This window comes from Rhincodon typus, chromosome 32 (assembly GCF_021869965.1).
Source record: "Rhincodon typus isolate 14 chromosome 32, sRhiTyp1.1, whole genome shotgun sequence".
Classification (NCBI taxonomy): domain Eukaryota; kingdom Metazoa; phylum Chordata; class Chondrichthyes; order Orectolobiformes; family Rhincodontidae; genus Rhincodon; species Rhincodon typus.
Window position 1 is genome coordinate 36,718,132 of NC_063363.1, and position 72,089 is coordinate 36,790,220.

The 72,089-nt window shown below is 42.0% G+C and overlaps 2 protein-coding genes across 5 annotated transcripts in view; one reads left to right on the forward strand and one right to left on the reverse strand.

Annotated features, from left to right (window-relative positions):
• The first annotated feature begins 1,314 nt into the window (after positions 1-1,314).
• LOC109917593 (pannexin-3) lies at positions 1,315-48,531 on the forward strand. The gene is made up of 5 exons (XM_048615383.1): positions 1,315-1,495; positions 7,770-7,909; positions 39,576-39,793; positions 47,239-47,927; positions 48,503-48,531. Exons 1-5 carry the CDS (start codon positions 1,315-1,317, stop codon positions 48,529-48,531), a joined length of 1,257 nt encoding a protein of 418 aa, XP_048471340.1.
• Positions 48,532-61,585: 13,054 nt separating this feature from the next.
• Positions 61,586-72,089, reverse strand: part of acad8 (acyl-CoA dehydrogenase family, member 8) — a 98,451-nt gene continuing 87,947 nt past the window's right edge. For all 4 annotated transcript variants that reach the window (XM_048615584.1, XM_048615583.1, XM_020517430.2 and 1 more), the window contains one exon: positions 61,586-63,105. In XM_048615584.1, the coding sequence (XP_048471541.1) occupies positions 63,053-63,105 (53 nt within the window). In that variant the 3' untranslated portion in view covers positions 61,586-63,052. The remainder of the gene's footprint in view (positions 63,106-72,089) is intronic.

Sequence of the window (72,089 nt, forward strand, 5' to 3'; positions counted from 1 at the left end):
TCATTTCTTTAACCCGGCTCAACACTTCTCTCCTTTCACAGACCAAAAAGCTGTCATGGCATTATCCCTATTATCTCCATGTGCTACAGCTTGACTGATGGGTCAGGAGTATGCATAGCTTCTAAGGTTAATCTTTCACTAGTCTCCATGACTTTGTCTAACTTTTCACTTTCCATCCATCTGACAATGCAATTTAGGACACACCTGCCTCAATTTAGGACACATCTAGCTCAAATATGTTGTTTGTCCAATCACATTTAGGTATTGTTATGCACTCTCACTTCTCTGGACAGATTCCCTCTCTCCTGTTCTCAAGGATCTTCTAGTCAAGTTCCATTTTTCTTCCACTCTCTCTCCAGCCACTTACACTTTTGCAATAAGGTGTGAGATTCAGTTCAATCCCTGTTTAAGCTCACTTTAGTGAGAGGCCTATTTAATACAACGTGTGGTACATTTTAAATTGCTGTGAATAATTCTACTTTCTCTACAGATGCAGCCTGAACTGCCGAGCATTGACAGCACATTTTATCCCTCTTACAGATGTCCAACACTGATAATGTGTCAGTTTTCTCAGCATGCTTACTTCTTGCAGCACCATTTGTGAAATCTTGCAATATGCTTAGTGTAAGGCTTCATCCTGAATTCTGTGATTTCCCAGTGCTCTCAGTCTGGCTTCAATTCTGCTCAAATAATAGTTACTTTGATGTGGTGAATCCTGCAGCCATTGGGCAGAACCAATCTGGTTTGATTTGTGAATACTGGATTTACTATAAGCTGTATATGCAACAGGGAGCTGGGTTTCTCCAGAAATAGCTACATGCTCCAAATTGCCTTAGAGGTCTTCTAGTGAAGCCTCTAATCTGACAGTATTACTCTGTGTTTAGGGTTGGGTTGGTCTGGTTAAGATTACGTAGCTTTGAGTAGCAAGGAATGTAGCATCTGTTTTTCATTCTCATTTACTGTAGTCGGTTCCATTATATGACAAGGTCTTTGGTCCTTGGCACAGTGAAGTTTGTAATTAGTTCTGGTCCAGCCCCTGTTCCTATATAATCTCCCAGTATAGTCAGATTCCATCAGTTCGAAAGCTTTTCTGCAGTTCTCCTCTTACGTGTGCTCCACACCATCTATTTAATGCTTCCTTGTTCTCTATTTTATTTTAAACAAAGTTCCCTGAATTAGTATTGCCCTTTTTGTTTTCAGTTCCTGTGGCACTTTCATTCCTTCAGTTAAATTCTGTGGCAGTCTTTCTTTCCCTTTTGTGCCTCTAGTGCTTGTGCCTCTGAATATCTGTTGTCATTCCCACTCTCAGTCAGAATGTCTATTGCCAGTATAGCAACAGAGTTTATTTTATCTGACTCTCTCATCCGGGAACCAAAGGATTCAAGAGCCAAGGGCTTGCGCTTAGAGCTGGCCACTGACCGAATGATTAAATTTATCTCCGTGGGACTCCCTCTTCTCCTGGTCTCAGCTGCTCTGGCAAAAGAAATCTCTCTCAGTGAGTTTTATTCTGCTTAGTTTTGCTTGCTTTAAAATTGATCACTGAATGGCATTTGACGGTTAAATATTAGCAGATGAGGTTTAATATTTAGCTAATGGATCATTAATTATTACAGTTAATTCATGTTTTCTGAGTAATGGTTAATTAAGAACTGATTTGGTTATTTAGTACATTGTTAATGCTCCTTCAACCGTTAGTTAATACATAGTTGATGGTCAGTTTATGCTAAGTTAACGTATTACGCATACTGAATGATATCTAATAATCAGAACATGCTTTTAATTAGTCAATAGCTGTTTAATGAAACATAAGAAAGTAGGAATGACAGAACAAGAGTAGGTAATTTATAGGAGGTCATGTTATGCAGTGGGTAGCATCCCCAGTACTCAACCAGAAGTTTGAGTGCCATCCCAGGATTTGATGGTAAGGAAGGTATGTTAATAAAGTGGCTAAACATATTTATTAGTAACCTGTAAGTCCTTCCAAACTGCCAACAGCAGACAGTAAGGGTGGAAAGTTTCCTGGTCAGCACAACTATGTGGTAGCTGCAGCACAATTGCCCCCAGCAAATAAAACAACTTCATGTGCATAGGACATGTTCTTAGCATGGGCCACAGTATGGAGAAAGCGACCTCCTCACTCCAAAGGTCTGCCAGGAAGAGAGAGTAAGGAACTTTAATCTATTTAGGCTAATTCTTGTGATGTATTTGTTCTACCTGTTGAAGCAATTATAAAGGCATTTATCAGTAATCGTGTATTATGCCTTTACTTTGACCTTTCTCCTAATACAAACAGGGGCTTATCAGCCCTTCAAGCCTTTCTGCTATCCAATTAGATCATGCTTGATTTGTAATTTATTCCATTTTCTTTGTTCTATATTATTGAATATACTGACCCAATGAAAGTCCACGTCAGTCCTGGAAGTTTCAATTGATCCAAACTCTGCAAAGGAAGAGGATTCCAGATTTTGACAGCGCTCCATTTAACAATATCTTGTTTTCATTTATCTGAATTTTAATAATTTGTCCTTTAGTTCTGGATTCTGGCACAACAAGAAGTAATGTTCTTATCAAATTCCTCTGCCATTGTAAATACCTCAGGTATTATACCTCACCCTGCAACCTTCTACACTCAAGGGATTACAAATCACGTCGGAATAAAACCTTTGTGTACAAACATTATAAGGCAATACTCTGCAGCTAATATCTGCCTTCTCAGATACAGCACCTATACTAAACACAGTCTGATCATTCCTCATTTCTGAATTCTAAACTCCATCAGTTAAAGTCCAACATTCCACTAGTCTTTCTGATTAACTCCTTAGAAGAAACATATAAAATAGGCGCAAGACTGCTCTGCCATCTAATATTTATAGCCCGGCTGATCTACTACATCAATTCAATAACATGTTCCCACCATATCCGCACATCTCTTGATTCTTATTGTGCCCAAAAATCTACTAATTTTGATCTTCAGTACACTAATGACTAAGCAATCTCAATTTTTTAGGGTTGAGAATTTCAAAGATTTATAACCGTCTCAGTGAAGCAATCTCTTCATTCTTTTCCTTAGAATGACCTCCATATTGTATATATATATATTTCTTAGACAAGGAAAACATCTTGCAAAAGATGTTGACGTGAGATCATAGAATCCCTGCAGTGTGGAAACAGGCCATTCGGCCCAACAAGTCCATGCTGCCCTCTGAAGAGCATCCCACCCAGACCCATTCCCCCACGTCTAACCAACCTAACTCAAACATCCCTGGGCACTATGGGCAATTTAGCATGGCCAATCCACCCACCCTACACATCTTTGGACTCTGGGAGGAAACCAGAGCACCCAGAGGAAACCCACACAGACACGGGGAGAACGTGCAAGCTCCACACAGACAGTCACCTGAGGCTGGAATCAAACTCGGGTCCCTAGTGCTGTGAGGCAGCAATGATAACCACTGAGCCACTGTGCCAGCCTGTGATACCTTTGAAAATTCTGCACTTGTGCCCGCTGAATGGAAGGTTGTGGATTCACACCCACCGTTTAAAAAAGGAAGAAGAGAGAAAACAGTGAACGACAAACCTGTTAACCTGACACCTGCAGTAAGGAAAATACTGGAATCTACTATAGAGGATGTGATTACTGAATATTTCAAAGATTATTGTGTGACTGGACAGAATCAACATGGATTTATGAAGGGGAAATCATGTTGACACAAGGGTAGACTTTTTTGAGGATACTATAGCAGAATCAAGCAAGTGTAACCAGTGGATGCGGTCTATTGGGATTTTCACTAGACTTTTGATAAGAAGGTTAGTAAACAGAATTCAAAAGTATGGGACTGGAGGAAATGTGCTAGCATGGATAAAGAATTAGTTGATAGGCAGAAAGAAAAAAAATGGATCTTTCTCAGATTGGCAGGCTGTTACCTGTAGGGTACTGCAAGGATCTATGCTTAAGTTGCAGCTGGTGACAATTGAAATCAGTGATTTGGATATGGAGGCCAGTTGTGATTTTTCCAATTTGGCAGATAATACAAACTTGGTGTGAATGTGAATTGTAAGGAGGAGGCAAAAAGGCTATTCCTCAACTGAGTTCTGAGGAAGGGTAACTCAACCGGAAACATTAGCTGTGATTTCTATCCACAGATGCTGCCAGACCTGCTGAGCTTTTCCAGCAATTTCTATTTTTGTCTGTGATTTACAGCATTGACAGTACTTTCAGTTTTTATTCATGGGATTTAGATAGTTTGAGAAGTTTGAGATAGTTTAAGAGCATGGCAGATGGAAAAGAATGTGGATAAGAGCAAGGGTTTCCATTTTGGTAGGAGCGACTAGAGACGGACAACAAATGCTGGCTAACCAATGATGCCCACACCTAAGGACAGAATTAAAAACAAAAACAAAGGCTCAGAGTATTATATATGCCCATTGCTAATTGCTCAGGAGAAGGTAACGGTGAGATGAGTTCCCGAACTGTTGCAGTCTTTGGGTCTGTTAGGGAGGGAGTTCCAGGAGTTGATCTACTGACAGTAAAAGAATAGTGATATAGTTCCAAGTCAGGATGGTATGTGACGTAAAGGGGAATTTACAGGTAGTGGGGTTCCCATGTAGCTGCTAACTTCTAGCTCATAGAAATCATGGATTTCAAAGATAGTGTTGAAGCAACATTGTTGAGTTGCTGAGTGCATCTTCTGGCAGTACGCATTACTGTCACTGTACATCAGAGGTGAAGGAAGTGAATGTTCAATGCGTCATTCTTAATGATATTTTCTGTATCAATGAAAGTTAGCAACATCTCTCTCAATGTCTGCTGTTAAATCTCTTTTATCCTACCATTCTAAGCTAGTTCCACTGTTCACTTAATTCATCTCTGCCTACATATCCTCGTAACTACTTCTATCGAGGTTTAAAACATTAGTTTTTGACTCACCTTTCCCATTTCTAAATTGAATATGAAATTCTACGATGTTATGAATGCTGTCACCTTTATAATGAGATTATTGATTAAGGCTATCACACTGCACATCACTAGTTTAAAATTGCCTCCTCCCTGGTTGGTTTGCATGCATATTGCTCTAAAGAACTGTTTGAACACATTGCATAAACTCATTTTCCAGGCTATCTTTGTCAATCAGATCTGCTCAATTTATCTTTAATCTAAAAAGATTAAAGTCATCCATTATTATTGCAGTCTCCTTTTTCATACCTTATTTATTTCTTCCTGTATACTATGACAAAGTGTAATTACTTTAAGGAAGCCTCCTTCTTACCTCCTCCCTCAAATGTCCTTTTTACTTTCTCACTGCTTATCTAAACAAAAACTGATTCTATACCTTGTTCATTCAATGTAAGGTTATCATTCACTACTGTACTATCATTGATTAACAGAGCTTTCATGCCAATTATTCCTAGTTTCCTATTATTCTGAAAAATCAGATACCCTTCAATGCTCAGGTACTGGCCTTGATCACATATTCAGAGTCAGAGACTTTAACTCTGCCTTTTAAAAAAACTATTTTTGCAATCTTATTTGCTGTGCATTCTTAGGTTTTAATGCCCCATTCTTCCTGTCATAATCTGCTTCATTTGACCTAAGTCATACATTTGATTTTACCTCCTGGTTAAGAAACCAACACGGAGTCCATTTCTGGGTACCTGCCACTGCCACTGCCACTGCCACTGCCACTGCCACTGCCTGCTTGGGATCAGTAATCACAGTCATTAAACCTCACAGAAACAGGCTGCTAATTGGTTGGATGACAGAACCCCATTTATACATGCCAATTGGCCATTAATAAATTACTATTTGACTGAAGGAATAGACGACCAATAAGAAGCCTCCAATATGGAAGAAGTTGCAACCTGCTATTCAAAGTAAGACAGAGAGAAGGTGCTTCCATCTAGAGGTACTCACTCAGCGATGATAAAAAAATTCAAATTAAGAAATAGCCACAGCTGTTGGGCTGCCAGTAAGCAAGGCAAATGCCTCCGTTGGGCATCTTATTGCAATAGGTTTTGCCAAGGGAGTGTTGGCAGGATTGTGGAGGGCGGCAGGGCATGGAGAGTTTACTTGGAACCTACCTATTTACTACTCATTCTGCTGCTAGGAGACCATCTCCAAGCATCTGCCATGCTGGAAACTTTCAAATGATCTCTAATAACTGGCCTTTACCTTGTCTTAATTGGCTACATGTGAGCAGGTAATGCCTTGATCTGCCTGTGGAAAAATGGATCAGCAATGAGAAGGTGCCTGTAACCTATCACTCTGAATAGCAGTTCCTATTCACTTCCATTCCACCCCAAATCAGGCTGAAAATCTCATCCCTTGACTCACAGAAGGCTTGTTGGAATTTTCAATTATACCACAGCGTGAAAATATTTCTGCAAATTGCCCCTCTGGTGCTGACCCTTGTTACAACTAATTTTACCATCTCAAAATATTAATTACCATTTTAACATCCTTAACTTTTTCTACTTTAATGGAAAAAAATGTTTTCGAGATTTTCTGCATCACCATCTCCTCTCATTCCCACTACTATCCTAATAAATCATTAATGATTCCGTTCCATGGGTCTGATGCTCTTCTTAGTTACCATGAGATATAGTATACACTTCAATTGTGGCTTATCCAACAATTTTTACAATGGTGCACTTATTAAATACCAGCAAGTGCGCACATGCAGGAACACAAAAAATGACACACCTGATGATTTCATTGGCCCCATCTCAACATGTGATGATAGTCATTTCATTGGGGACCTTAATTTCTAACTGAGGAAGTGGATCAAGGTGTGGAGGAAGGTGGGGGAGACGAGGTGCAGGAGAAGTCCTGACCCCTGAGTAAGGCTTTCCAGCTTTGAAAATGGTCCTCATGGGTAGTGTGCCAAGGTGGTGGCAGTAGCACAGGCAGAGAAAGGAGCGGCAGCTGAAGAGACTTGTTCCTCAGACACCACTGGTGAATGATAACTCAACTACTTTGACTCAAGCGTTAACTTTGTTTTCTCTTCGTTGATATGGCCAGACCTGCTAAGTTTCTCCAGCAATTTCTGTTTTTGTTAGTTTCAATTTCATCAGTCCCAGCCTCCAGCTCCAGCTCCCTAGCCTGGCAACATCAGTGGTGCATGTGCATATGGACATTTTCTGCAGTCTTTCATGATGATATGATGTCACAGACCGCACCTGTACTTGTGCAGAGTCATCATGACATGTGGTCATTGCTGCTGGACCAGTATCTATTGCTCAGCCCTAATTGCCCCTTGAGCTGAGCTATGGTCACTCAGAGGGCATTTGAGTCAATCATATTGCTCTGGACCTTGTATCACATGTAGGCCACACCAAGCAAGGACGACAGATTTCCTACCCTAAAGGACATGAGTGAACTAGAATTGAACACTGACTTCAAATTTCAACATCTGTAATGGGAATTGAGTTCATACCCCCAGAGAATTAGCCTGGGTTTCTGGATTACTGGTGCAGTGACTACCACCATGCCACCATTTCCTCTTACAGAGAATTACTTCATATAAAACCCAATTTAATTTGCATTTTCTAACCACATCCCTACTTGCCACTGGAATATGATACCTGAATGGGAAGAGTGACTGCATACTGTCCTAGCTGAATAGTAGTATACTCTATGTGGCCTTGCCTTGTTCTCTAAGCAGATGTATGAAAAGTTGGTCTGAAATAACTGCAATAATCAGGAACCTTATAGCCAGATTAAGAAATAAGAAATGCAAATAAAAATCATATTTTCACTGTCTATTTTTCAGAATCACAAATCACCTGTTTTCCTCCCAATAACTTCTCGTTGAAACAGGCCACGTATGTGGATTTGTACTGCTGGGAGACTTTGCTCCACCGTCATCTTCAAACCAGTGGCAGCGTGCAAACATCACTCTGGATTCACAAGGTACTGAAAACTGGAGTCCAGTCATAACCCTTTACCAACACTGCATGTAAGAATGAATTAGAACAGTTCAATTTTGTAGATTGAGGGGGTCATTTTGGCAAAAGGATGAAAAGAAGTGCCAAGTGAGGGCAATCCTAATTAAACATGTCTGTTTGAAAGTCTGGATTTAATATGCAATTTTCACTTTACTTAGAGAATGTCATGATTAATTTTTGCTTGAAGATACTAAAATAGATACATACTGGTTTGGCGCACAAGTACTGATTAGACGCAGCTCCTATAGTAGTAACTGGGGAGATCAACCCAAGGACTTCTACTAAAGGTGCATAGTACTTTGGTTGACACTCAACAGTTTGAGAGAGAGGTGCACACATTCATGCACAGAGTACTGGGACCCTGATACAAATGGACCAGAACAGGAAGAATGTCCTTTATCTCCTAACCCACTCTCATACAGCAGTTAATACTCCAATTTTTCCTGAAGACCATACCCTAGCAAGATATACATGGCCAAGAACATCCCTTTTTAAAGCAATTCCTCTAAGGTAGAATAATGCAACACTCATTCCCTTTGGGTGTAAGACCACAGTGAATTTCTGAAATAACGGTTCAAAAAGTGTTGGATATTTTATGGTGTGAATTTAGTATGTTATGGCCTGTGCACAGAGATCTAAACTAGTTCTCACCACGTGAACAATTGGTTTCACTTTGACCCTATCCACCTCCTGGCCACACATTACTCCGCGCTTTCATGCCTTATCTCTTTCCAGTCTTCCTACCATTTGTTATTCGCGCAGTCCAATCTTTCTTTTCCTTCCTAAAGAAGGGTCACTGGGTCTGAAATGTTAACTCTGCTTCCTCTCCAAAGATGCTGTCAGACCTGCTGAGTTTTTCCAGCAATTTCTGTTTTTGTTTCTTCTCTTCCTTTATATTGATACAACTCTCCTCTCTCTCCATTAAGCCACATGTTTATTTTATTTCTGTTTGAGTTTCCATAGGCTCTAATTGTAACTGTCTTTGCAGCAACTCTAATTTTGTATTCTGCTGCCCGAGTTACCAACCTTGTAACCAAGGCCAAATGATTTTAACAATCCTCCGCAACAATCATTTACTTCCCCGTGCATATTCACTGCCTCATCCTTTTCATTTCGCTTTTTATATTGTCTATCATTGCGGATCACCCTGTAAAATGGCTTATCCACACCAATCTAATTATAATATAACTACATGATATACTTAAAGAAAATCTGATACTGACATAGATACTGCCTATTCTGCTTCACTAACATTGGTCACATGTTCCAGTTGTTGTTCTCCTTGGTTAGTCCAATCTTCGATGTTTTTATTGCTCAGGTATTTTCTCATTTGAGCCCTCATTTCCATCAACTTTCATGCTGTTTCTATAATGTTTTCATTGTCTATTATCATCCAAATGCATCCTGTTTTGGAGTTGCATTACGGCACGGAAGGAGATTGTTTGGCCAATCAAGTCCATGCTAGCTATCCTTGCGACAGTCGGGTTGGTTCCATAATTTTGTAGCTCTACAAGTTGGTCTTTTTCAAGTAGCCATCAATTTACTTTTGCAACCATTGATTATCTTTGCTTCTCACCACCTACAAATACAGTGACTTCCAGGTCAATCTCATTCCCTGTACAAATAAAGTTCTTCCTCACATTGCCTCTGCCTCTCTTGCCCCAAACTTTAAAACCCCTAGTCTTTGTACCATAAGCCATGGGAACAGCATTGTCCACCTTGTCATAATTTTTGGAACAAAGGGGAACAACCTGAATTTCCCTAATCTACCTGTGACTAAAATCTCATCCCTGGAAGTATTCTGGCAAATCTCCACTGCAACCTCAAGGACTTTCACATTTTTCAAAACTGTGATGTCTAAACTTAGCTTTATTAATGTTTTGCAAAACATCCCTGCAATTGTACTCATGTCCTGTCATTTTCAAAGATCTGTGCACATGCATCCCACATTCCTGTGTCTGTGTGAATGCTTTTGAATTATAGCATAAGTTTTTATTGCTTCTCTCGAATTCTTCTGCCAAAATGCATCACTTCATTCTTCTCTGAAAAAAAAAACTGTCTCCCTATGCTGTTCACACATCCATGTCTCCTTGCAGCTGATTTGAATCATCCCCATAGATTTTCTTTTATTATTCATTGACAGGACAACGGCATCACTGGTTAGTCCAGCATTTATTGCCATTCCAAAGGGAAGTTAAGAGTCAACCACATTGCTATGGGTCTGGAGTCACATGTAGTTCAGACCAGCTAAAGACAGCAGTTTCCTTCCCTAAAGAGCATTAGTGAACCAGATGGGTTTTTCACAACAATCATCAATGGATTCATGGTGATCTTTAGGCTCTTAATTCCAGATTTTTTTTAAATTGAATTCAAATTCCACCATTTGCCATGGCAGAATTCAAACTCGGGTCTCCGGAATGTTACCTGAGTACCTCGATTAACAGTCAAGTGATATTACCACTAGGCCATTGACTCCCCTTTTTGCCATTTCTCCAAGTTTATTTTCATTGACACACTTTGAATTTTTTTTAGCGTCCCAACATCTAAGTCATTTATATCAAAAATGCTCTGGTCCTCAAATTAAGCCTTGGGGGCACTACTGTCTACCATTTTCCAGGTTGAAAAACAACTCAATTAGCACAACTCATTGTTTTCTGTCCTAGAGCCATTTTAGAAATCCAATTTGACTAACCCACAAGTCTGAATTTTGTTAATCAAGCTTTTTATGCGGCAACTTGTCAAACGCTTTCTTAAATTCAATTGCACACCTTCTACAACCTTCTCTGTTACTTCATCAAAAGATTAAATTAGATTAGTCAAGCATATGATCCGGGCTCCCCTTAATTAATTCAGCTTTCTCCAAGTGTCTGCCATGGGATACGGCATTATTAATCCAGAGACCCAGTTCCTGGGACCCAGGTTTGAATCCCAGCATGGCAGATGGATAAATTTGAGTTAAAATCTAGAATTATGACTATAATGATGACCATGAAACCATTATCTGGAAAACCCATCTGGTTCACTAACGTCCTTTTGGTAAAGAAACAGCTGTCTTTACCTGTATGGTCGACTGTGACTGCACACCCACAGCCATGTGGTTGAATCTTAACTGCCCTCTTGGCAATTAGGGATGGGTAATACTGCCATAGTCAGTGATGCCTATAGCCTGTGAATTAAAAAAAAGAACACTGATAATTGTTTCTTCTTTCCCTTGATAATTGTTTAAGCTACATTACCCATCTTTGATGTTAATCTAATTAACCTATAGTTAGTAGGAAGGCCCTTACTCCTTTTCTCAAATAGGAGTTTCACATTTGCCCTGACTGATCCCCTGTACTTAAGGAAGAGTGGAAAATTATGTTAAGTCTTTTATCTATCACATTCCCCATTTCCTGGAATGGTAGCCATTTATGTCTATTTGCTTCAGTCGGTCTTTCAAGCGCATTCAACCCCTCAATTTTCATCCCTTCCATTTCCTCTACCATCTTTGTTTGTAATGTTATTTTGTTCTCTTCCAAAGTAAACACAGATACAAAAAACTCATTAATTATTCTGACCTTGCCTTGAGCATCTAAATAAATCACCTGCCTTGTCCCTAATCTCATCAACTAAGTGATGGAATTGTCGAAAGTGCTATCAAGTGACAATTACTCAATAATCGTAGGTAGCATTTGACTGAAGGTGGCATCAATGAGCCTAAGCAAAATGGTAGTCAATGGGAATCAAGGGAAAATCTTTTTGCTGCTTGAAGTCATACGTAGCACAAAAGAAATGGTATGGTTGTTGGAGGTCAACCATATCCCTTGACATCATAGAACATAGAACATAGAACATCACAGCGCAGTACAGGCCCTTCGGCCCTCGATGTTGCGCCGACCTGTGAAACCAATCTGAAGCCCATCTAACCTAAACTATTCCATTATCATCCATATGTTTATCCAATGACCATTTAAATGCCCTTAAAGTGGGCGAGTCTACTATTTTTGCAGGCAGGGCATTCCACGCCCTTACTACTCTCTGAGTAAAGAACCTACCTCTGACATCTGTCTTATATTTATCACCCCTCAATTTAAAGCTATGTCCCCTCGTGCTAGCCATCACCATCCAAGGAAAAAGGCTCCCACTGTCCACCCTATCTAATCCTCTGATCATCTTGTATGTCTCTATCAAGTCACCTCTTAACCTTCTTCTCTCTAAAGAAAACAGCCTCAAAACCCTCAGCCTTTCCTCATAAGACCTTCCCTCCATACCAGGCAACACCCTGGTAAATCTTCTCTGCACCCTTTCCAATGCTTCCACATCCTTCCTATAATGCGGTGACCAGAACTGTACGCAATACTCCAAGTGCGGCCGCACCAGAGTTTTGTACAGCTGCAACATGACCTCACTGCAGGAGTTCCTCAAGATGAAGCCATAGTTCACATAGATAGGCTGCAAAAATATAAACTTAAGTATTTTCTAAGAACTGTGGAGGCGCAGAGAGAGACTTAGTCCACATAGAAACATAGAAAATGTTCAGCCATTCAGCCCTCCAAACTCTTCCATTCAATACGACCATAGCTGATCATCAAACTTAGTACCCCGTTCCTGTTTTTTTTTTTTTTATTCACTTTTGAGATGTGGGCGTCGCTGGCTGGCCAGCGTTTCTTGCCCATCCCTAGTTGCCCCTTGAGAAGGTGGTGGTGAGCTGCCTTCTTGAACTGCTGCAGTCCTCCTGCTGTGGGTTGACTCACAAATGCTATTAGGGAGGGAATTCCAAGATTTTGACCCAGCGATAGTGGATGAATGGCGATATATTTCCAAGTCAGGATGGTGGGTGACTTGGAGGGGAACTTGGAGGTGGTGGTATTTCCATATGTCTGATGCCGTTATCCTTCTAGGTGGAAGTGGTCGTGGGTTTGGAAGGTGCTGTCTGAGGATCTTTGGTGAATTTCTGCAGTGCATCAAGTACACATTGCTGCTACTGAGCATCGGTGGTGGAGGGAATGAATGCTTGTGGATGTAGTGCTAATTAAGCGGGTTGCTTTGTCCTGGATGGTGTCAAGCTTCTTGAGTGTTATTGGGGCTGCACTCATCCAGGCAAGTGTAGAGTATTCCATCACACTCCTGACTTGTGCCTTGTAGATGGTGGACAGGCTTTGAGGAGCCAGGAGGTGAGTTACTTACCGCAATATTCCTAGCTTTTGGCCTGCTCTTGTAGCCACTGTGTTAATGTAGTGAGTCCAGTTGAATTTCTGGTCAACAATAACACCCAGGACGTTGATAGTGGCGGATTCAGTGATGGTAACACCATTGAATGTCAAGGACAGTGGTTAGATTGTTTCATATTGATGATGGTCATAACCTGGCATTTGTGTGGCGCAAATGTCACTTGGCACTTGTCAGCCCAAGCCTGGATATTGCCCAGATCTTGTTGCATTTGAACATGGACTGCTTCAGTATCTGAGGAGTCATGAATGGTGCTAAACATAATGCAATCATTGGCAAACATCCCCACTTCTGATGTTTTGATGGAGGGAAGGTCATTGATGAAGCAACTGAAGATGATTGGGCCTAGGACACCACCCTGAGGAACTCCTGCAGAGATATCCTGGAGCTGAGATGATTGATCTCGAACAAACACAACCATATTCCTATGTGTCAGGTATGACTCTAACCACTGGAGAGTTTGCCTCCTGAAACCCATTGATTCCAGTTTTGCTAGGGCTCCTTGATGCCGCACTCAGTCGAATGCAGCCTTGATATCAAGCGCTGTCAATCTCATCTCACCCCTGGAATTCAGCTCTTTTGTCCATGTTTGAGCCAAGGCTGTAATGAGGTTAGGAGCTGAGTGGCTCTGACGGAACCCAAACTGGGCGTCACTGAGCAGGTTATAGCTGAGCAGGTGCTGCTTGATTGCACTGTTAATGACACTTTCCATCACTTTACTGATGATCGAGAGTGGACTGTTGGGACGGTAATTGGCCAGGTTGGATTTGTTTTGCTTTTTGTGTATAGGACATACTTGGGCAATTTTCCACATTGTCAGGTAGATACCAGTGTTGTAAGTGTACTCGATCTGCTTGGCTAGGGGAGCGGCAAGTTCTGGAGCACAAGTCTTCAGTACTGTTGCCGGAATGTTGTCAGGGCCCGTAGCCTTTGCAGTATCCAGTGTCTCCAACCATTTCTTAATATCATGTGGAGTGAATGAAATTGGCTTAAGACTGGTATCTGTAATGCTGGGGACCACTGGAGGAGGCCGAGATGGATGATCCACTTGGCACTTTTGGCTGAAGCTTGCTGCGAATGCTTCAGCCTTATTTTTTGCACTGCTGTGCTGGGCTCTTCCATCATTGAGGATGGGGATATTTGTGGAGCCTCCTCCTCCAGTGAGTTGTTTAATTGTCCACCACCTTCACAACTGGATTTGGCAGGACTACAGAGCTTAGATCTGATCTGTTGGTTGTGGGATCCCTTATTCCCATACCCTTGATGTCTTTAGGCCTAAGAACTATATCTAATTCCATCTTGAAAACATTCAATGTTTCCGCCTCAACTGTTTTCTGAGGCACAAAATTACACAGGCTCACCACTCTCTGGATGAAGAAATTGCTCCTCATCTCAATCCTAAACAGCCTTCCCCGTATCCTTAGACTATGTTTCTGGAAATGACTTAACAAATAACTAAAAGCTTGTGGGTATGAACAAAAATTAATTAAAAGCTTTTCAGATGTTAACATTTACCTTTGAGACGTCTTCGTCAAATAAAGACTGAATAGAAAAGGATGGAAGTTATGCTACAATTACATATAACTCTGTGAAATCCTATTTAGAAACACTTCAGTGTTCAGTGCACATATCTCAGGAAAGGTATATTGGTTTTAGAGGGTGTTCAGCAGAAATTTGTATGAGTGATTTTGAGGCTAGAAGGTTAAATTATACTTGTCTAAGCTTTTATTCTCAAGAACTGTATTCTCAAATATGGAATACTAATGAGTGATGTTTGAATGAGGGGAGGTAAGGTCATAACAGTAACATCATTAGACTGTTCCAGAACTCCACATTATTTATTTTTGTTGTCACTGACTGGCCAGCATTTATTGCCCATCCTTTGTTGCCCTTGATGTTGTGGTGAGCTGCCTTCTTGAATCGCTGCAGTCTACTTGCTGTGGGTTGACTCTCCATGCCATACAGGAGGGAAATTCAGGATTTTGGTCCAGTGAAAGGAAGGAAGGGCAATATATTTCCAAGTCAGGATGGTGAGTGGCTTGGCGGGGAGCTTGCTGGTCATGGTGTTCACATGGCCTTGTTCATCTAGATTGAAGTGGTCATAGGTTTGGAAGGTGCTGTCTTAGGATCATTGGTTAATTTCTGCTGTACATCTTGTAGATAGTACACACTGCTGCTATTGACTGTCGGTGGTGGAGAGTATGGATTTTATAGATGTGGTGCCAATCAAATAGGCTGCTTTGTCCTGGACAGTGCCAAGCTTCTTGCTTGTTGTTGGAGCTGCACTCAACCATGCGAGTGGGAAATATTCTGTCACATTCCTGATTTATGCCTTGTAGATGATGGACAGGCTTTGGAGAGTCAAGAGCTGAGTTATGTGCTGCTGTATTCCTAACCTCTGACCTGCTCTTGCTGCCATTGTGTTTACGTGGCAGGTCCAGTTGAGTTTCTGGTTAATAGTAACCCCAAGGATGTTGATAGGAGGGGATTCACTGATGGTAACGCCATTAAATATTGAGGGTGGTGGTTAGATAATTTCTAATTGGTAATGATCATAGGCTGGCATTTGTATGGCAAGGATGTTACTTGTCATTTGTCAACCCAAGCCTGGATATTGTCTAGATATTGTTGCATTTGAACATGAACTGCTTCAGTATCTGAGAGGCTGCAAATGATGCTGAACATTGTGCAATCATTGGCAAACATCTCCACTTCTGACATTATGAAGGAGGAAAGGTTGTTGTTGAAGCAGTTGAAGATGGTTGTCTTGAGGACACTACCCTGAGGAATTCCTGCAGAGACGTCCAGGAGCTGAGATGGCCTATCTTTAACAACCATGACCATCTTTCTATGTGCCAGGTATGACTCCAACCAATGGAGAGTTTGCCCTCTGATGCCCATTGATTCCAGTTTTCATAAGGCTCCTCGATGCCACACTCAGTCAAATGCTGCAGTAATGTCAAGGGCTGTCACCCTCGCCTCATCACTTGAATTCAGCTCTTTTGTCCCTTTTTAAAATCACAGTTGAAATGAGGTCAGGAGCTGAGCAGCATTGGTTGAAGCCAAACTGGGCATCCTGAGCAGGTTATTACTCAGCAGGTGCTGCTTGATAACACTGTTGATGACACTTTCCATCGCTTTACTGATTTTCAAGATTAGAGTGATGGGGTGACAATTGGCTGGGTTGGATTTATCCTACTTTTTATGTACAGGATATAGCTGGACAATTTTCCAGTATTCTGGAGATACGAGTTCACATTCCACCATGACAGAAATTTGGAATAGGGAAAAATTAGTCCAACTGTAATCAAATAACCACTGTTGATGCTATAATATCCCAGCTGGTTCACTAATTTAGGAAAGGAAGTCCACTATTCTGGCTGAAATGGACTCCATCCCACAAAAAGTATGGCTGACTTGTAACTGTCCTCTGGGCAATTAAGAATGGGCAGCAAATGCTGAACTTGCCAGAAATGCACACATACTTTTAATGTTATTTCTAAAAATGATAGAACGATTACATGAAGATGAAAATAAGACAGCTAAAGTGTAAATTTAAGATTGATAATAAGTAAACTTAAGAACAAAGACAGAAATTTTTTACCAGCAAGTAAATGCTAAAAGTAAGTTAAAAGGTTGAGTTGATATTTTTATTAATTTATTCACAATCAATGGTAACCCTTAGATTACTGAGTGGATGATTAAGTAAATGCCATCAAATGTCAAAGGACAATTGTTGGATTCCCTCTTGTTGGAGACTGCTTGTGTGGCACAAATGTTATTTGTTTTTTATCAACCAAGCATGAATGTATCTAAATGCAGGGAGACTTGGACAACAGACTACTTCAGAATCTGAGGACTTGTGAATGGTGCTGAACATTGTATAATCAGCAGGAAACATCCCCACTTCCGACCTTATGAGGTGCAAAGGTCAATGATAAAGCAGCTGAGTACTGTTGGGCCTAGGACCCTAACCTTAAGGAATTAGGACTTCTTATACTACAACGGTAGTGCTCCTTCTTTCAATCCAGGAGGCCCGGGTTCAAGTCCCACCTGCTCTAGAGGTGTGTAATAATGTCTCTGAGTGGTTGATTAGAAAATAAATACTCTGAGGAATTCCTGCAATAGCGTCCCAAGTTTGAGACGACTGATGTTCAACAACCATAACCATCTTCCTTTCATGCTCTGTACGACTGCAATCAATGGGTATTTTCTCCTCGATTCTCATTGACTCATGTTTTGCTGGGACTCCTTGCTGACACAATCAAACATGACTCAATGTTAAGGGCAGTCATCCTCATTTCCTGTTTAAAATTCAGCTCTTCTGTCCATATTTGGACCAACGCTGTAATGAGGTCAGGAGCTGAATGGGCCCTGGTGTATCCAAACTGACATCAGTGAGCAGGTTATTGCTGATTAAGTGACACTTGTTAAAAGCTGTTGATGACTTCCATCACTGCTGATGACTGAAAGCTGGATGATGGAGCAGTAAGCGGTAATACGGCATGTTGGATTTGTCCTGCTTTTTGTGAACAGTAATTGGGCAATTTTTCATAGTATTAGTTAGATATCACTATTGTGGCTGCAACAGAACAGCTTGGTTAGGACTACTGCTAATTCTGGAGCACAAGTCTTCAGTACTATTGGCAGAATGTTAATAGGGCAGAAAATCTGCAGTTCCTGATAATAGACATTGAGCTCACCTCAGCTGAACCTTGAATTCATATCTCTATACATGTGGAAGAGATGTACTGGGCCATTGACTTCTGAATATATCATATAAAATGACAAAGACTTTTTTACAAATTCAGCATCTTCGGAAGAGGGTTCCAGCTGCCATCAAGTCCAGCCTGAAAGACAAGGTCTAGGAGCTGGAATAGAGGGCAGCAATCAAGAAAGTGACAACTCCAACAGTTGTTACTACTGCAGTAAGGAAACCTGGAATTCTGAGCCTGTACATAGATCCAAATAAAACTCAATAGATCTCAAGATGTTGAGTTCCCTTTTAGGAGATTCCTTCGCACTTGATACAAATGCAATACGCCAACTTCTGTGAGTGGCCACAGTTTATTTTAGCAAGTACAAGCTTTGGAGGATCACTTAACAATCTTCACAGGGTTTGCGGAGCCGTGTCAAGCGATGCTCTCTGTAAGGGAACCGTCCTCCCTTTATATAGGTTTTTACAGCACAGTCAGACATGCATACAAGATACAATTTTTTTCTCCCCCATAGTCACGTAACTTAATCATCTAACAGTAAAACAAAGGTCAACCACCCAAAAACAATGTGTAAGACTAGATAGTTCCTTATCCTTTTAGCCTTAATTCAACATTTACAGACAGCAGAGTATAATTAGATTACCACATTTTGTCTGTGAGACAGGGGCGCCCATGAAGCACCTAATTTCTTATATGTCAGCAGAACAGATATTAACACTTTAACATTTCATTCCCTCCTTTTATCATTCCATGATAACCAACTAAATGGGGGCTGAGAAAGGCGCTGCCAGCTTATTCATAAGAATCCTGCAGCCAGTATTTAAGCAAGTTATTAACACACAACATACAATGATTATAACAACAAGAATTACTAGCCCATGCAGTAGATAGGATCCCCAGGATCCTCCCAGTAGCCACCCTAGCCAGTCATCTCCTTTACCTTGTCTGAAATCTTCCAATTGTTTCTTAGTAGACTGGATGGTATGGGTTATGTTGTACGATTCATCCATTTGTCTCCTACTATTGTACAAACTCCCCCCTGTTGGGCCAATTGATAATCCACTGCATATCTAGTCTGTTGTGCGTAGAGCCTTAACTCTGCCAATTCCCGATTAACCGCTTCCAGTCCCCTCACTGTACTGTTTCCCAGGATAGTTAACCCACAAATGAGGTAATTCCAGTTCTTCGCTGCTATTACCCCTGCCGATCCTCTGAGGGACAGCGCCCCCAGGAACCCATAGCCAAGGGAGGATCCCAGAGTTACTGGGTCCTTCCAATCCGCACAAAATTCCTCACTAATAGCTCAGGTAACTATTCTGTGGCGGGTGTGTGCTTTCTGTGGGCATGGGACAGTAAGTGGTCCTATTGTCCCTACAGCGAATAGGACGGGGAGAGCCGGGGTGGCCGTAGTAAAGGTCCCGTTGAGAAGCAACGCAAACCCCCTTTTGGCCCGATAGCATTTGACTGCTTTGTTACTGGCACTCGTGAACTGTTTATATCTCCAGTTCCTTCCTGGCCAGAATTCCCTCCGGATCCGATCAGTTGGTAATCGTAAAAAGGATATGACCAAAAGGTAGAGCTGACATGGGTTCCGTTACAATGCCCACAAATGAACTGTCTTCCTGTAGTAACATTTAAGCACCTTTCCTCATCACAGGTGCAGGTGAATATTCCATTGCTCACCTGGCAATGTCTACGGGCACATTGTCTTTGGGCACAAGAGGCATTCGTGGGGACCAAAGCGTATGCACAACCCGATCCCCGTCCTGAGAAGCAAAGTGGATAGCTCATGGGATCAGAGCAAATCCTACTATTTCTTCCCTGGGTTCCTGTGCAGCTAGGGGACTGAGATCTACCTGAATTTATCAGCTCTACGCACCGTCCTGATGTCCCCCTTCTGAGCCTCCCGCTTTGACCCACACAGGGGGCGTCTGAAGTATCTGTGATGTATAGGTTGAGGGGGGTCCACCCAGGGATGGCTACAAATAACGCCTCTACTGACTGGCAAGCGGGTAACACACAGTTCGATTACCATGCAAATGCATGTGAGCCTTATAAAACAAGTTGTCCTCCAGGCCTAATACCACGAAGGCGGCCATGATACCGCAGAGTGCGAGTGTAGTCTTTAGGCCATCTGAGGGCCCCATCGTTTACAGTCACTCAGATGGATCCAGCAACTCTGTCCTCGGACTTTGCCGTTGGCGTCTGAAGGAATATTTGGAATGGTCCTTTCCACCTGCGTCCAGGCTTGGGGCGATCCCAGTCTTTGATCAGCACGAGGTCTCCCGTTTGCAGTCTGGGGGGTTCATTCTGGTTGTCTGAGCTCTGATCCGTCGCTTGTGATGGTGGTCCGAAGGCGTGCTTTACCTGTGAATGGAGAAACTTTAGAGACAATGTTATCTGCTAAAAGTATCTTTGCATTTCCTCTCCCATAATATTTAAGTCTATGTGGGCAGGTGGGTCTGTGTCGGCATCCCAAGGGGTCCTACTGGGTCGGCCATAAATTATTTCTGCGGCCGACAGTCCAGTAGTGAAGTGGGGTGTTATTCTCATGTGGTACAGAGCTAAAGGCAAAACCTTTAGCCAGTTAAGGCCTGTTTCAGACATTAACTTAGTTATTCTGGTTTTAAGAATCCCGTTCGCCCTTTCCACTATTCCTGCCGCCTGAGGGTGGTAAGCACAATGGAATTGCTGCTGGATATGCAGCACCTCACATAGTTCTTTGTTGATTATTCCTACCAATTGGGGGCCATTGTCTGAACTAATCTGTCGAGGCACTCCAAACCTCGGTATGATCTCTATCAGTAGTAATTTTACCACCGTTGAGGCTTCATTATTAGTGGTTGGAAAGGCTTCAATTCATCTGCTAAATACATCAACAATAACAATACAATATTTATAGCAATGTACACGCGGCAATTCAATGAAATCAAGCTGAATACACTCAAATGGGCCACCTGGCAAGGGTGTTTTCCCTGTTACGCACCGCATTCCTTGGCCGGCATTATTTTGCTGATATGTCAGACATGAACTGACACGCTTCTGGGCTGCCTCAGCCAATCGGGGGTGCCACCAGGTAGGTAACATGATATTACTCATTCCCTCCTTGCCAAGGTGGGTATCAGTATGAAGACAGTCAATAAGCATTGGTAACAAAGCATCAGGTATGTACACTTGGCCAACTGGAGTGATCCAGAGACCTCTTGACGCAGAGTGCGAACACCCATGCGTCTTCCATATTTCTTTTTCTGAGTCAGGGGCGTCCCCCTGTAAACACTGCACAGTGACAATGTCTGGTATGCCCGTTGTTTTCGAGGCAGGTGAGCGATTTAACGCTTGCTGGTTCATAGAGGACACAATAGAATTGCGTGCAGTTGCAGCGTCTTTGGCAGCTCGATCAGCTCTGGCATTGCCTTTGCTGATATCTGTATTGTCCATTACATGGGCCGCACATTTGATTATGGCCAATTGCTTGGGGAGGAGATTTTGGACGCATAGTGAGTTCTGAATAGGTGTCCCTGAGGAGGTCAGAAATCCGCGCTGCGACCATAGCTGGCCGAAGTCATGGGCCACGCCAAAGGCGTATCGTGAGTCTGTGTATATCTTTATCGATTTTCCTGTAGCCAGGGTACAAGCCCGTGTTAAAGCAAAGAGCTCTGCTTTCTGAGCAGATACCGGAGGATTGAAGGAGGCTGATTCTAAAGTGATTGTGTGGTTCACACTTGCGTCTCCTGAAAGGGGAACTCCTAAAGGTGATATCGAAGAGCTACCATCCACGAAGAGGGTAAGATCCGATGTGGGTAATGGGGCGTCCAAAAGGTCCGGTCGAAGGGAGGTTAAGAAGTGGTTGCTGGTCCTTGGACTGAGGCTGAGGTGGTGGTGGTGGAGTGCTGGCAGAGGGATTAGGGTATATGGGCGGGTGGAGCACTAGGCGGAATTTGCCAATCCTCCTCCTGGTCATCGGTGTCATTATTTTGGAACAATATTGGCAGACCAGACATGTCAGGAGGTACCTCCATTTTATTCCCACATGATGAACCGGCTTGACACTTCAAGCCTGATTGCTTATTTTGCCTTTCCTTTCTCAATCTTTCCTGTTCTGCTTTACTCATATCATAATCCTCACACTGCCGCTTCAACACCTCCCACGACTTAGGGTTTCCCTCATGATCACATACTCTAATCCCTCTCCGACGTTCATTATTCTCCCAGCTGGCCTGTTTAGATTTATTCATTATTTCCTCAGCAGTCTTTCTCCACGTGGATATTAAAGTTTTCCATTTTGTCCCCGTATTACGTTTCCAAATTGCCTCTTCCGCTTTTATGCATTTATTTACATCCCAAGTTCCCCTTATTGGCCAAATTTCATTTCCCATTTTCTTATTTAGGCATGCCGACAGACGTCTGAACCGTTCTTCATTTTCGGGGTCATCCCGACATAACCGATGTAAAGGGGTTCCGACACCTGACTTATCCAATGTCTGTGCCATTCTAATGTTTCTACTTCTTACTTATTTCTATATACTAGTCCAGTGTCCTTGGTCTCCTCACCCACTTCAGGGTCCTGACCTTCGCGTGGGGGATTTCCCCTCTTAACAACCGGTCTAAGGCAGGGTGGTTGAGACAGACACTGTAGTTATCTTTTACCTTAGGTACTACATTCCAGGGATTTGAACCCCGGTATTGGAGGACTCTAACCCCCGAATTCCTGGTACTTACAGTCAGGAGGACTCTAACCCCCGAATTCCCGGTACTTACAGTTAGGAGGACTCTAACCCCCGAATTCCCGGTACTTACAGTTAGGAGGACTCTAACCTCCAAATTCCAGGGGGACTCTAACCTCCCTGAGACGAACTCGTCAGCGTACAAGTGCGTAAGTTATCTCAGAGATTCCATCACTACAGAGTTCTAGGGGACAAGGGGTCAACTGAGTGATAGGTTAATGAGAGAGATCAAGGTAAATCTTACCCTGTGGGCCCATCCGTCTCACATCACCGTCACACAGGCGATCACTTATTCAGTCCGTCTAGAAGTTCCGTATATGTTGGAATCCCACCGCTGCCACCAAATGTTGAGTTCCTTTTTAGGAGATTCTTTCGCACTTGATACAAATGCAATACGCCAACTTCTGTGAATAGCCACAGTTTATTTAAGCAAGTACAAGCTTTGGAGGATCACTTAACAAACTTCACAGGGCTTGCGGAACCGTGTCAAGCGATGCTTTCTGTAAGGGAACCGTCCTCCCCTTATATAGGTTTTTACAGCACAGTCAGACATGCATACAAGGTACAATTTTTTTCTCCCCCATAGTCACGTAACTTAATCATCTAACAGTAAAACAAAGGTCAGCTGCCCAAAACCAATGTGTAAGACTAGATAGTTCCTTATCCTTTTAGCCAGAGAGCAGAGTATAATTCGATTACCACCTTTTGTCTGCGAGATCTTTTTAGTCTTAGTTCAACATTTACAGTGAGCAGAGTATAATTAGATTACCGCATTTTGTCTGCGAGACAGGGGCGCCCACGAAGCACCTAATTTCTTATATGTCAGCAGAACAGATATTAACCCTTTAACATTTCAAAGAATAACAAGGTGTAGAGCTGGATGAACACAGCAGGCCAAGCAGCATCAGAGGAGCAGGAAAGCTGACGTTTCGGGTTGAGACCCTTCTTCAGAAATGGGGGAGGGGAAGGGGAAAATGAAGTTTTGAAGAGATTGCATTATCCCATGCCAAGCATAAATTAATTTTGCTGTTACTTGCAACGGTTAAGGTCTTTATGAATCTAGTTATGAAGGATGGGTAAGTTGATTGAAAGCAGCAGTTTTTGAAGTATATTCGGGACATCATTTGGAAGGCATAGGTAGTTTTGCAACTGTTCTGTAAGAGTATTAGCACAGACAGCATGAGAGGGTCGAGGATTTTCCAGGAGTAGAAGCAGGAGTAAAGTCATAGAGTCAGAATCATAGAGTTATACAGCATGGAAACAGGCCCGTCAGCCCAAACTGGTCCATGCTGACCATGGTGCCCACTCAGCTAGTTCCAATTGCCCACATTTGGTCCATATTCCTCTAAACCCTTCCCATCCATGTATCTATCCAAAGGTTTAAATGTTGTTATTGTACCTGCCTTACCCACTTTCTCCGGCAGCCTATTTCACTTATGCACCACTCTCTATGTGAAGAAGTTGTCTCTTAGCTCCTTTTAAATATTTACCCTCTCACCTTAAACCTATGCCCTCTAGTTTTCAATTCCCCATCCTATCTATGACCCTCATGATTTATGCATGTCAATAAGGTCACCCCTCATTCTCCTACATTCCAAGGAATAAAGTCTTATCCTGGCCAACCTCTCCCTATAACTCAGGCCTACTAGTCCTGGCAACAACCTCATAAACCTTCTTTGCATAATTTCCAGTTTAACTATGTCTTTCCTATAAAAGGGTGACCAAAACTGTACACAATACTCCAAATGTGGCCTCAACAATGACTTATACAACTCTAACATAATGTCCCAACTCCTATAATCAATGCCTCGATCGATGAAGGCCAACTGCTAAATACTTTCTTCAGCGTCCTGTCCACCTGTGACGCCACTTGTGCTCCTAGGTCCCTCTGTTCCACAACACTCCTTAGGACCTTGCCATTTACTGTATAAGTCCTACCTTGGCTTGATTTTCCAAAGTGCAACACCTCACATTCATATGTATTGAATTTTATTTGCCAATCCTCAGCCCACTTCCCCATCTGATCAAGATCCCTCTGTAATTTTTGATAACCTTCCTCGCTATCAACAATACCTCCTAATTTTGTATCATCTGCAAATTTACTATTCATGCCTTGCATATTCATATCCAGATCATTTATGTAAGTAACAAATAACAAAGGTCCCAGCACTGACCCCTGTGACACACCACTAGTCACAGGCCTCCAGTCTGAGAAACAACCTTCAACCATTATCCTCTGCTTCCTACCATTGAGCCAATTTTGAATCCAATTAGCTAGCTCTCCCTGGATCTCATGTGACCTAACCTTCATGACTAGCCTGCTGTGCAGGATCTTGTCAAAGGATTTACTAAAGTCCACACAGACAACATCCACTGCCTTAACGTCATCTATACTCTTGGTTTTCTATTCAAAAGACCCTAAAAGATTTGTCAGACATGCCATCCCGCGCACAAATTCATGCTGACTATCCCTAATCAGACCTTGACTATCCAAATGTTGGTTGATCCTGTCCCTCAGTATCCTCTCCGATAACTTGCCTACCACTGATGTCAGGCTCACTGGCCTGTAGTTTCCTGGCTTGTCTTTGCTACCTTTCTTAAACAGTGGAACAACATTAGCCACCCTCCAGTCTTCTGGAACTTCACCAGTGGCTAAAGATGAAGCAAAAATCTCTGCAAGAACCTCTGCAATTTCTTCCCTAACCTCCCACAACATCTGAGGATGGACTTGATCAGGCCCAGGAGATTTATCCACCTTAATGCAATCTAAGGCTGCAAACGCCTCCTCTCTGGTAATATGTGTGCGGCCCAAAACATCCCCTCTTGTTTCCCTTATTTCCTTAGCATCCATGATTCTCTCCTCAGTAAACACTGAGGAGAAATATTCATTAAAAATCTCCCCCATCTCCTGTGGCTCCACACATAAATGATCATACTGATCTTTAAGGGGACCTATTTTCTGCCTTGCCACTCTTTTAATATAGCTATAGAACCTCTTGGCATTACCTTTAACCTTACCTGCCAGATCCATCTCATACCCTCTTTTTGCTCTTCTGATTTCCCTTTTGACTGTGCTCCTACACTTTTTATAGTCATCTGGGGATTCACTTGAGCCCCATAGCTTAAACCCAATGTATGTCTTCCTTTTCCAAGAGCCTCAATATCCCTCATCAGCCAGTGATCCCTAAACATGCCAGCTTTTCCCTTCCCCCCAACAGGGACATACTGGATTCTTGATATCAGACTTTTAAAAGCCTCCCATTTGCCTTCAAACAGACTCACCCAATCAACTTCTGCCACATCCTGCCTAATGGCCCCAAAATTGGCCCTGCTCCAGATTAGCATCTTAACCTGTGGACTCATCCTATCTTTTTTCGTAATTATGTTAAAACTAAGAGAGTTATAGTGACTGGGCCCAAAGTGCTTTCTAACTGACACTTCAATCACTTGGCTCGACCTTGTTTCCTAAGAGGAGGTCCAGTGTTGCACCCTCCCGCGTAGGACCCTCTACATATTGATTTAGGAAACTTGCTTGGACCTATTTGACAAATTCCACCCTTTTACACTCTGGGTGGCCAGGTCAATACAGGGGAAATTAAAATCTCCAATAAATATTACTCTGTTATTCATAGTAATAGAGTCATAGAGTCCAACAGCACAGAGACAGGCCCTTCAGCCCAAATGGGTCCGTCCTGAAAAAAATGTCCATCCATGCTAACTCCATCTCCCTGCACTCAACCCATATCCTTCCTAACCTTTCCTATCCATGTATTTGTCCAAATGCCTTTTAAATGTTGTTAATGTAGCAGCGTCAACCACTTCTGCTGGCAGCTCATTCCATATGTGCACCACCCACCGTGTAAAACATTGCCCCTCAAGTTCCCATGTCTTCTTTCCCCTCTTATCTTAAACTGATGCCTTCGAGTCCTTGATTCCCTAACCCTGGGAAAAAAAATGAGTGTATTCATCCTATCCATACATCGCATGATCTTATACACTTCTATAAGATCTGCCCTCAGTCTCTCATGCTCTAAAGAAAAAAGTCCTACTTGTCCAACCTCTCCCTATAACTCAGTCCCTTGAGTCCTGGCAACATCCATGTAAATTTCTTCTGCACTGCTACCAGCTTAATAACATCCTTCCTATAGCAAGGTGACCAAAACTGAACACAATGCTCCAAGTGCAGCCTACAACTGCAACATAACTTCCAAACTTCTATATTCAATGCCCTGACTGATGAACACCAATGTGTCAAAAGCCATCTTCACTGCCCTGTCTACCTGTTACTCTACTTTCAGAGAACCATGCACCTCTGTTCCACTACACCCCTTAAGGACCTATTATATTCCTACAGGTATCTGCAATCTCTCTACACATCTGCCCCTCTAGTACCCATTGGCTATCTGGGGTTCTATAATACACTCCCAACAGAGTGACTATCCTGTTCTTGTTTCTAAGTTCTAACCATATGACCTCATTTGATAACACCTTAAGAATATCCTCTCTAAGCACTGTTGTTACGTCCTCCCTTATCAAAAGGGCAATTCCCCCTCCTTGCTTACTTGTACTTCTGTCACACCTGTAGCTTCTGTATCCTGGAACGTTGAGCTGCCAGTTCTGCCCTTCTCTCAGCCATGCTTCTGTTTTGAATATAATAACCCAGTCCTCAGAGCCAATCCATGCTCTGAGCTCACCTGCCTTACCAGTCAGGCCTCGTGCGTTGAAATAAATGCATTTTAAACCAGAAGTCTTTTCCCTCCCTTTATTGTGCTCCTGGCTATCCTGAATAGTAAACTTGCTCTTGATGGCTAATTTATTTGCCCCTGACTTCTCGATGACCCCTCTCTTATTCAGAGGCCCACCCCACTGCCAAACTAGTTTAAACCCTCCAGGTAACACTAGCAAATCTCCTGGCAAGGATATTGGAACCCCTCCAGTTCAAGTGCAACCTGAACCTCTTGTACACATCACCTCTACCCCAGAAGAGATCCCAATGATCCAAGAACTGAAAACCTTGCCCCCTACATCAGCTCCTCAGCCATGCATTCATCTGGCCTATCTTTCTATTTCTACCCTCACTGGCGCATGGCACTGGGGGGTAATCCGGAGATCACTACCCTTGGGGTCCTGCTTTTTAACTTCTTACCTAATTCCCTATACTCATTTTGCAGGAGTCCATTCCTTTGTCTACCTATGCCAGGTAGGTTGTGGATGGTCTAGTACTCTATGGATGTGGAGACGTAATGGAAGAAGCTATTGCACAATCATAACTTAGTGCAACTACTGGATAGAGCTCACTAGATGAACCTGGAGATTGAACAACAAAAAAATTCAATTGAAATGTCTGTGGTCATTATTCATGCATTGACAGTAAAAGCACCTTGAATCCCAACAAGGTAAGACCTAAATTAGACATGGAGGAACCAACAGATGTGAAAGCAGTGCACCAATTTATTGGATTTGTGAACTAGCTACTTGATGTAAATGTCAGAGTTGAAAGTCCAAAGAGGCTCGCTGCTAAGAAAGTTCAGTGGCATTGAGGCAGAGGACCTAAGTACAAAAACAGATTATTTATGCTGAACATTTATAAAGCCCAGGTCTCGTTAATTATTTATGAACACTCAGCCCTCTCAGTTTCCCAAAGCCTCTCCTGGTTCCAACAATTACAGTAGTAATGTTTAAGAGGTACCTAGACAGACACATGACCAGGCAGAGAACAGAGAGATAAGGATCTTGTGCAGGCAGTTGAGATTAGTTTAGAATTAATTTGGGGGTGGCACAGTGGCTCAGTGGTTAGCACTGCTTCCTCACAGCACCAGGGACCCGGGTTCGATTACCCCATTGGGTGACTGTCTGCATGGAGTTTGCACATTCTCCCTGTGTCTGCGTGGGTTTCCTCCAGGCGCTCCGGTTTCCTGCCAAAGTCCAAAGATGTGCAGGCTAGGTGGATTGGCCATGCTAAATTCCCATAGTGTTCAGGGATGTGTAGATTATGTGGGTTATCGGGGGATGAGTCTGGGTCGGTGTGGACTTGTTGGGCCAAAGGCCCTGTTTCCACACTGTCAGGATTCTATGATTCTAGAATGGCAATATAGTGGACAGAAGGGTCTGCTCCTTTGCTGTACTGTTCTAGTTTATTACTTACTCCAATCAAACAACTAGTGACTACTAAGCCCATGCTGAAGTACTACCATGTCAACAATGAAGATATGTGATGTCAACCAGACAGGATTTTAAGCAACAATCATGTAGTAAAGCCAATTAGTTGCATTTGTATCCAGAGCACCAACTGAACATCAAACTGAAAGACATTTCTGGAGAAGAAGCATCATTTCAGCAACAAGGTAAGCAGCCAGTAACTACTTGTATGCGTATCATTAGAAGATTTGAATTCTTTAAAATTATATATGTAATATATGCACAGCAACACACAAAAGTGGGACAGACTAGAATGAACAAACAAATAATTTTTACACAAATGATCATTTTCTTTACAGATTTTTGTATTTGATAACTTGCAGATGAAAATAAGTAGACTTTTTTTTGGTTTTGATGAAAAAGGGATGTTTGAAGAAACGTTTGTATATACACTCTGACTTGTCATAACATGTGATCTCTGATGTAGTTCCTTTCTGTTTATAGGCATTAGTGCAGAAGCCATTAAACACAGCACGTTAAACAGTATCCAAAATTCAGTTAGAAGCATGGACCTCACTAAACTTACCTATACATGTTTATAAATCTTTATGGGAGCATGTGCATTTCTGATGCTTCCTCTTGTGCCTGAACACAGCTCATAACACGTACATGGAAATGAAGGTTTACAGTCAAGTTCACTCTCTTTGGCCAGCTGAGTAATCTGATCCTGGAACCCAGGATCCTGGACCAAAAACAGAAATTACTGGAAAAGCTCAGCAGTCTGGCAGCATCCATGAAGAGAAATCAGAGTTAACGTTTCAGGTCCAGTGACCTTTCTTCAGAACTGATGGTAGCTAGGAAAATGTTGACTAAAAATCACCAGGTTGTCAATGTACCCTACACAATTGGGTAATCTAGAAATTACTTTATTGGTTGTCTTTGAAATGTGGTTGGTGCATTTTCATACCAAATGGCATGACTTCAAATTGGTATAGTCCATTTGGTGTCACAAAAGCCAAAATTATCTTCACTCTTTTACTTTACTGGCTTCGCGAGTAGACAGCTCAGTACCTCAGTCTTAAAACCTCTCTTTAAAAAAAAAGAACAAAATAATCTCTTAAAGCCACAGCATTGTTACATAGTAGACTAGATTGAGTGAAGAGCAGGTAAAGTGCTGCTTCACCTGGAAGGTGTGTTTGGACCCTTGGATATTTAGCGGGGAGGAAGTAAATGGACACATGTTATATCTTCTGTGGCTGCAGGGGAAGGTGCCTTGGGGCTCTGGGGGAGTGTTGGGAGTGAAGGAGGAGTGGAGCAGGGTGTCCCGGAGGGAAGAGTCCCTGAGGAAGGTGGACAAGGGAGGGGAGGGAAATATGTATCTGGTGGTGGCGTCCCACTGGAGGTGGCAGAAATGGCAGCTAATGATTCTCTGGATGTGGATGCTGGTGGGATGGTAGGTAAGGACAAGGGGAACCCTATTGCTGTCGTGGGAGAGAAGAGAGGGGATGAGGGCTGAAGTGGAAGAGATGGGTTGGACCCGGCTGAGGACCATGACAATTACTGTGCTGGGGAATCCTCGGTTGAGGGAGAAAGTGGGCATTTCAGAGGCCCCCTTCTCAAAGTGGATATCATCGGAACAGATACAATGGTGATGGAGGGACTAGGAGAATGGAATATAGTCTTTACAGTAAGCAGAGTGTGAGGATGTATAGTAAAGGTAACTATGGGAGTCAGTGGGTTTGTAATGGATATTGGTGGCCGGCCTATCCCCATAAATGGAAACAGAGATGTCGAGGAAGGAAAGGGAGGAGTCAGAGATGTCGACGAAGGAACGAGAGGAGTCAGAGATGTCGAGGAAGGAAAGAGAGGAGTCAGAGATGGACTAGGTGAAGGTGAAAGCAGGGCGGAAATTGGAAGTGAAATCGATAATCTTTTCCAATTCTGGATGACAGAGGGAAGCAGCACTAATGATATCATTGATATACCGGAGAAGGAGTTATGGGTGGGCATCAGAATAGGACTTGAATAAGGAATGTTCCATAAGAGACAAGCATTATGGGACTCATGCAGGTACCCATGGTCACCCTTTTGACCTGAAGAAAGTGAGAGGAGTTAAAACAAAAGTTGTTCAGGGTGAAGATGTGCTCAGCCAGGCAGAGGAGGTTGGTGTGAATGGGGATGGTTCCTGTCCCAAGATCCTTGTCTGTACTATTCTGGGTACTAATAAGAATTGACATTATAGTCTGTTTTGTTGATAGAACCTGAAGGGCTGGCTCTGTTACTGAGGTACAATTCTCAGTCAACTTCAGAGCTCTTCAGAGTAGTGCCCAAGGCGATAAGCATTTTAAACTGGACAGGCAGCAGGAAACTCACCAGTGTGCTTTCTGCCCTTGTAAGCTGGATAAGTTTCGTTGGTAAGGTTCTAGTTTCACCTAATGCACACTTATACCTAAAGAATGCAATGAATAGATGGTGGTGTCCTTGGAACAAAGGAGTTTATGAGATTTGAGATAGTAGCACAGTGGCTCAGTGGTTAGCACTACTGCCTCACAGCACCATGGACCCGGGTTTAATTCCATCCTCAGGCGACTGTCTGCGTTGGGTTTGTACATTCTCTCCATGTCTGCATGGATTTCCTCTGTGTGGTCTGGTTTCCTCCCACAGTCCAAAGATGTACGGGTTAGGCAGCTTGGAAACAATAAGGACTGCAGATGCTGGAAGCCAGACTCTATAGGTGTGAGGCTGGAAAAGCATGGCAGGTCAGACAGCATTAGAGGAGCAGGAAATCATTGCTTTGGTCTGAAATCCTTCGTCAGGGCTGAGGAGGGGAGGAGAGCCCATAAATAAATAAAGGGAGGGGGGTGGGGGCTGGGGGAAGGGTAGGAGAGATGGTGATAGGTGGATTATTGTGATTGGTCCATGGGAAGTGTGGAGCGGATAGGTGAGTAGGAAGATGGACAGGTTAGGTCAGGACAGGGAGGTGAGGAAGAGGGGGAGGGCTGGACATGGGATAAGGCTGGGGCTGGACGGATTTTGAAGCTGGTGAAGTCAGTGTTGAGGCTATTGGGCTGTAAGTTCCCAAGGCAAAATATCAGGTATTGTTCCTCCAGTTTGCGGCATCTTGGCCTGGCGAGGCAGCATCCCAGTCCAGCAAGGTGGTATGGCGATCTTTCTGCTCAGTGTGACGGTCTTTTGGCCTGGCGTGGCGATCTCTCAGTGGCCCAGCATGGCCGTCTCTCGGCCTGGCATGGTGGTCTTTTGGCTGTACATGGGGGTCTCTCAACCCGGCATGACCTCAGCATTGACTTCCAGTCTGGAGGTGATTCCTCGAAGTTCAGTCTCACTATGGCTAAGCACTTAAGAAAACTGTAATGTTTGAACTTTCAGCTTTATTTATTTTCTACTTAAACTAAGAAGGTGTCACTGTCCTATAATTACTGCAATGTTTAATTTTGCTCTTTCTTTCTACCTTATTCTTAGGATTCTGTACCTAGATACTTGTATCTAAGATGGAGCCTTGCGTGGCGACACTGTACACTTTTCACTGTACTCCTGTACTTGAGTACACCTAAAATAAAATCAAAATCAATCTAGTGAACTTCCACTGAATTGCCTCCAATGCAACTACATTCCTCCTCAAATAAGGGGACCAAAACTGACCACAATACCTGTCTTACGGTCTCTCAATGCTTAATTTCTCCAATACTACTGTTTTTACTAATATTAATATCTTTCAGTTCCTTATTCTCAGTAGTCTTTTGGTTCTCTAATGTTCCTCTGAGATTTCTAGTATCTTCCCCTGTGAGACAGACACAAAATACGTGGTTATGTTTCTTTGCTATTTCCTTATTCTCTAGGACCAGCCAGCATCTTCATATAATGGACCAATGTTTGTGTTTTATATTTTTAAAATATATCTATGGTCAGAAAATTTAAAATGTCTGTAAAAATGACCATATAGATATAAATTTCTACATTTTATATTGAAAATTCTATGTAATTTATAATAGGATACAAAGAATTCGCACAGAAATAGATATGTATTTTTTTGTCTGTCTTCATAGAGGAAGGCTCAAAAAGGTTCACTGAAATAATTAACATCCAAGGGTCTAATGAGACTATTGAACTGGAAGAAATTAGTAACAAGAACGAAGTATTGAACTCATTATTGGGGCTGGAAATTAATAAATCCCCAGGAAATGATGGCTTCCATCCTCATTTTGAAAGAGATGCTCTACAGAGATAATGGATGAGATCATGAATCGCAGTGAGAGTAGTTCTTTCCCAAAGTGTTGGCAGCAGAAGGTACAGTCCCCTTCCCAGACCGTTGGAAGCGGCAGGGCCAGTTTCTTTTCTGAAATGGAGGACCTGGGGGGTGGCAGCAGCAGCAACGTAAACCAGAACTGCTTCGGCATGGTAGGCACAGACTTGAATTTGAGCCCTGTTCGGGACCCAGCAGCTTCAGCAGCCTTATAGTGGGGGTGGTGTTGGTGGAGGCAAGATAGTGTTCAGCAAGGTAACATGGTTCCAGCGGCATTGCAGCTCCAGGCCAAGGCTGGGCCTGGATACTTTAAGGCAGAGGCATTCCTGCTGCATCAGCGTGCGGGGAATCGGGGCACCTGAATGTTTGCAGACTGAGGGATGGACTTTGTGGCTTTGTTTTGCTGGTGGCGAAGACTCATGGCAGAGGCAGGGAGTGATCTGAATGTTTTCTTTTGGTTGTTTCTTTTATTTCTACTTCTGTTTTTAATCCTGCCTTTTGTATACTAAGATGACACCAGAGAATGATAACTTTGTACACTTTTCACTGTATTCCTCTACTCGAATATACGGGACAAAAAAATTTAAATCTAAATCATTAGCGACCATCCTCCAAAATTCCATTAATTCTATAATAGTGCCTGTAGATTCAAAAGTTGCAAATGTCACCCTGGTGTTTAAGAATGGAGGGAGAAAGAAAACAGTGAATGACAGACCTGTTAGCCTGATGTCAGTAGTAAGAAAAACACGAGAAACTATTATAAAGAATGTGATTACTGGATATTTAGAAAATAAGTGTTTGATTAGTGTTATGAAGTTGGGTAGAGTAATTGTGAATAGGAAGGCAGGATGCTAAAATGTGTGGTTCCTTTAAGAGATTTGTGCTTTGTCTGTACTTAGAAATGTCTGTGAGCAGCAGCTGAAGTTCCCAGTACAGACAGCCGCAAAAGTGAAACAAGTGTATCAAACAAAGCGGGCAGCACAGTGACTCAGTGGTTAGCAATGCTGCCTCACAGCGCTAGGGTCCTGGGTTTGATTCCATCCTCGGGTGTCTGTCTGTGTGGAGTTTGCACATTCTCCCCTTGTCTGTGTGGGTTTCCTCCGGGTGCTCTGGTTTCCTCCCACAGTCCAAAGATGTGCAGGTTAGGTGGATTGGTCATACTCAATTGCCCATAGTGTTCAGGGATGTGAAGATTAGGTGGATTATAAGTGGATGGGTCTGGGTGGGATGTTCTGAGGATCGGTGTGGACTTGTTGGGCCAAAGGGCCTGTTTCTACTCTGTAGGGATTCTATGAAAGTCTTACAGGTGGCAGGCAAAACAGCAGTCTTGTTTTGGTGTTGTGATAATGAGTTTGAATTTGGCCAATTAATTTAAAACCAAACTCAGCAATTCAAAATCAATTGAATTTAAATCTAATGGTGTTGACAACCTGAAACGAATCATATCATAAGAATTTGATTCTGTCATTATGGGTATATAAGACGAGGGCAATCAGGGAGAGCCAACTGTCATCTGAAAGAGAGAGCCATCTGCCACCTGCCAGAGAGTTAGCACTAATAACACAGTGTGGAGTTGGAGGAACACAGCAGGCCAGGCAGCATCAGAGGAACACGAAAGCTTCTGAAGAAGGATCCCGACCCGAAACGTCAGCTTTCCTGTTCCTCTGATGCTGCCTAGCCTCCTGTGTTCCTCCAGCTCCACACTTTGTTATCTCTGACTTCAGCATCTGTAGTTCTTGCTATCTCAGAGTTAGCACCATTCAGTTTTTAGACAAAGCCTATCTAATTAATCAAAGGTCCCACAGTATTTTAGCTCAAAACCCTCATTGAAGAAATTATAGAGATAAAACATCCCTGATCGCAGAATTAACAGAAGAAAGGATTTGTGAAGAGACCAGAGACAACAGAATATTCCAGAAGACAGTCTGTGCGAACTTGGAGAGATTAAGTTATAATTTATTGCTTCTTATTAATTGGATTTATTTTAGTGGGACTTGTCTTTATTTAAACAGCATTCCAGTAGAATTTAGACCAGTTAGGGAGTAGTTAGTAGTCAAGGGGGGAATTATTCGGTTTGTTAGTAATTCTGTTAATTTGTTCATTGTTAGGGTTAAACAAATAAATTGTTTCTTGTTATTTGTAAAGTGGAGATCAGAGATTTTCTTTCTTTTAACCACTGTTTTAACAGGTTATGAGGAGAAAAGGCATGCTTTTCTGGGTGTTTGGGGATAATTATTAGAATGGAACCTGTACTCCCATCATAGCAGATTGGGGTTTGTGTTTTGGTTAATTATCAGAGGGGTTCAGCCATTCCCCCTTCGTAACATTAGACAGAGTTGACATAAATTTATAGAGAGCAAATCATCTCTGAAAAACCTGATGCAGTTTTTTCGAAACTGTTACTAACAATGTTGATAAAAGGAACAAGTGGATATGGTGTATTTCGATTTTCAAAGGCTTTAGCAGAAGTCCAACACATAAGGATAGTCAGCAAATTTGAAGTGCATGGAATTGGAGTAATATATTAGCATGGATTGAGGATTGGTTGATAGGCAGAAACCGAGAGTAGGAATAAACGGGACATTCTCAGGCTGGCAGGCAGTGGCCATTGGGTTATCACATGGGTTCTTGGGCCCCAGCTGTTCACATATTATATCAACATTTTGGATATGGGGGATAATTATAATATTTCCAAATTAATTTATGATATAAAAACTGATCAGAATGTGAGCTGTGAGAGGATGCAAAGAGGCATTAAGGGGATTTAGACAGGCTGAGTAAGTGTGTGTGAATATGACAGATGGAATACGATGTAGATAATTGAGGTTATCCATTTTATAAGAGAAATGACAGTGCAGAGTATTTCTTCAATGTTGAGAGACTGGAAAATGTTGATGTCCAAGCATTCCTAGGTGCCTTATTCGAAAGTCACTGAAAGCAAACATACAGGTGCAGCAAACAAAGGAAGGAAAATGGATGTTAATCTTTATCACCAGAGGAATTGAGTACAGGAGTAAAGAACCAGTGCTTCAGTATTATAGAATAGTGGTGAAATCACATATGGAGTATTGGTGTGGCTCTGATCCCCTTGCCTAAGGAAGCCTATATGTTCCATACAGGAAGTGCAATGGAGGTTCACCAGTCTGAATCCTGGGATGGTGGGACTTTCCTGAGGAGGGAATGAGGAAACTATGCCTGTAACAGTTTTTGATTGGTGCTAAACAGATGTTTGTACAGATAACAATTTGGCTCTTAGACCTCTCAGAAACCTAGATGCAATCCAGGTATCTCTCTTTCCTCTGAATGAAATAACTGACCAGGTACCAAATTAAGGATTTCCACAGTTACGAAAAGTGTGACACCATCAGCAAAATCAAAAGAACTGTAAGAAAGTAACTAATTTCTTCTTGTAGTTTTGATTCTTGACCATAGATGTTATTTCTTTATGCCTATATTTTCCACCAACATATTCCTACAAAATGGCATGGAGCTGGAGGAATACAGCAGGCCAGACAGCATCAGAGGAGCAGGAGAGCTGACGGTTCGGGTCGGGACACTGCTTCAGAAATGGGGAAGGGGAAGGGGGCTCTGAAATAAATAGAAAGGGAGGGGTGGTGACAGCAGGTAAATAGTGGAGCGGATAGGTGGGAGAGAAGATTGACAGGTCAAAGATGCAGGGATGAAGCTAGTAAAGGTGAGTGTAGGTAGGCAGTGGTGGGAATTGGTCAGTGAGGAGGGAGGAGCGGATAGGTGGGAGAGAAGATGGACAGGTCAAGGAGACAGGGATGAGAGGGAGGACTGGTCTTGGGATGAGGTCGGGGGTGGGGAGATTTTGAAGCTAGTGCAGTCCACATTGAGACCATTGGATTGTAGGCTTCCAAGGTGGAACATGAGGAGCTGTTCCTCCAGTTTCCGGGTGGCATCGTTGTGACAGTTGAGGAGGCCCAGGACGGAATGTCGTCCAGGGAGTGGGAGGGAGAGTTGAAGTGGTTCGCGACTGGGACGTGTTGTCGTTTGTCGCGAACCGAGTGTAGGTGCTCCGCAAAGCGGTCCCCAAGCCTCCGCTTGGTCTCCCTAATGTAGAGGAGGCCACATCGGGAACAGCAGATACAATAGACCACATTAGCGGATGTGCAGGTGAACATCTGTTTAATGTGGAAGGTTGTTTTGGGGCCTGGGACGGGGGTGAGGGGGTAGGTGTAGGAGAAGGTGTAGCACTTCCTGTGGTTGCAGGGAAAGGTGCCGGGGGGAGTGTGGAGCAAAATGGCGTGGAGCTGGAGGGAGTGGATTGTGGGAGTCCACTCCGCACTCCCCACTAGCCCCACCACCCTTGGCACCTTTCCCTGCAACCGCAGGAAGTGCTACACCTTCCCCTACACCTCCCCCCTCACCCCCATCCCAGGCCCCAAAACAACCTTCCACATTAAACAGATGTTCACCTGCACATCCGCTAATGTGGTATACTGTATCCGCTGTTCCCGATGTGGCCTCCTCTACATCAGGGAGACAAAGCGGAGGCTTGGGGATCGCTTTGTGGAGCACCTACACTCGGTTCATGACAGACGACTACACCAGCCAGTTGCGAACCATTTCAACTCCCCCTCCCACTCCCTGGATGATATGCATCCTGGGCCTCCTCCAGTGTCATAACGATGGCACCCAGAAACTGGAGGAACAACACCTCATGTTCCACCTTGGAAGCCTACAACCCAATGGTCCCAATGTGGACTGCACTAGCTTCAAAATCTCCCCACCTCCAACCTCATCCCAAGACCAGCATCCCCGTCTCATTCCCGCCTCCTTGACTTGTCCGTCTTCTCTCCCACCTATCCGCCCCTCCCACCTCACTGACCAATCCCCATCCCCACTTGCTACCTACACTCACCTTTACTAGCTTTATCCCTGCCTCCTTGACCTGTCCGTCTTCTCTCCCACCCGTCCGCTTCACTATCCTCCTGCTATCACCGCTTCCCTCTCTATTTATTTCAACGCCTCTTTACCCACCCCCGTTTCTGAAGAAGGGTCCTGGCCTGCAACATCAGCTTTCCTGCTTCTCTGATGCTGCCTGGCCTGCTGTGTTCATCCAGCTCTACACCTTGTTATCGCAGACTCCGGCATTGGCAGTTCTTACTATTCCTACAAAATGGTTTGTCTCAACTGTCTTGTTCATCTTAATTTTGAATAAATGTGTGTATTTGGGTTTAAAGGGAGTATAGTTTAAGTTTGTGTATCAATAATCAGTAATTCATGTCACCACATAAGAAGGGAAGAGTTTATAAGTTTGTTTTCTTGTTTGTTGATGAAACCTGGCATGAGTTATCTTTTCATGCTCTCAGTCAGACAATAGCCATCCTTCACATATATTTCACATTTATGATGCCTTGTAGAATTGTGGGGCTTGGTTTTCAGCATATGGTTCTCATTAGAGTAATAACACAGCACATTGCCTTGGCAAGACCAAAATCTGAGTCAAACTCCCAAAAATCATTGTGGCTGTACACTGCATTGGCTGCAGTGGGTCAAGATTGTGGCTCACCACCACATTTTTAAATTTTGTTCATGGAACGTGGGAGTTGCTAGCAAAGTCAGTGTTTATTGACCATCCCTAATGGCCTTTGAGGCATTGGCGGGAGAGCACCTTCTTGAACTGTTGCCTAAGAGATAAGAAGAATGTCACAGAGCTGCAGAGGATCAAGTTTGAAGGGAAGTTGCAGAAAGATATAAGAACTACAGTTGTAATTATCCTAATACAGGCTTGGATAATAATAGTGTAAAAGACAGAAAAGAAGAAATGTTTATGCTTTCAGGAAAAGTTTCTTGACCAATGAATTTCCAAGATGTATTGCTTAATCTTGTTCTGGAGAAACTTGCAGGCCAAGAGGATCAACTTTCAGAAGAGGTGCATTTACAGAACAAAGTTCATAAATTATAAATCATGGTTCAACTTCAATTAGATCATTGTCCAATTCGAACACTGCATTTTATGATGCATACAAAGGTCTTATAGAGGGTGCAGAAAAGGTTTATAAGAATGACTTCAAAGATAAACAATTTCAATTATTCACTGATACTGTTCTGCTTAAACTAGAGGTACGATAAGAGTTCAAAATCACAAGAATCTCAGCTCTGTAGATAGAAAGTAACTGATCCCCCCACCCCTACCCCCTGGAAGGATTGAGAACCAGAGGTCACTAACTTAAAACAAATCTCAAAAGAACCAATGATGACATGAGGAAAAGCCTTTTTTCACAGTGAATGGTTACAGCGCAGGGTCTCCATGGGTGTGATCCAAGCATATCAATTACAGCTTTCAAACGAGATGTTGATAGAAGATAGGAAAAAAAAGTGAACGGTGGGAGAACAAGATCAGATAAATTGTTCTTGCTGACAGCCAGCATGGATTCAACACACTGAATGGCCTCCTCTGCTCAAACCATTCTATGATTCTAGGCTTCAAAAGACAGTTTTGCAGATATCAAATGCTATTAGTTTTGTATACTTGATTAGAATTTTCCTCTCAGAATTCGTATAATGTATTCTCCATTGGTGAACAGTGTGACTAGCATTCTCTTATTGTTACAGGTGTTCCCGTACTCTCTGCTGGTGATTGGTATGATCATGTACCTTCCTGCTTTGATCTGGAAAGTGTTTGTTACTCCAACCCTCATCGCTGACCTACTTTTCATTATTGATGAGTTGGACAAAGCCTACAATCGATCCATCAAAGTGGCTCAATTGATTGTAAAGAAACATGAGAATAGCTCCAATGCCAAGCGTTTGATCCAAGAAGAATTAGACAGGTAGAAAACCTGTACAAACCTGTGATCTTTGATATGGAAAATGATATAACAAGGATTTTCAGGATGAGTGAAACCCCGCAGAATAAATAGGAAGGGACTGATCATTGAATAGAAAAAGGGGTGAATAAGATTTTTATACTAGTGCCTTTACCACAGTAAAATGTCCCAAGGTGCTTAATGAAACAAAATTTGGCACTGAGAACAGAGATATTCAGGCAGATGACCAAAAGCTTGGCTAAAGACATAAGTTTAAACAAACATCCTATATTTTAAAAAAAGGAGAAAAGGAGTCAGAGGTTTAGGAGGAGCTTAGGGGTCAGACAGTTGAAGGCACAAATGCCAATAGTCAAGTATGGAAATCAGGCATGTGCAGCAAGCCAGGATTGGAGGAATGGAACTATCTTGGTGGGTTGTACAGCTGAAGGAGTTTGCAGACTGGCAAGATCAAGGAGAGGTTTGAAACGAAGAAAAACTTTGAAATAAAGTTTGAAAATGATACATTGCCAGACTGGAAGCCAATGTAGGCCACTAAGCACAGAAATAGAGATGAATGAAATCTGATGCGAGTTGGAATATAGGCAGCAGAATATTTAATGTCTTAAATTTATGAAGAGCGCAAGGTGAAAGATATGTGAGTAAATTAAGATTGAAATGTTCAACAATGCAGATAATAAACTCACTGCAAAAGATAGTGATGTGCAATCAGTAGAATAGTGCTCTGGTAATTCTCAACATTGACTCTGGATACAATAAAGTCTCATAGTATCAGGTCAAATATGGGCAAGGACATCTACAATTGATTACTACCTTCCACTCTACTCAACTGATTAATTGGTATTCCTTGACATTGAACACCAACTGAAATCAGCACAAAGGACAGCAAGAGTACAGAATATACTCCAGGTGGGGAATTTCAATGTCTATCACCAAGGATGCCTCAGCAGCACCACCACTGACTGGGCAAGTCCTAAAGGACATTGTTGCTAGAGCAGATCTGTGGCAGGTGGCAAAGGAGCCAACAAATTGGGAAACATGTTTTTATTTCAAAAATATACTTTCTTCATTAAAAAAAATCCTTATATACATACACAGTCACTAGAGCAGTTTGATTCTGTACAGTCTTTGCATATGGAGTACAAACAAACCCACGACATTTCTTACTTATAAAAGACTATATTTACATATAATTCAAATCATGTCATTTGATTTCATAAATAGCTTAAGATAATAGCTAGTACACAGGCTACGGACTCGAAGTACATTCCAACAGGACTGAAGCCTTATTTTCCAGACATGTCAGCACCCTCATGCAAGCTCGTGGAAAAGGCCCAATGCTACCTCTTTTGGCCCTGCCAGTTAAGCCATATGCATTGCCTTGGATGGTGTCAAGCTTCTTGACTGTTGTTAGAACTTCATTCATCCAGGTCAAGTAGAGAATATTTCATCACACTCCTGACTTGGTCGTTGTAAATGGTGGATAGGCTTTGAAGAGTTAGAAAGGGAGTTAATCACTGCAGAACTACCAGCCTTTGATTAACTCTTCTAGATACAATCTGTAAATACCTGTTCCAGTTCATTTCTGGTAGCTGCCAGGATGGTAATAGTCAGGAATTCAGAGATGGTAATGCAATTGAATGTCTTGAAAAGTTTAAAATGGTTAGATTCTGCCCAATTGGAGATAACCTGACACTTGTGTGCATGTTAGATAACAAAGTGTAGAGCTGGATGAACACAGTAGGCCAAGCAGCATCAGAGGAGCAGGAAAGCTGACGTTTTGGGCCTAGACCCTTCTTCAGAAAAAATGTGCATGTTATTTGCCACTTATCAGCCCAAACCATAATGTTCACCAAGTTTTGTTGCATATGGATACAGACCTTTTTAGTGTCTGAGGAGTGGCGAATGGTGCAGATCATTGTGTAATCATCACAGAACATCCCCAACTCTGACCTTATGATGGAGACGTTGAAGTAGCTAAAGATGTTTCGGCATAGGACACTACCCTGTAGACCTTCTGCACTGGATAGACAATAAATGTGGCCTCATCATCGTTGCTCAATCCCAAGAAAGAATGAAAATAAACTCTTGCCCAAGTGTTCCCACAGGTATTGACATGGACACTCGTGCCCAATTCATTTACCAGCACCAGATCCAACACAATCTTCTTTATAATTGGGCCAGGAACACAGATCCTCATATGTTAATTACGTAAGAATTGACTGGCAAGTGTCAAAGTACCCTAATATCACCACTGTAGAGTTTTTTATAACACAGAAACAGACTCTTTGGTCCAACCAGTCCGTGCCGACCATAATCCCAAACCTCTCCTTGTAACTGAAACCCTCCATTTCCAGCAACATCCTATGAATCTCTCCTGATCCCTCTCCAGCTTAATAATATCCTTCCTAACAGGGACAGAAGAGGCCTTACCAATGACCTGTACAACCTCAACATAACGTCCCAATTCCTATACTCAAAGGACTGAGCAATGAAGACAAGCATACTAAATACCTTCTTAATCACTGTATCCATTTGTGATGCAAACTTCAAAGAATTAAGTATCTGAACTGCCAGGGCTCTCTTTTCCACAACACTGCCCAAAGCCCTACTTTTGATTGTTTGAGTTTTTCCTTTATTTGTTTTACCGAAATGCCATATCTTGCAATTATCTAAACTAAACTCCATTTGCCACTCTTCAGTCCATTGACCCAATTGATTAAGATCTTCTTCACTGTCCACTATACCACCAATCTTGGTGTTATTTGTAAATTTACTAACCATGCTTTCTACATTCTCATATTTAATATGTTTATATTCTTTATTTATATTCTATACACTTTCTATATTCTGCAGATTTACTCCTTTATCTCTCACTGGAAGCCCAGTGGAATACCCAAGTAGTATCATCACCCTCTTTTTGCTTTTCAACGCTAAAAGATGGATTCTGTCCCCACCCTATCAAAGACATTGTTCTTTCCTAGTCTTTCCTAATCCGTACTGCCATTATATCTTCCTTTCTTTCTTCTCTCTTTTCTGAACATTTTATATTCTTCTGTATTTAATACTTTTAAGCCACACTTCCATTATTGGCATTGCTTCATATTCCTAACTGGCTATTTGTGTCTGTAGCTCACCAATCATGTTCACTGCACTTTGTGCATTTAGTGTATTGCAATTGTATATTTGCTTTTCCTATCATCTTTCTTTGTCTGTCCCTAAATGGAACAACTTACTATCTAGTACTGTGTAACATATCCACTGGTGATGCATGTTTCTAAACTTGGAGCTTTATAAACGTTGAAATGTACATGATTATGGTGATAATATTACATTTTGTGCTGAAGTTAGCTGGAAGTAAGCAGTCTTGCAGGACATGTCAGCTGGAGCATGATTTCTTCAGGCCTGTACCAGTACACTGCTAAGTTTGCCACTTCCAACGTTCAGCAAGTCAGATATGCTGCCAATGAGGAGGAAAGAAAGAACATAGAACATAGAACATTACAGCGCAGTACAGGCCCTTCGGCCCTCGATGTTGCGCCGACCTGTGAAACCAATCTGAAGCCCATCTAACCTAAACTATTCCATTATCATCCATATGTTTATCCAATGACCATTTAAATGCCCTTAAAGTGGGCGAGTCTACTATTTTTGCAGGCAGGGCATTCCACGCCCTTACTACTCTCTGAGTAAAGAACCCACCTCTGACATCTGTCTTATATCTATCACCCCTCAATTTAAAGCTATGTCCCCTCGTGCTAGCCATCACCATCCGAGGAAAAAGGCTCCCACTGTCCACCCTATCTAATCCTCTGATCATCTTGTATGTCTCTATCAAGTCACCTCTTAACCTTCTTCTCTCTAACGAAAACAGCCTCAAAACCCTCAGCCTTTCCTCATAAGACCTTCCCTCCATACCAGGCAACATCCTGGTAAATCTCCTCTGCACCCTGTCCAATGCTTCCACATCCTTCCTATAATGCGGTGACCAGAACTGTACGCAATACTCCAAGTGCGGCCGCACCAGAGTTTTGTACAGCTGCAACATGACCTCATGGCTCCGAAACTCAATCCCTCTACCAATAAAACCTAACATACTGTACGCCTTCTTAACAACGCTATCAACCTGGGTGGCAACTTTCAGTGATCTATGCACATGGAAAGGACAACTAAACCAAGATATCTCTGGATGACTAAAGAAAGTGACATTAATATTAAACAAAAAAGGGGGCATATGATAAATGTCAAATTTATATGTTCAAGAATTATGCAAAAATGCAATTAGAAAAGGAAACAAATGAGCAAATGGAAAGCATGAGAAAAGTTTAGCGGGTAATGGAACACTAAAGTCTTTACGAACCTATAAATAGCAAACTGAAGTCAACAGAAAGGACCTATCAATTAGGGATAGAAATGAGAGCTTCTTGCAGAGGAAAAGGATATGGTTAAATAAGTACTTTGAGTCTGTCATTACTAAAGAAGAGAATACTACCAATGTTATAGTAAATAAGTAGGTAGAGAAATTACATCGGTTAAAAATAAAGAAGTATTTAAAATGATGGCAGTGCTCAAAGTACAGAATGTCAACTTTGTCTACAAATTGAGATAGGATGTATCCAAAATTACTTAGGAAGATAGAAACTGCCTTGGTCTGGCAATATTTATTCAAGTTCCTTGGCTACAGGACTAATGTTAGAATTAATCTGCACTTGAAAAGGCAGGGATTAATCAAGAACAGTGAGCATGATTTTGTTAACAGAGGTCATGCCTGATCAACTTGATTGAATTTTTAGAAGAGGTGACCAGGTGCATAGATGACGCAATACTTTTGTTGTGGTCTACTTGGACTTCAGCAAGGCTTTGATAAGGTCCTGCATGAGAGGCTGACAGCAAAGGTAAGAGCCCATGGGATCCAAGGAAATTTGGTAAATTGGATCCAGAACCAGCTGAGTAGGAGGAAGCAAAGGGGGATGGTCAAGGGGTGTTTTTGTGACTGGAAGCTACTGTCCACAGAGATTAGTGATAGGGCCTTGCTGTTTGTGGCATGTATAAATAGCATAGACTTGAATGTAGGAGGGTTGATCAATAAGTTTGAAAATGATACAAAAATTGGTGGGGTGGTAAATAATGAGGAGGATATCCCTAGATTGCAAAAGGATATAGACAGGTTGGTCAGATAGGCTTAAAAAGTGGCAAATAGAATTCAATGTGGATAATTGCACTTGGGCAGGACAATAAAAGGGATAATAGGACCCTGGGAAGCACTGGAACTTTGGTGTGCATGTACACTGGTCCCTTAAACTAACAGGAAAGGCAGATAAAGTGATTAATAGGCACATGGTTTACATGACTTTGTTAACCAACACATAGAGTTCAAAAGCAGTGAGATTATGCTGCAACTGTATAAAATTTTGGTTAGGCCACAGCTAGAACATTGTGTGCACTACTGGAATGCACATTATTGGACGGATTTGATTAAATTGGTCAAGAGTGCACAGAAGATTTGCTAGGTTGTCGCCTGTGCTGGAGAGTCTTACTAATGGTGGAGGGATCAATTACCAGAGGGCACAGATTTAAGGTAAAGGGCAGGAGGTTTACAGAGGATATGAATAAAAAAGATTTCATCAAGAATGTGGTGAGAATCTGAAACTCACTGCCTGGAAGATAGTGCTAGAAGCAGAAACCCTCAACATTTAATAAGTATTTCGACGTGCACCTGTGATGCCAAGGCATACTATGGGCCAAGTACTGGAAAATTTGTTTACAATAGTTAGATGTTTTTTTGACCAGCATTGATTCAATGGGCTGAAGGGCCTTTTTCTGTGCTGTAGACCTCAATGATTCTAAATAAGGGTTGCAAGTGTATCACTCCTGTTAATAAAAGGGGAGATTAAACACAACAACTACAGATCATCTGAATTAGAATTAGAATTAGCTTTGTTGTCAAATGAGTACAGTAAAAAGTATACAAGTTGCTGTTTACTGTACGATCTTAGGTACAAAGATCCGTAGGTACAGCTTTTTTAGTTACAGTTCTTGGAAACTTAGAGAAGTAAAAAAAGTCCAGCATTGCAGATTTTAGGAATAAATTATAAAATGGAAAAAAAAGTTCAGAATAACGGTCTTTCGACCTAGTCCATGCTTGCATCCAGCCTCCAGTCCACACTGGGCCTTGACTCCAGACTGGGCCTGGCTTCACCTCAGGGTTCATGAGGCTGGGATATCACTCTGGTATCACCTTGATTCCGGAAGTCCATGCTGAGGCCATGTCAGGCTGAGAGACTGCCACATACTGCCCAAAGACCACCATGCTGGGCCATTGGGAGATTGCCTCACCAAGATGGTAGCTCTGAGGCAGCGAGGTCCAAGGCCAGGAGGTCAAAGACTGTGAGGTCGGAGCCCGGGAATTCCGAGGCTGTGAGGTTGGAAGCCAAGAGGTCAGAATGACAACAGTGCAAAAATATTTTGAGACAATAAAGCAGGAAACTATTTAATTGTCATTTGTAAGAAGGTGGACTAATAATCGACAATCATCATGATTTGTTAAAGGCAAATCAAGTTAGAACATAGAACAGTAGGGCACGGGAACAGGCTCTTTATACTGAGCCGAACATGATACCAAATTAAACTAATTCCTTCTGCTGCCCTTGGTCCATATCCCTCCATTCCTTGCATATTCATGTGCTTATCTAAAAGTCCCCGTAAGCAACCCTAACATATCTGCCTCCACCACTACGCCTGGCAGCGTGTTCCAGACTCCTAGCACTCTGAGTAAAAAACTTGCCCCTCACATCTCTTTAGAACTTTGCCCCTCTCACCTGAAATGCACGGCCCCTAGTATTAGACATTTCAACTCTGGGGAAAAGATTCTGACTGTCAACCCTATCTACGCATTTCATAATTTTAGAGACTTCTATCAAATTTCTACTCAGGCTCCACTGCTCCAGAGAAAACAACTTGAGTTTTTCTAGTCTTTCCTTATAGCTGATATTCTCTAAATCAAGCAGCATCCTGTTCCGCATCCTCTCCAAAGCCCCATGTCCTTTCTGTAATGTGGCAAACAAAATTGAATGCTGTACTCTAAGTATGGCCTAACTAAAGTCTTATAAAGCTGCAACATGACATCCTAATTCTTGTATTCAATTCCCCAACCAATAAAGGCAAGCCTACTTCTCCATTTCATCTGAGGGCACGGAGCCTTTAAATAGTTGAGCTCATATTGCATCATGTGGATCCATGTCACACCAACTAAAACACAGCACACACCAAACCAGACAGTAAGATGATCATCATAGTGCGAGATCAAAATCAGACATTCCCATTATGTGTTGCAAACTATCAGCTATGCATTAACAAAAGGCCTTTCTTTCCCGTAGCACTTGATTAATTGGGAACATATTGATTGTTTTACTTGCATACTCACTTTCTTTGTGTTTGTTTCATGTTGAAAGAGCTCGAAGGGAGAAGTTCTTTGAGTTTCCACTTCTACAGCGTTACCTGGCTTGCAAGAGTCGCTCCCATTATTTTGTCTGCATGTACTACATGAGGCAGCTACTTATGTTGGTTTTCATTTCTGTCGCTTGCCTTTACCTCGTTTATTGCCACTTCCCAGCATTTTTCCAGGATGAATTCAGTTGCTCCATCAAATCAGGACTCCTGGCCAATGACCCTGACATCCCACCTGTGATCCAGTGTAAGCTGACTTCAGTGACTATATTCAAGATGATTAGCGTAGTCAATGGTGCTGTCTACCTTCTCTTAGCCCCCATGATTGTTTACACCCTGCTGCAGCTTTGTTACTGGGACAAACAATTTTTGGCTGTATATGAGATACTTCCTGCATTTGACTTGGTTAGTAAGAAGATGCTGGGCTGTGCTCTGAATGACCTCAACATCATTCTCCAATTCCTGCGTGCAAACATCAATCAGCTGGAGTCATTTAATCGTCTGGCGGTGCTGTGCATTGTGAAGGATGTGAGTGCAGGGGGTAAAGGTTACACGCTGGTAGATATGATGACACTGCTTGTAGGATTGGAAAACTACACATGTGAAGGTGGCAGCTGCACTACTGCAAGCACAGAAAATGGGGAGATTGGATTGCATCATCAGGGATATCCGGGTTCTCGAGAATGGCACCAGGGTAAGTGACAAACAACAATATTACAATAAGATGATCTCAAATTTCAAGCTAAATCCTAAAGGTATAACACAGCAGCAATAAATCAGATAATAGCAACAGGGATGTCTTTTAATTAACTCAGGTGATGTGGAAGTTACTGGTAGGCCAGTATCTTCTGCCCAATTCTAAATATTCAAGTCAGGACAGTTGTAAATTTCTCATCTACCTTCTGGTCTTTGGGGGTAGAGATCACAGGTGCTGTCAAGAAGCCTTTCAAATTGCTGTAGTGTACCTTGTAATGATGCACACTGGTGGTGCAGAAAGAGAATATTTTTTAAAAAATTAAGCTAGTGGACAATCTCCTGCTCCAGGGTGCTGTTTAGCCAGCATTCCAGTTGCTCCTTCAACATAGAAACAGAGAAAGCAGGAACAGCAGTAAATCATTCAGCCCTTCAAGCCCACTCAGCCTTTCAATATGATTGTGGTTGAACATTCAACTCAGTCGCCTGTTTCCACTTTCTCTTTGATCCCTTTAGCCCTAAGAACTATCTGTAAATCCTTCTTGAAAACAACAATCTTTCTCTTTACTCTCACAGGTAGCAAGTACATTGCACCTACTGGATAGGATCAGCTTCTGCAGTTCTTCATTCTTTCTCTAATTTAAATTCCCCTTACTCTACAAACTAATGGTCACAACAATCTCATTCTGATCCTGTTCCTCTATGAAATCTGACTGAGACCTGAAGCAAACTTCCCAGATACTCCTTCATGAAGAAGCACCTCCAACATGCAATTCACCTTAATTGCAAGCTGGAAACACCTAAAGCAGAAATGTTCACTTACAACAGTTCCCTGTCCCCAAACTGTTATTGCTTTAAGGCTATTTAACAACTGATAGAAACACCAACCACTAAAAGCACCGAACAACAGATTAATCATTTACATTAATCAAAAACCCTAACCAATAAACTAAATAACTTACTCACTCAAGTCCCTATGCTGATGACCAGATTTGAATGTTGCTCTCTATCTGTGGTCTACCACTCTACTCCAAATAATCTCTGCTATCGTCCATTGGCACACGGCATTCAAATTTGCCTGTTCTCACTGCATTAATGTCTGTTCTAACTTCCTCAGTATTAAGATAGATACAAAAATTACCAAAACTGGAAATCTGAAATGGAAAAGAGATTGTGAGAAAATACTGCTTTGCATGTCAATTTCTCTTAAAAATAAAAAAATGCTGCAGCCTCGTCATTGGACCTAATAAATATGCACTGGATTTAATTAATGTTAACACAATTACAAAGGTAGGTGTTTGCGATCTTACAACATTTAATCAAACTCTAAGGAATTCCAAAATGCTTTACAACCAATGAGATATTTTTCAAAAGCAGTGAGTTGCGTTTCACAGGCAAACACTGTAGATAATATGCACACAGCATAATCCTCAAAACAAATGACCTGCCAACATGTTTTTGACAGTAGTGATTACAAGATAGATGTTCCCCAACTGATCAGATCATTACATGCTCCTTCTCCAACACTACTACAGTTGGGATCTTTAATCCACCTCAGAGAGCAGACCTGGCCATTCTTTTAATATCTCATCAAAACTTCAGCTCTTCTAGCAATGCAGTATTTCCACCAAACTGCACAGCAATATCAACATCGATTACAGTTTCAAGATCCATCATGAGGATTAAAATTCATGTCATGGAATGGCATTAACTGAGACAAACAGGAAACTCTTAAGTGTATTTATTTATACAATGTTTATTCATATGCCATCTTTTTGATTATAATCCAGGACGATTTCAAACAAGGGAGGCTACAGATTGGACTTGTGGAAACCCTCAAAGCTCCTCAAGTTGCTGATACCACAACAATGGCAATAACTGGACTCTGCAATTTCCCCACATTTTGCCTTAAAATGTATTTGTAATAAAACATTAAAGCACATTCACAGAACATGTGCTCAAAGGATTGTAACGAATTATTGTAAATGATACAGATTGGGTGGCACATATTAATATTCTCATAAAAAAGTTTTATTCTATTCTCTAATTCATGCAGTTTCAGATGTAATGTGTATTACTGGTCATGGGAGGTGCACTGTGTCTTGCTCCTGTGCTGAACTTATATGTCCAATCCCACAGGTTGGCGAGCGTATATTATCTGTACAATAAGACGATGTTTACATAATGTGAATATTTCCTGGACCACGGGTAATGTATATTCCAAGTCACATGAGTACCATGTGTGATGTAAATTATCTAAACCAATGGATGGGCAACATACTATTTTTACCACTGCAAAGGCTGCATATAGTATCTGTACTATTGCTTCAGATTTACATTATCCATACAATAGGTCAGACTATAAGATCACAAGATATTGACAGTATTCAGCCCATCGAGTCTCCTCCACCATTTGATCATGACTGATGTTTCTCAACCTCATTTTCCTGCCTTCTCTCTGTAACCCTTGATCTCCTTATTAATTAAGAACTTACCTATCTCTGTCTTAAATACACTCAATAACTTGGTCTCACAGCCTTCTGCAGCAGTGAGGTCCACAGATTAACCACCTTTTAGCTGAAGAAATGCTCCGTCATCTCAGTTCTAAACGGTCGTCCTTCACTCTCCAGCTGTGTCCTTAAGTCCTAGCCTATCCTACTAGTGGGAACATCTTCTCCATGCTTCTCCATATTCTGTAGGCTTCAATGAGACCCTCCTTAACCTTCTAATCTTAACCTCCATCCAGTACAGACCTAGAGTCTGAAACGGCTCCTCATATAAACCCTTCATCACCAAGATCATTCTTGTAAACCTCCACTGAACTCCAACACCAACACATCATTCCTTAGGTACGGGATCCAAAACTGCTCAAAATATTCCAAATGTGGTCTGACCAGAGTCTTATACAACCTCAGCAGTACATCTCTGCTCTTGTATTCTAGTCCATTTGAAATTAATGCTAACATTGCATTTGGCTTCCTAACTGCCAGAGTGTTAATAATGCCAGTACTACATAATAAGATGTATATCCTCCTTCCAATTGCAGGATATACACATATATAACCAGGGGTTTACAGATTTCGGTTACATCAGTTTGATGGAAGCTAACACATGGTTCAGAAAGACACCAGCGTGCAGTTCCATCCTCTTATTGGTTGAAGTAGACCTTGGCCTATCTCCTCATCCTGCCCTGCATGACATAAGCAATAGTTTGGCATTCCTGGAGTATTGCTGAAACAAAGTGAAAATTGTCAAAGTTTTGCTGTCTTGTATTAACGAGGATATAGACCAATGTAAAGGAAACACAAACCTTTATACTTTGAGAATGAAATGCTGATTGGCTGGCAAATGGCCACTGATTGGTACAGGGGCTGCCATGGAGAATGCACCAGCTAATGATGGCTGACAGATAACTGTCAAGATTTGTTTAAGTTCTAAACCACAGATTCTGCTGTGTCAAAGCATTACCCCTGAGAAATGAATCAGAGAATGGCTATCACCTATTTTGTTGAGTTGAAGCAGGTGCACTGCATGTGTCTGTCTACAAAGAATGGGGTTTCAAGTCCAGTTCTGAGGAAGGGTCACTCGACATGAAACATTAACTCTGAATTCTCTCCACAGACACTGCCAGACCTGCTGAGCTTTTCTAGCAATTTGTTTTTATTTCTGATATACATCATCTGCAGTTCTTTCAGTTTTTATTTAGGATTTCAAGTCCCACATCCTCCAGGGAGTGTAATATCGTCTCTGAACAGGCTGATTAGAAGAACAAAGAACTGGATATACGTAACTTCTGGTACTAGCAAGTGCGCAACATTGAGAGCCTGACTGGCAATCCTAAATTGGCATTCAAAGTAATTCTTCACACACAAGATTATGTAATAAATGTTGTCCATTCACCGAATTACATCTGTTGGACACTTTTTAATGTTGCATGTGTAAGCTGGTTAGGTATAACACCCTACTCATTGTGACAAGCAATAAAGATATGTCGTGGGGTTTGATTTGTCACTCATTGGGAATACGGACCGGGCATCAAACAAGCACTGAAATTTGTATACCACATTACTCAGTGATAGGCAGAATGTCTCCGGTTTGACAGCATAGCACCCTTCTAGTGGCAGACACTACCCACGTTGCTGCTAAGCTGTTCACCTGTTGCTCAAACTTGTGGGATACCATACTGGGCACTTTGTGGACCAAAATGATGTTTGTAAATTTGCATGACATATATAGCAAGAAATGATCTGTTCAGTGTAGCCATTAGCTTGCAGGATGGCTTTGATGCATTTTATTTCAACATCAATCCTGCAAACAAATAGCTCAAACATTATTTATGATGGTGTCTACATGACAAGAACCCTAATGTGTTCGCTGACCAATAAAGATGGGATTAGAGTAATCAGTACTAGATCGTGCACTGCCAATTTTTGAAGTAGGACATGTAGAAAAGGAAGCTAATTTGACTACTTTATTTTAAACCTAAACATGAACATGAGATGAAGCCCATTACCACATGTAAAGAGATACTTACAAAAGTGCTGCAAAAATGCAGAGGATTTGAAATGAAAACAGAAAATGCCAGAGAAACGCAGCATCTGTGGAGCTTGATATGGTTCTTCTTTGGAAGAAATGTTAACTGTTCTTCTCCCTCCACAGTTGTAGACTTGCTGAGTTTCTCTAGCACTTTGTTTTTAATTAAAGAAATTCTTACTTGCAGCTACAGATTCAAATACAGAAAATGTATCAATTACATATTAGAAATATGCAAGAGGTTGAAAGTCAGGTGTCACTAGGAAGTCATTCGTATGATGGTAATGTCACTGGGCTAGTAATCCAAAGACCCGGGGACATAGATTTGAATCCCACAATGGTAGATGGTGAAATTAGAATTCAAAAAAATCTTAAATTAAAAGCTTGTTGGTGACCGTGACCATGACCATTGTTGAGTGTCATAAAATCCATCTGATTCACCAGTGCCCTTCCTGGGTCTGGCCTAAATGCAACTCGTGAAACATAATAATGTTGTTGACTTATTATTCTCAGCAAACCACTCAGTTCAACAGGTTTGGGCAACAGATGCTGGCCCAGCCAGCAACACTATATCCCATGAACAAATGAAAAAGACATCCAATGAAGACATGATTCTTATGGAATCCAACAAGGAGCTGGCCCAAGAGTGGAAATCCCATGGCAACAGCATCCATTTATGAATATATGGTGTCATTAAACTGAACTCAGCAGTGCAACATGCTATGTTTATAGCTTCAAATAAATATTGATTCATACAATGGTGGCAAGTCTAGATTACTATGACAAAGATCTGTATTGCAAACGTCTGTGATGTATTTGAGTACTCTATTGGTGAGATAGCAGCAATAAGATGGGCCTTATTGTAAATAGGGCTCAAGTCATTAATTGATGCTGAATTAAGGTGCTATAAGACCACTTCTGGATCATGGGTACCTTGACCAGAATATTTCTAGCTGTATATTGCACAAAATCATGGACGGGCCTATGACCATTATGTTTGGTGCAAAAAGTGCCTAGTTTACCTCAGATATCCTGGAAGGTTAAGGAATCTCAAAATTTTGAGCAACAGCTGAACAGCTATGGCAACACATGTGGTGTTCACCACTAACAAGATACTGGAGTCAAGTACAAAAGACATTCTGCATATTACACAAATGAACAATGTACTTTTAAAAAAAAAATCGTTCATGGGATTTGACACTTCTGCCTGGGCCAGCATTTATTGCTCGTCCCTAATTGCTCTTGAGAAGGTGATGATGAGATGTTTTCTTGAACGCTGTAGGCCAATTAGTGTAGTTGGATCCACAATGCTGTTGTGTGTGTGTGTGTGTGTGTGTGAGAGAGAGAGATGGAGCATATATTGCAAGTCTGCATAATATCTTACTTAACTTGTTTTGCCACTTATTTAAATACCAAATTTGTTCTTAATAACCAAGTTATTGCTGTTCTTTATTTGAGAAATCTGGTGAAAGCCTCTGTTGTTCTAGATAACCATAATAAAGATAAATAAATTGACCATTTGGTAATTAACTAAAACATGTACCGTTTTGATATGGCTTGCACAGTAGTGGAACTTGAATCCCATCAGTGTTGTAACAAATAAATGGTCATTAGGTGGTGCAGAGTTGATGAGCTGGCCCTAATTCTTATACTACGTTCCTAGTTCTAGAAAACCCACCCAATGGAAATAGTTTATCTACCTTGTCTTTTCCTGTGAAAATCTTATATGAGATTATCTGGAGATTTATGTGGCATCTCTGAGTCAGAAGCCCATCTATGCATAAAGGAGGTCACAAATACCATGCACCATCAGAAAGACCAGTATATCAAACAACCATGTAGATCAGTCAGATTGGGATAGCCATTCACTTTTGGGCCTTAGATGATAATTGTAGATATAGGGGGTCATTGACTGTACTCATAGCCACTACTACATATTCACATCAGTTTTGTGAATAGGATGGGTTTCCAATCCCTCAACGTTCCATTTCACTCTACTGAGTGTCCTAACCAGTAATTAAATAAAATGCATTTGGGATACCTGCAGTATGTGCCTGATCATCCCTGTTTGTGTGGAAGCCATCTATTACCCCCCTACCTGAACACACAAGCATGGTTACCTCTGAAATGCGCAATCAAAGACAAGTGAGGTATCCTGAAGTTTCCTTATGGAACAGGATTTGCCTTCCATGAGACTTAGGCTTGCTATCCCAGGATTGAATTACCAGAGGCTGTGGTCCACCAACATAAGCATAAAAGGGGATGAGATCCTGCAGATAGATGATAGGAGCAGGACCAAACCAGCACATAGTATTTCAGATGCTCACCACTGAGCAGCATAATTGCCCTAAGACATCTTTATCCATATACTCCAATTATTTTGCAGTAAAAGCCACCTGGAGTCCTAAGTTCACAATGCATTTTTTTTACAACATTAGAATTCAGTATATACACAATCCATCGCTGGTGATCCAATTTAAATAAATGATTTGCAGAAAATAATTCCCCTGGTGTAAGACTCAAGGGCAAGGACACCTCAGATTGTATGACAGTTAGGTCATTCAGGATGATATCCTGAAGTGCAGCTTCACATAAAATGTAGTACACCCAAAGAGTGCAAGTTCAACTGAAATGTTCAAAATTGAAGTTGAGCACTTGCTGTTCAGCAAGTGACTTTTTAAAAATAATATTCATTCATGGAATTTAGGCATCACTGTCTGGTCTCGTATTCATTGCCCATCTCTACATGCGTTTGAGAAGGTGGTGGTGAGCTGCCTTCTTGAACCACTGCAGTCCACAATGCTGTTAGAGAGTATCAGGATTCTGACCTAGTGACACCGAAGGAACAAAGAAATGAATGGCAAGCGACTTGAAGGGGAATTTGCAGGTGGTGGTTTTCCCATACAATTGTCCCCCTAAGCTGTGTGGCCACATGACACTCTAAGGTTCTGCACATCAATTGTGAGCTGACGTACCGAGTTCGAGTTTCTGAAATCGCTATTGCACACGGATCTCGGAAAGAAAGAATGAGAATCGTTCCCATGTTTCTGCTTCCCTAGTCCTTCTGGATGATATTTGTCACGGTTCAGTAAGTGCTGTGTGAGTGCTACAAAGTTGTGTAGAGTATTCATGAATTGGAAGGTGAGAAGTTAGAATTTGTTAGTAAGAATGATAGTGGGGAAAAGCAGTGCATCATCCCTTTAAAAGATGGTATTTTCTTCTGCGCTTAGAGATTTTTAAAATGTATGCCTGTGAGCAGCAGCTGGAGAATGCCAGTACAGAAAGTACCCAAAAATTGAAACATTTATATTGTAAGGCCAAGCAGCACCTTTTGTTTTAAAACAAGACAGCAGTTTTGAATTTTAGCCAATCAATCTGAACCAGGCCTTGAGCTACCAAAAACCAATTGAATTTAAAACTGGTGGTTTTGGCAACCTGAAATAATCATATTATAAGAAACTGATGTGTCATTGCGGGGTATATAAAGATGAGGGTATTTGGAAAATCAGTGACAGCCAACTGTCATCTGAGGGGACAGCAAGCTTGCCATCTATGAAATAAGTCCCGAGCTCTCACAAGAAATTGCTGAGCTCTCTAGGAAAGCACGATCTTATCGTTAAAAAGGCATCTTTAGTTCAAAGCCCTCACAGAAGAAATTACAGAGCGAACAGCAGAAAGAGATGTTCCTGACAGATTAATGGAGAGGACAGAATTTTCTGGAAGACACATTGTGTGTGAATTTGGAGAGATTAAATTTTAATTTATTGCAGTCTTATTAATTGGGTTTATATGAGTGGGACTTGTGTTTATTTGAACAGCATTCCAGTAGAATTTAGGCCACTTTGCGAGTAGTTAGTAGTCTAGGGGGGAATTGTTGGTTTGTTAGTAATTCTGTTAACTTGTTAATTGTTAGGGTTAAATAAATAAATTGTTAGTTGTTGCTTATAAACTGGATCAGGGATTTTCTTAATTTTACCCACTCTGTTACAAGGGGAAAGGCGAGTTTCTCTGGGTGTTTCAGGGATAATTATAAGAAGGGAACCTCTACTCCCATCATAACACATTACAGCTTGTGTTTCGGTTTCACTATCAGAGGGGTTCGGCCATTCCCCCTCCGTAACAAATTGGAGGCTCGTCCGGGATTTGAACCTGGGACCTCTAGCACCCCAAGCGAGAATTGTACCAACAAATTCTAACTTCATGCCTTCCAATTCATGAATATTCCACACAACTTTGTAACGTGAGGAGCCTAGACTAAGTTCTGTAATGAATCTTTGTGGGAGAACACTTGATTATGTTTAAAACAAAATGTTTGCAATGGAGTGTGTGTGTGTGTGTGTGCACGAGAGTAAAAGACTGGGCTGGTTTTGAAAACCAATAGATGGAAGGTTCTAGAAAGAGGAGGAGCTGGTCACTAAAATGGCAAGTGCCCTGGTGTTTGAGTGAAGTGACTGGAGAAAATGATGGGGTGGGAGTGGGAATAAAATTGTGACAATATGAGCCCTGGGCAGGCACAGGTGGGGGCAGTGCAGACAGTTGGAAGCAGTACAGACCAACTGCTTGTATAATATTCAACGTTCGACCAATAAAGTTTAAAACTAACCTTTCCCAGTGACCTCGTGCGTGCTTCATTGTGAAAACTTTGGACTTTTCAAACCCAGCAATTCTGGCGCAGTCGACGGGATTGCCACAGGACTGAAAAGGGGGAAAAAAACCAAACTCGGCTGACAACGATCCTTAACTTGGCACCCAGAGGTAAGGATTCCTCTCTTCTAAATGTCCCTGGGTGAAAGTAACCGCCCAAAATGCTCTTATCTGACGCAATCCCATACTGAACATGGTCCTAGTTCGAACTCAACAGTTAGAATACCAACGTCGGTAGAGACAGGTTTAACCCTGTCTACAGCTTCCTAGGAGTCCATATCAGTTCAAACCATTCCCGAAGCAAACACCATGTCCGACCCACAGGAACCTACGACCGTTAAAGCAGGACAGGCCTCGCCCACTGTAAGTGAAGATGAGCTACTCCAAAATTTAAAGGGGTGCATTGAACAGTAGTTTGATCTACCTACCACCTTAATTAAAATTCAGCAAAAATATGGAACCTCCATGGGACAATTGTTCCTGTTGATGTATAACTGGTACGATACCGGACAGGTTGAGTGTACAAATCGGACGATAAAACAATGCTTGGCCAAATACCACCAGGAAGGAGTGTCTTGGTCCCAACCTCTCCCTCTAGTCCTGTGTAGTATTCGGGCGACACCTAATTGAATCACAGGCCTAAGCACTTTTGAAGTTATAACTGGGCGATCTATGTCCCTGCCTGGTACGATTGATGTCCGCACAGTTGATGGCCATTTATTGAGTTACTTGCTGTTAAAATATTGTCAGGATCTGACAAATGCTGTTAGTTATGCCTCCCAACAGGTTGCAGTGGCGTGGCGTGATAATCCCAATGATGGACATAATATAGTCCCTGGAATGTGGGTACTTGTTAGGAAATCCTCAAGGAACCACTTGGTGCGAAGGGGGACGTTCTTTTAATAACTCCATCAGCTGTGAAAGTACAAGGGAAGAAGACCTGGGTCCACACATTAGGAGATTCACTGCACCGCTGGAAATATGAAGCTCATATTTTTTGGACTTTTTGCTTACCTAGTAGCCATTGGAACATGTTGTGAAGTGGGAATTCAATGTTAATACGTTTTTGTATATGTCGTATGTGTATGCTTCTATTCATTTGTGGGATGTGGGCATCCCTGGCTGGCCAGCATTTCTTGCCAATCCCTAGTTGCCCTTGAGAAGGTGGTGGTGAGCTGCCTTCTTGAACCACTGATAGTGAGGGATTCAGTGACGGTAACACCATTGAATGTCAAGGGACGGTGGTTAGATTGTCTCTTATTGGTAATGGTCATAACTGGGCATTTGTGTGGCGCAAATGTCACTTGCCACTCATCAGCCCAAGCCTGGATATTGTCCAGATCTTGTTGCATTTGAACAGGGACTGCTTCAGCATCTGAGGAGTCACAAATGGTGCTGAACATTGTGTAATCATTGGCGAACATCCCCACTTCTGAACTTATGGTGGAGGGATGGTCATTGATGAAGCAGCTGAAAATGGTTGGGCCTAGGACACTACCCTGCGGAACTCCAGCAGAGATGTCCTGGAGCTGAGATAATTAACCTCCAACAAACACGACCACCTTAATACGTATCAGGTATGACTCCAACCACCAGAGAGTTTGCCCCCTGATACCGATTGATTCCAGTTTTGCTAGGTGTTCCAATATCTCCAGTTGCTGGGTTTGCTTTCATATACCCATACATTCTAAGGGTGGTATCCCCCTCGCACCTATTCTTTTTAACAGATCTGAAGTGGCTGAATGGGTCACCCGCCACAACATTTTTTTTTATAACTGGGGCCCGCATGGCCATCACATCTTCCAGAGAGGGAGAAGTATATTGGTTAGACATTAAGGATACCCGAGTCAAGTGGGAATTAACAGGGCACAGCATTTTTGCCTTTGAAGATTGGTATCAACCTCAGTTTAATACCTCCCACATACCACCTTTTGTCACCATCACAAATACTTTAAAAGGTAGGAAAACCAACAAGCTCTGTTTGATTCATTAGATCTGAGACTAGAGGCTGGTCTGCAGGTCAGAATAATTGTACCCAATATTTTAAATGTCGCACTTGATGTTTGGCTGCCATCTAAACTTAATTTTGTCAATCTCACGTCAGCGGGAACCTGGTTTTCCGACTGCATAACTTTGTTTGTCCCATACAATGACACGTATTTTGTTTGTGGACACAAGGCTGGTTGCCCCCCTCACGGACAGGCTCCTGGTTACCTTGCTTTTGTAATCTCATTCATGTGTCACTTCAATGATTTGTCTGAAATCCACTCTACAGTACACAAATGTGCCATTAGAGACTGAATGATTCTTTGCTATTTTGTTCTCCACTTATGGTATAGCCAAGCTAGCAAGAGAATACATCAATATGGCAGCTATCCTAGAACAGATAGCCAATGACACCTCTCAGGCTTTCAATAAGATTAATGCTGAAATGATTGCTTTACGAGCCACTTCTATGCAGAATCACATGGCTCTAGACTGGATCTAGGCCAAGAAAGGTGGCACCTGTGCTCTCATGGGTCAGGAGTGTTGTACCTAATACTTAAAAGTTCCTGATAACTCAGATAATATAACTAACCTCGCTGACCACATTCGTAAGGAAATGACAAAATTAAAACAACTCCCCCAAGTACATAATGGATCTGGGCCACCAGATGTCTAGGCTCGTTGGGAACTTCTATTGTTCAGGAAATCGTAGTCTTCTTTGTTATTATCCTTGCTCTTTATGTCCTAGCTCAATGTTTTAAATATTGTTTAGCCCGCTCCTTAATATATCCCAGCTTCAACACTTGGAAATTTCTGAGCAAACTTATTCCATGTTAAGGTTGTTGTATGTGTTGTGATTCTTGTTAATACTTAAATGAATCAAAAGGAGGGATTGTGGGAGAAAGCTTGACTATGTTTAAAACAATTAGGTTTAAAACAAAATGTCTGCAGCTAATGCATATTGCATAAGTTAAAATAGAGTGTGTGTGTGTGTACGTGCATGCGTGTGTGTGTGTATGTTTGTATGTGGATTTGCGTGTGTGTCGAGTGGGGGAGGGGAAGCCATGAGGGAGTAAAAGACTGAACATGTGTGGAAAACCAACAGACAGAAGGTTCTAGAAAGAGGAGGGGCTGGTTACTACAGTGACAAGCACTCTGGTGTTTGAGTGAGCTGATTTGAGGAAACTGAGGGGAGTGGGAGTGAGAATAAAATTGTGAGAACGTGAGCCCTGGGCAGGCAGTTGGGGTAGCGCAGACAGTTGGAAGCAGTAGAGACTGACTGCTTGTATAATATTTAATGTTCGACCCATAAAGTTTAAAACTAGCCTTTTCCGGTGGCCTCACGTATTTTTTTTGGACCCAACGATGCTTGAACCAACAGTCTTGCAGCTAGTACACACTGCTGCCACTGTGCATTAGTGCTGGAGGGAGTGAATGGTTGTGGATAGGGTGCTACTCAAGCAGGATACTCCTTTGCCTCCCACAATAGCAATAAGGTCGCACCTATACTCACCTACCATCCCTCAAGCATCTACATCCAGAGGATTATTAGCCATCATTTCTTCCAACTCCAGCAGCATACCACCACCAGACACGTATTCCCTCCCTTCCCTTGTCAGCCTTCCGCAAAGACCATTCCCGCCAGGACACCCTTGTCCACTCCTCCTTCACTCCCTACACCGCCCTCAGCCCCACAGCAACCTCCCCTGCAACCGCAGATGGTGTAAAACCTGCCCAATTACTTTTCCCCTCCTTGGTATCCAAGGGCCCAAACACATCTTCCAGGCAATTTAGTCTACTGCATTCACTGCTCACAATCTGGTCTCCTCTACATTGGGGAAATGAAGCACAGACTGGGTGACCTCTTCACAGAACACCTACATGCTGCCTGCACAAACGAGTTTACAGTTGCCTGCCACTTCAACACACCAGCTTGCTCCCTGGCCAACATCACTGCGTTAGGCTTGCTGTAGTGCTTCAGTGAGGTTCAGCACAAGTTGGAAGAACAGCACTTCATTTTCCAATTGGGATCTCTACAGGCTTCTGGACTCAATATCGAGTTCACCAATTTTAGGGCTTGAGGCACCATCTCCTATGTCCTTATCCTAAAACGCACACAACAGGCCTTGTTAACACATACTCTGTTATTACACACAACCCATGGTTAGCCACTAATAGTCAGCATTAACAGCCATTCATTCCCCTAGGCTAACCATTATCCACTCCTTTGTCTGTCCAACTGCTGTTGTCTCTCTTTGGGCTCCATCTCCAAACTATTGTTTATTCCTTACCCCGTCCCCCAAGCTATCTTCTGCATAAAAACCAACCTTTTCCTTGCTACCACCAGTTCTGAAGAAGGGTCACTAGACCTGAAACGTTAATTCTGATTTCTCTCCACAGATGCTGCCAGGCCTGCTGAGCTTTTCCAGCAATTTCTGTTTTTGTTTTAAAATTCCCTGATGGTTGAAATGAAATTCAAATTCTGAAATGCAATGGTGGAATTTGAACTCATACTGTGTTTTACTTGCTCAGGTCTCTGAATTACAAGCTCAGTAAAATCTATTGCATTACCCAATGTAGTTAAAGTATAACAGGTGGAAATGTACTTTAACTTCTGAGTAGTAATTGAGTTATGATTGAAGTACAGCATAGCAGATTTTTGGAATACTCAGAGGCTCAGTAAAATTAGATCTACAGTTCAGATATTGTTACAATCAATTAATACTTACAGCGCTAGTTGTTTCATTCATGGCTGCTTCCCTTTTCTGAGCTGTCATCTGTACCTTTACCATCCTCCTTTATTACTTGTTTTCTCATTTTGGCTTACACAAGTTACTTGATAATGCTACACAACTACTCAGTCTCACATACTGCTTGAAGGTTAGATTTTGCAACACATTCCAGGAGTGTTACCTCTATTGATTAAATGAAGAACCTTTCATAGAATAATCTCAGGTTTCACAATGTTTGTATAATGCTCTCCTGGCTTGAACAGGACCGTCCTCACTGTGTTCATTCTGAACTGGCTTTGCCTCACACTCTTTGCCTATTTATTTCTGCATGATGCGGGAAGGTAACACAGCATTGTTCCTATTCTTGGCTGAACTCAAGATCTGAAGCCCATCGAGCTTGCTTAACCGCCTGAGGAAGGGACAAAGAATTAACAGTTATATCTTAAATATCACAAAAAAGAATTTGCTTTTCTATGTTCAGGCCTCAATATCCAGTAAACAGGGGTTAACTAGGTCATTTGAGTGCCTTCATTGTGCTCAGTCATTTTATTTGGCATTTGTTTAAAAAGCAGAGATGGGCAATTTTTACATCTCCTGATGAGAATCGAGGTTCCTGACCCATTTTCATTGCATCACACGCAGTACTGGTTGAAACAGCCAGGGCTGAAAAGCAATGCTTGTGCCACACAGAGTCCACTCCGTACGGAGCTTACCTAATTCCAATCTCAAACAGGTTTATGTAGCGGGCAAGTTACATAATAGTTTAACAACATTTATGCCTGCAATTGACAGTGTTTCTCCCCAAGTCTTTTCTAAAATGGCAGTATTTCACCAGTTGGTTCAGTATCTAGTCAGGCCCTTTGGTTACAGCCACAATTTAGTGGACAATTGTGCTGCTGTGATAATGGTAACATTGAAACAATGAGAATTTGTTTATGGTTGGAGTGCTTGTGCCATGTTGCTACAGATGGGTTTCCAACTGTATGGGACTCGTACAATACAGGTCCACAAAAGAAGTAAACAACAAAAATGTTACATTTTACTGGTCAGATACCTTATACTGGACGGTGTGGATGCTCTTCTCTTTTTGGAAGAGGCTAGTTCATAGCTATTAATATTTTTCATTTAATTGAGTAGATGTGCAACTGTTATTTGAACGATCTTTCCAGGACATACAATCAATAAGATGAGTTGTTTCTCTTGTGCACAGCTGGCCTAGCATGCAGAAAAATTATTCCTCGAGCAGGTTCCTTGAGATAAGCATTCGCATAACTTCATTGGTACCTACAAGAAATGTAAAAATCACAAATGACTTCTTCACAACATAAACACCACCTCAAGATCAGCCTTGATCATATAAAAGCAGCTTGTTGCTGTAAAGACTATATCTTTTTATGTTACTTTATTTTTGATTGGGGACTGAATTGGAAAAGGACTGTTTTAAAACAATGGACTGAGGAAGGAATTACTGTACATTTAAAAAGCAAGTTACTGAAACTCATTGCAGGTTGTGTTTACACTGCTGCTTTGCAAGCAGTGGGGAAGGTGCACCTTGGACGCGTGTACAAAGTGAGCTTTGGCTAGCTACAATAGCCGATTGGTTTGTGCAACTGTCACCAGTCATGGGAGCCAAAGATCATCGGCCTGATGACAATTCTCTATTGGATCCTGGGTAGCTGAACAGTTGTGGTTGAGAGTGATGCAGGGAGAAGCTCCTGGACTTCTAGAAGGGAAGGTGTGTTTTTCACTCTCTCTCCAGTAAAATGCTTGAGCTGAAAAGAAAGCCAGTTGTTTTCTATTGACAAATTGTAAGCTGTTACTTTTAACCAACAAGTCAGAGACTATAATTTGTGAACCAATTATTCTATATCACCTACGAGGAAGTGCAAGAACCCAAAGGAAAAGCTCAGAGAATGAAAGGACTTTGGAAAAAAAAGGAACACCCTATCGAATCCTGAGGACTGGTGCCAATGAACTGTTTCTCCAAAATATATTTCCCTCCACTCATAACACCAATTGTGTGTGCGTATTTTAGAAAAGGGTTCAAGTTTTAACTATAATGATGGTTCACAAGCTGTTTTCCTACAGTTAGAATTTATTTATAATAAATCATGGTTCTCATTAAGTATAGAAACCTGGTCCATGTTTTCTATCAGACAGAAAGATTTGGACTTGTGTATATTTTAATAACTTTTTTAATACTTCTCCGTTGACTCCAGGAATAGTGGAGCTCAGTTTCCAGTGTGCTACCGGCATTACCATAAGATGCAGGAGCAGATGTAGGTCATTTAGCCCATTGAGTCTGCTCCACCATTCAATGATATTTCCCCAAAAATCCTCAATACTCTTCCTGATTAAAATTTATCTTAGTTAGCCTTGAATATAATTAACAACCCAGCCTCTACAGCTTTCTGTATAAAGAATTTCACAGGCTCACTACCAAAGAGAAGAAATTCCTTCTCATTTCTGCATTAAACGGGCAACTGTTTATTTGGGTATGCCATTTGGTGCTATACTGTCATACGGTGGGAAGCAAATTTTGCAGATCTAACCTGTCAAGTCCTCCAAGAATCTTGTATGTTTCAATAAGGTTATCTCTCATTCTTCGAAACACATAAGGTCACCTCCCAATCTCCAAACCACAGTAACGATTAAAATTGCATTAATTTTTAAGAAGTTTCTGGTGGAAACAGGAATATCGTCTGTGTGACCATAAGAAGCAAGATCACATTTATGTGAGGGAAACAGCGACATAGTTGTATGGTCTCTGGACTAGCAAGGCACAGGCACAGGCACAGGCTAATGTTTTAGGGACACAGGTTCAAATCCCATCATGGCAGCTGGCGGAATTCCAATTCAATCAATATCAACTGGAAGTTAAAAGCCAATCTCAGTAATGATTACATTAAAATATCACTGAATTGTTGCAAATGCACATCTGTTCATTAATGTCCATTAGGGAAGGAAATCTACCATCCTTGTGTCTCCACATGACTCCAGGCCCACAACAATATGGCTGACTCTTAAATGCTCTCCAAAATTGCTGAGCCAGTCACTCAGATCAAGGGCAATTGGTGTTGGGCAACAAATACTGGCTTTTTTGGCAGCTGAGATTTAAATGTCACATAAAACAGAATGGTTACATTCAGCCCATTGTGCCAACTGTACAATCGATCAAGTCCCACTTTCTCCCTTTAGTCAGCAAATATTCTCTCTCTCGATGCTAACCCAATTGACTTTTGAAGAATATAACTAAATGGTGTTTCAACACATACTATCAAGTAGCATATTTCAGATCCTAACCACTAATGCATTAAAATAAAACTTTTCCTTGTGCTACTATTGCTTCTTTTGCTAATTATCTTAAATCATTTTCCTCTGCCTTCTCAAACAGTTTCTCCCCAAATCCTCTTCCAAAATCTTTATAATTTTGAACAAAGCCTTATTAGCAAAAGTAAAGCACAAGGGATTAAAGGAAGTGACAGTGAGTATACAAAATTCGTTAGAAGACAGAAAGCAGGGAGTAGAGATAAAGTGTTGTCTCAAACTGGAGAGTAGTATACAGTATTCTCTGGTGACTGATGTCAGGATCACTGCTCCTTTCCGGTTATATTTAATATTTAGGGCATTATTTCAAAATCTGCAGATGGCACGAAACTCAAATTTTATAAAACAATGAGGATGCCACAAAAACTTTCAAGAGGTCCTAAACAAATGAAATAAGCGTAACTTTGGCAGATAGAATTTGATGCAGTGAAGTCTGCAGTGATACATCTTGATGGGAAGGATGGAGTGACAATATAAACTAAATTATTTAATTTTAAAGGAGGTGCAAAATGACTTGTACTTTGTGTTTCATACCCATGAAGATGGCCCCAACCATAACCTCGGCTTTACATCGTGCTACAGGGTAGAGGGGTGAGTCCGGGCAAAAAGCTCTTCGGAGGGTCAGTGTCAACTCAATGGGAGGAATGGCATGCTTGCACTTTGTAGGGACTCTATGATTCTACAGACCCATCTGTCTAACTTCAATGATGGGAAAACTATTAGGGGCAATTCTGAGGGACAGAATTAATTTGTATTTGGAGAGGCAGTTCCTCTGTTTCCATTGCATCTGTTCCAATGAAGCCAACTTCTACAAGGAGGTGTCCAACATGTCCACCGTCTTCCTCAAGCAAAGATTCCCCAGCATCGTAGGTGAGTCGGCCTTCAGCCGGGTCCAACGCATTTCCTGCACTTCGACCCTCACCCGCGGTCTTTCCTCCTGCAACATCAACAGGATCCCCTTGTCCTCACCTACCATCCTACCAGCATCCACAGCCATTCACTGGATGAGGGCATCGCTGACTAGGCCTGTATTTATTGTATAACCCTAAGTGCCCAGAGGGCATTTAAGAATTAACCCACCAATTGCCGTGGGTCTGGAGTCACATGTAAGGCCAGACCAGTAAGGATGGCAGCTTTCTTCCCTAAAGGATTAGTGAACCAGATGGGCTTTTCCTGACAATCAACAATGGATTCATGAATGCGCTTAATTCCAGATATTTATTGATTCCACCATCTGCCATGGTGGGATTGAAACCCAGGTCCCCATAATATTACCTGGGTCTCTGGATTAACAGTCCAAAAATAATACTACTAGGCCATTGCCTCCCCCAGTCTCCTGCATACACAGCTCACAATGTGATCTGTTCTACATTGGGGAAATTAAGCGTAGACTGGCTGACCACTTTGCAGAACACCTACATTCTGTCCACAAAAAAAGTCTGCCAATTCAACACACCACCCTGTTCCCTGGCCAAAATCTCTATCTCAGGCTTGTTGCTGTGCTCCAATTTCTGTTTTTGTTTCTGATTTATGGCATCTGCAGTTCTTTCGGGTTTTCTCCCGCAAACTATAGCCTCACTTGGGGTGTGTCTCAAGTTGTTTTGCTGTTGCAACGACTATAATTTGAAGCCAAAAATTTTCAGAGGTATTGGATAGCTATTTATGATGAAAAGTATATGTGATATAACAATCATTTTGGAAGTTCAATTTTAGAATAGAGGCAGAAGGAATTTGAACATTTCCGTCAAGTCTTCTTAAAGGTCAATAAGTCAAATTTTGCAGTGACCCAAACACTTGCAGTACTGAGTGCAGATATGGGCACCAGCTTAGGAAGGATATACTGATCTTGAAAGAATTACAATAGAGGTTTACAAGAATGATACCTGGACTTCAGGAGTTCAGTTATGAGGAGAGATTATACTAATTAGGCCAGTTTTCTTTAGAATTAGAAGGTTAGAGAGTGATCTGATCGAATTCTTCAAAATAGTAAAAGAAAAGACAGGGTAAATAAAGATAAACCATGGTGTTTCTAGTACTGGGGTGATTGAGAATTAGGGTCAGACCGCTCAGGAGAAATGTTCGGAAACACTTCTACACACAAATTGTGGTAAATATTTGGATCTTTCTTCCACAAATGGCAGTGGATGCAGGATCAGTTGTTAATTTTAAATCTGAGATAAGTACATTTTTGTTAAGCAAACGTATTAAGGGATATGGATCAAAGGCAGGTATATGGATTTAGGCCGTGGATCAGTCGTGATAACTGAATGGTGGACAGGCTCAAGGGGCTAAATGGCCTCTCCTGTTCCTATGTACACCATTACTATCGTAAGTAAAAGTAAGTAAAATTGCCATAGCTCCAGAGGCTGCTCTCTCATTAGAGAGAGATGACAGATATTGATTTGAAATTGAGGGTTGCCACTCATCAGGCAAGAGACGAGGTTCAGAAAGTAGCACCTTCATGGTAACCACAGCTGGTGGGAATTGAATGCTATTGGCATCATTTTGCATTGCAAACCAGCCCAGGCAGCGAACTGAGCTGACCAACCCCTACCATTACTGAGCCGGATTGTGACTGCAATCAAGTATCTGCAGAACTTCTGAAGTGTTAATCAATCAGGTTTTTATATATGAAGGTTGCAGGAACAGCAACTCATATTCCGCTTGGGAACCCTGCAGCCCAATGGTATCAATGTGGATTTCACAAGTTTCAAAATCTCCCCTCCCCCTACTGCATCCCAAAACCAGTCCAGCTCGTCCCTGCCTCCCTAACCTGTTCTTCCTCCCACCTATCCCCTCCTCCCACCTCAAGCTGCACCTCCATCTCCTACTGACCAACCTCATCCCGCCCCCTTGACCTGTCCGTCCTCCCTGGACTGACCTATCCCCTTCCTACCTCCCTACCTACACTCACCTTTACTGGCTCCATCCCCGTCTCTTCGACCTGTTTGTTTCCTCTCCACCTATCCTCTCCTCTATCCCTCTTCTATCCGCCTCCCACTCTCTCCCTATTTATTTCAAAACCCCCTTCCCCTCCCCTTTTTCTGATGAAGGGTCTAGGCCCGAAACGTCAGCCTCTCTGCTCCTATGATGCTGCTTGGCCTGCTGTGTTCATCCAGCCCTGCACCTTGTTGTCTAGGTTTTTATACTGTCAAGTTTTTGATAGTAGAGGAAACAGAACATAGCATTAGTTTTGTTTTGACTTCACAGCAGAAGAATCAAGATTTTCAGTTCAGAAGAAACAAGGGTATAGTTCAGGGGAACTAGTCAGAGCTATACAGTCATATCGTGCAGAAAAGACCCTTCGACCCATTGAGTCTGCACCAACAATAACTACCACTAAAGGCGCGTTAATCCCAATTCCCTGTAGTTGTCCCATAACCTTGAATGTTATGATATTTCAAAGTGCTCATCCAAACGTCTTTTAAAGGTTGTAAGGTTTCCAGCCTCCACTACCTTCCAGATTCCCACCACCCGCTGAGTGAAAATTTTTTTGTCAAATCCCCTCTGAATCTTCTGCCCCTTTCCCTAAAACTATGCCCCCTCGTGATTGGCCCCCTCAACTAAGGTGAACAGCTGCTCTCTATTCATGCTGTCCATAGCCCTCAATCATGACCACCCCTCAGATTTTGCTGCTCTAAAGGAACCAAACCGTGCTTATCTAGTCTCTCCTTATAGCTCAATTTCTCCATCCCGGTCAATATCCTGGTGAACCTCTTCTATACTCCCTCTAGTGCTATCACAGCCATCCTGTAGTGAGGTGACCAGATCTGAACGAGTACTCCAGATGTGGCCTGACCAAGGCTCTGTACAACTCCCACATTAAATCCTTGCTCTTATACTCTATGCCACGACTGATGAAAGCAAATCTTCTTAACTATCCCAGTCATGTGCTTTGCTGACTTCAGGGATCTGTGAATAATTACTCTAAGATCCCTCTGTTCCTCTAAGCTACCCATTGTCTTGGCATTCATTAAATACTCACTCATCTTGTTACTTCTTCCAAAATGCATCACTTCGCACTGATCAGCATTAAATATTATCTGCCACTGTTCTGCCCATCTGACCAACCTATCTAAATCTTCCTGCAACTTACAACCATCAACTTCACTATTAAACATTCTACCAATCTTGGCACTGTCTGGAAACTCGCTTAACATTCCCCCACGTTTTTATCTATATCAAACAATAAGCGTCCCATTACTTATCCTTGTGGTACACTGCTGCACACCAACCTGAATTCCATGTGCTTTAACTTTCTCAATCAGTCTCCCATATGGGACTTGTCAAAAGCTTTGCAAAAATCCAGCTAAACTACACCAACTAAACTTTCCTCATCCACACACAATCACATTTTTGAAAAATTCTAAAAAAATAGTTAGGTATGATCTCCTTCTGATAAACCCATGTTGACTATTCCTAATTAATCCATGCCTTTCAAAGTGGGTATTAATTCTTTCCTTCAGAATTTTCTCCAACAGTTTTCCTATCACTGATGTGAGACTCACTGGTCTATAATTTCCTGGTTCATCTTGACCAGCCTTCTTGAAAACTGGAATCACATTATCCATCCTCCAGTCCTCTGGCACTTCCCCAGTGGCCAGAGAGGAATTAAAAATGTGTGCCAGAGCCCCTGAAATTTCCTGCCCCTGACTGTACTCCCTGTACACCCACAACCGTGTTATTAAATTCCGAATGAACGCCATCTACAAGTTCACTGACAACACCACCTGTAATAGGACTGATATCTATGAGTCAAAATACAGAAGGAGACTTGTCTGTTTTTAAGCCTGACAGAGCTTCCAATACCTTGAAACAGTGCAAGTTCCTCACAGTCCCTTTTCCTGAATCCTGTACCTATGATCTCCTTTTCCAGAGTTAAGACCAAAGTGAAGTATTCATTTAACACCCTTCCAATATCCTGCAGCTTCACACACAAGTTTTCCCCTTGGTCTCTAATGAGCCCTACTCTTTCCCTAGTTAATCTCTTCCCTTTAATGAATTCACAAAATATTTTAGGATTCTCCTTAATTTTGCTTTTTCTCAAGCCCCTTTCTGCTCTTCTAATTGCTTTCTTAAGCTCCCCCTTGCACTTCCTTTATTCCTCTAGGACTGCAGCTGAATCGCTCTCTTTGGACTTAGTAAAAGCCTTTCTCTTCTTCCTCATCCAGTCCTGAATTGTCTTTGACAACTCACTACAAGTGGTTTCTGGTCAAAGGAGCTTCGAAGAAAGCGCTTGCATAGAAACCTTCAAGTTGTTAGAACTGGAAATGTTTAGACAATCAGGACTATAATAGGCCCATCATCCTCACACCTAAGAAAGCACATGCAACGTGCTTTACTGACTACCGCCCAGTGGCTCTGACCTCAATAATCACGAAGTTCTTCGAGAGGCTGGTCATGGCCCATATCAACTCCAGTCTCCCAGCCTGCTCGATCCCCTACAATTTGCCTACCGATGTAACAGGTCCACAGCGGATGCCATACCCCTAGCCCTGCACTCATCTCTGGCCTGCTCGATCCCCTACAATTTGCCTACCGATGTAACAGGTCCACAGCGGATGCCATATCCCTAGCCCTGCACTCATCTCTGGAACATCTGGACAACAAGGACACTGACAACAGACAGTTGTCAGACAGATCTCAAAACTCCGTGACCTTGATCCCAGCTCCGCCCTCTGCAACTGGATCCCCAGCTTTCTGACCCATAGGCTGCAATCAGTGACAATAGGTAATTGCACCTTCTCCACAATAACATTCAACACTGGAGCTCCTCAAGCATCCTTGAGTATCCCTCAAGGATGCATCCTCAGCCCCTACTGTACTCTCTATACACCCACACCAAACTCTATACACCAAACAAATGCCATCTACAGGTTTGCTGACAACATCACCTGTAATAGGACGAATATCTAACAACGATGAGTCAAAATACAGAAGGGTGATATGGTATAATGAAAACAACTTCTCTCTCAAAGCTGGTGAAACTAAAGAACTGATCTTTGACTTCAGAAAGAAAGGAGGAGAACATGCCCCCATCTACATCAATGGAACTGAGGTTGAAAGGATGGAGAGCGTCAAGTGTCTCAGAGTGCCGATAACCAACTTCCCTCGTAGACGTGATGGTCAAGAAGGCACAACAATGCCTCTTCTTCCTCAGGCAGCTCAGGAAATTTGGCTTGTCCATAAGGACCCTCACCAATTTCTATAGATACACAATTGAAAACATACTGTACAGGTGCATAATGGGCTAGTATGGCAACTGTTCTGCCCAGGGCCATAAGAAGCTACAGAAGGTGGCGTGCACAGTCCAAACTATCTTAGAAGTCAGCCATCCATCCACGGACTCCATTTAAAAGGTTTGCTGCCGCGGAAATGCTGCCATCATCATCAAAGATCCATCACACCCCGGTAATGATCTCTTACAACCTCTTCCACCAGGCAGAAGATACAGAAGCCTGAACATATGCACCAGCAGGTTCAGGAAAAGCTGCTTCCCAGCCGTTATTTGACTGATGAATGGATTGTCTAGCCTCAAATAATGCTGATCTTGCCTAATGTTGATCTCACCTAGCGCATGCCCTGTGCAATGTAATTTGTATGCCTCTAAGTCTTTTTGATCTGTACATTCTTGTTTACTATGATCTGCCTGTACTGCTTGTAAACAAAACTTTTCACTGTACTTCACTACACGTGACAATAAATTAATCAATCAACTATGCCTTCCTTGAGGCTCAAAGAAATTGCAAAAAAAAGATTTCAGCAGGCCAAAGGAAAGGAACCAGGGAAATCTTATGTAAAGATTTAGAAAACAGAGATAAGAGTGATATTTCTCTGGTACTGACTCTGTAATGGTTCAGGTTGGGAAAAAGGTTGAAACATTTGCTGTTTGTGTTCTTTCTAAACTGTCTTTTATATCATTTGGTGATTTTCTTTTCTCT

Coding starts and splice junctions, on each gene's coding strand:
- LOC109917593 (XM_048615383.1), top strand. CDS start 1,315: ATGTCTATTGCCAGTATAGCAACAGAGTTTATTTTATCTGACTCTCTC. Junction 7,910..39,575: donor CATCACTCTGGATTCACAAG/GTACTGAAAACT, acceptor TTATTGTTACAG/GTGTTCCCGTACTCTCTGCT. Junction 39,794..47,238: donor ATCCAAGAAGAATTAGACAG/GTAGAAAACCTG, acceptor TCATGTTGAAAG/AGCTCGAAGGGAGAAGTTCT.